Below are 72,089 nucleotides of genomic sequence, written 5' to 3'. Positions count from 1 at the left end.
CAAACAAACCTCACCTTTCACCTCCCAGGTCAACTCAGCCCCTTAAACCGCTTTATCATTTAATGCGACCTGTTTCTCGTTCGGATCCTCATCATTACCCTACTAACCTGACCTACTTCCCTTACCTATAAATACCAATCAAAACCCCCTTTTACCTCTTTACGCGCTAAATACTTCCAAAACCCTTGATTTCTCTCTGTGTTCTTCGTGTTCTTCAAGCACTCATCTTCTGCAACAATGGCTTCTCCTCCTTCACCACCAAAAACTGCTCCAACTGCTTCAACACCCAAGAAATCCATTGCCAAGAAGAAACGATCAAAGGGTTCATCATCATCTGTTGCTCCAGAACCATTTCTAAGAGATACCACTCAACTGTTTTCCCTCAATCCCATGGATTACGATGAATCCATCAGGATAATCATCGAGTTTATCGCAAATCACCCCATCTCCATTCCCCTCACTAAAACCCCTGAACCTCCACTACCACTTCATCATCTTCATCGTGCCTTTACCAGTATCAAACTCGAAGACGGTGCACTAGAGACTACGATTATCGGTGACAGAACTGTTCCAATCTATAAATCGACCTTCCTTAAGGCGATCGGTGTAAAAGAAAACCCAAGGGGTTTCAAGGTCCAAGAACCAATGACTGAAGAGTTTCAGACGTTTCTGAACTACATCGGGTATAATCAAGATTACAGGGCTAAAGACTTCAAGAAATATGTAGTCTCCAGACTCTGGACCGTGCTAATGCACTTCGTCATCAGAGGGCTATCCGGAAAGCATGGAGGAACTGATACACTAAGCAAAGACTGGCTCAACGTCATCTACAACATCTACTCCGGACGAGACAATGCAGTGGATCTTCCGGAAGTTCTATCGCAAGATTTTTGCAAATTTGCCATCAAAAGAAAGGAGAACGAGATTTCGAGCCCTAGATTTTGGGCACTGACGATTCAACAAGTCTTCAACGAGCTTTCCGAATTAATTCCAGTCTCCTCTGATCCTCCGAAGGTATGTGTCAATTTCAAAATTGCTAAGTCTTATCGCATTCCGAACCAATCTTCTTTTGGTCCGATCAGACGACTTCCGAACCACATGTTGGCCCTTATTCCTTCCGATTCCACTTACTTGAAATTTCAAATGGAGCCTTCGGTTGTGTTTGACCCAACACAACCTGCCCAAGTCTCCGTTGAACCAATCTCGGAAGAGGCCAATCCTTCTAAGTCCGGAACCAAAGTGAAAAAGTCAGCCAAGCGGAAGACTTCGCCCATAAAACCAAAGCCTAAAAAGAAAGCCAAAGTTAGTTCTTCCTCTCAACAGGAAGGAACCCATGACATTCCAGCTGATTCTGGCCGACCGCACACCCCACCTACCCACTCATCTGAGGTACCCCTCGATGTTTCAAAATCACATGCACACTATCACGGGGAGTCTGCTCATAATCCACCCTTTCCTTCCCAAAAAGGTGATGCCGATGTTGACCATAGTTCCTTGACCCCCTGGAACAAACCCATGAATCTATTTTGATATTCTCATTATCTCTTCTACACACACACACACTCCGGAACCCCTGTTCCGGATCCCAAGCATTCCGAAGTTGGAGCTGTCCCTCCGACTTCTGGTGCCTCAACTGGTATGATACCCGGAAGGCGTACAGAACGACCAGGTGCTAATGATCCCGAATGGGAAGATTTTGTTAACAGGGCCGCATCAAAACGTCCGGATCTCACCAGAGCTCAAGTGGAGTCCACTCTTATCTCCATGAGGAACAGGGTCCTCCAAAGCAATATGCCTTATGTTCCTCCCACTGACGCAGATGCAGCCAACGAACTTACTTCCGAACTACCACCTGTTACAACTCACCAAGAAATCTTTCAAACCAAACCGGATGAAGAGCTCTCCGAAGAAGTCATGCTGGATGATGAAGCAAAAACTGTTCCGCATACAAATTTCATGACTTCAGTCCGTTTTCAATCAAGGGCATTAGTATCCAAGTCTGCCTATGACTTCGGATCCTCCTCCTCAACCACTCCGGTTGGTGGTTCAAACACCAATCTCAAAACCCAGGAAGATGATGCTGCAACAAAGTGTGGTCCATCCATTGATCCCTCTTCTCATCAAGCAAAATCTCCTCACTCTAATTCCGAATCTGGATCTTCCGCTGGCAACTATGTCGATCCCTTTGCTCTCCTTGATATGCAAACTAATGTGTCAGATACCATGAAGAAGGTTTCCTCAATTGAAACCTCCGTAACTGAGCTCAACAATAAAATGGATCAAAAGGTTTCTGGACTGGATTCTAAACTTGATGCCATCCTCCAGTCTCTTTCACATCATTCCGGACCTTTAGTTGCGGAACGAGAAGCCCAACTGGACCAATTAATTTCTCTCCAGATCAAGCACTCCATGGAGGAAGTTGAAACCAAGTATGATATTTTGGTTGATCACTATCTCAACACCATTACCTCCATGCTCAAAGTCCATGACGACTTGGTGTCTGCCACCAACGATCTGATTAAGCAGACCCACGTTCGTCATGAGAAACAAATCCAAAGGCTGGAGAAGGAGATCAAGAAGAAGGACGAAATGAACCTGATCATTCAACAAGTCCTCATCAAACTTCTTCGCTCAACTTGGAATATCGTTGATGTTCTGAACCGGAAGTTTGATGAGATGATAGCTATTCTCAGCAACATGTTCAATCACCTTGCTGCTCAAGCCCCCACGTCCGAAGCCTACGATACCCTCACTCTTCAACTCAACACGGACCTTCAGAAAGTCTTCTCCAAATTTGATGATCTCAAGGAAACTTTACTACTTGCACTGGTTCCAAGATCCACCGTTGCAAGAGGGGGAGAAGGTCCAAGCAAACCTTGGAAACCTGCCTCGGAGTTCACACACCGAGATGAAGACTTGAATTCCGATGATGAAGTCCAAATCGTGTCCAGACTTCTAGGAAATTCCTCTGCTGATGAAGAAGACAGTGACGAAGAAAAGTATGTCACCAAAGAAGTTCTAGGCCCTGAAGCTCCAAAGAAAATATTTCCAAAGGTGCTGACTGAGGAAGAGAAGAGAATATGGTCCGCAACCTCCTGACCATCCTCTTTACCAGATGCTTTTCAAAAGGCCATTCAAATGGCCAAAGCCAAATCCTCTCTCACAGATGAAGCCTTCTGAGCCACTCCGTCCATGCTTCCACCCATTCCGGAACCAAAAATTGCTCCAATAGACCAGGGCTCTCCACTCCGGATCCCTGATGACATTCCGGAAGACCCTCTTCCGAAATCCACTCCGGAATTCGTTGTGGATGAGAACATGAAGCTCATCATGGACACTCTGAAGAAAAACAAAGGCAAAATGCCAATGACTGCCGAACAACAAGCCTTCCACTCCGGACCTCCTCTCAAGCAAAAACATGGATGGTCTCAGGAGGAAATCCACCAGGCATTAGAGGACAGCATCCGAATTCAAGCCCTTAAGGATAATCCTGATCCGATGCGTGGCATCTCTCCTCTTTGCCGTGAAGGCATTCTCCAGTCTCAAGAAATTGTTCTGTGCATGTTCTACGATGTTCCTACCATTGACTCCGAAAAACTGGATCTTCCTCTCTCTCCCTACAACAAATTCTACACCAAATTTGCTCCTCTTCACCCAACTGACGATCCAGAAGTGATTATCCGGACTGAGCAAGAAAGACTTAAAACTTTCTACTCTAAGCACACACAACCTCTCAAGGAAGTGTGGACGAGGAAGAGAATTACCAAAGTCGAGGGTTTTGGAAGAAAATTTTTGATGAAATTTGATCTCAACTGTCCACTGTTTCGTTTTCACATCCTCCGGAACAAGCCAACTCCCTGGACTGTTACTGATGCTGACTTTTCCTCCATGAATCCTAATGACATCCTCACTTTAGCTGCCTACTTCAGAGAAAATAAAAAGGATGACATTAGTATGGGAGCTTACCATGCTACTCTGTGCTTCCTGAAAGATTATGTTGCGGAATTTTGCCAACGCGATTTTGAACTTGCACACCCATACGGAACTGAACAATTTGTTTCCAAAATCGACTTTGTTCTTCCGGAAGCTGAGATTCTTGCAGATGGTCCTATTGAAGAGCTGGTTCTAGGGTTTGTCTACACTACAAGAAAGAAAAATAAGAAGGACTGTTTCCGAGTCCTTGACAAACATCTAGTTCCGAACAAAGCTTTGAAGAAGTTCATATCCCTGGTATCCAAGTCTGATGCTCCGGAACAAGTCAAGGCAAAGTTTTTAAGTCAATTGGCGTGGTACATTGCAGTCCGAGAATGGTTGTTCAGAGCCTACACCTTCATCAAGGAAGAATCGATCTAAGTTTACTGGATTGCTAAGTTCACTTAGGGGGAGATTGTTAGAAACTGAAAGTGAACCTCTAGCAATCCTAAGTACTCATGCCAAAGCGTGTATATTCCGAAGTGGAGAGTGGTCCGGAATCTATCCGGACCAGTAGAGAAGAAGATGTGAAGTTGAAGACATTCCAGAATGACTCTCATGTCCGGAATGGATGCTGATCCGGAGCAACTCTATTTTGTCCTTTGTACATTTATGTAGTTTGTCTTTGTATTGATGTGACATTTCATAGGACTTAGTCTTTTGTTGTATTTAGACAATCAGAATGTCAGAAGCATTTCTATTGTCCAGTCCTATGCATGTATCTTAGTTAATTCGATGTAACCTTCACTCCTATTTATAGGAGCATTCAATACAAGTCAACCACGGATCTTTCACTTACTTTTGGCATTTTCACTAAGTTTATTCAAAACATTCTTCTTGTTCTTCATTTATTAGCTTTACCTTGATCACTCATTCTCGTTGTTCATTTAATGACTTGATGATTTGCTGAATACATTATCTAAGACTTGACTGGTCTTTCCAGGCTTGACTTGAACACTAATTAGCAAGCAGACATTGATCTTAAGCATTCACTCAAGGTTTGAGTTCTCAAACCTTGTCCCTGCGCATCAGATAGATCTTGTTCTCACACTTTTCATGTTCTTTCAATTGTCTCGATGCATATGCTATCACCTTATCCCTTTGGATCAGAACACAACCTAACCCAACTCCAGATGCATCGCTATAAACTGTGAAGTCTTCAACTCCTTCAGGTAAAGAAAGAATCGGTGCTTCACACAATTTCTTCTTTAACTTTCAAATGCTTCCTGATGCTTCTCACTCCAAGTATAAGTAGCTCCTTTGTGGGTTAAAGCTGTCAATGGAGAAACTATCGAAGAAAAGCCTTGGATAAATCTTCGGTAATATCCGGCTAATCCTAGAAACGTTCGAATCTCCGTGGGACTCTTTGGTTGTTCCCACTTTATTATAGCTTCAATCTTAGTTGGGTCAACCATAATCCCTTCTTGGTTAACCACATGACCCAAATATTGGACTTCTTGAATCCAAAAATCACATTTGGAGAACTTTGCATACAACTTCTCCCTTTTCAGAACTTCTAACACTTCTCGCAGATGCTTGTCATGCTCCTGCTTGCTTTTTGAATAAATCAAAATATCATCTTTGAACACTATCACAGATTTATCAAGGAATGGTTTACAAACCCTGTTCATCCAATCCATGAATGCTGTTGGAGCATTGGTTAGTCCAAACGACATAACCAAAAACTCGTAGTGTCCATATCTTGTTCTGAATGTAATCTTGTCAATATCCTGCTCTCTCACCTTTAGCTGATGATATCCTGACCTAAGATCAATCTTCGAGAAATAGCTCGAACCTTGCAACTGATCGAACAGGTCATCAATCCTTGGCAACGGATACTTGTTCTTTATTGTTGCCTTGTTCAGCTCTTTGTAATCTGTTCACATTCTCATGCTCCCATCTTTCTTCTTTACGAATAACACCGGAGCTCCCCAGAGTGATGAACTGGGTCTAATGAAACCATTGTCCAACAACTCCTGAAGTTGCATCATGAGCTCCTTCATCTCCGTCGGTGCTAATCGATATGGTGCTTTTGCTATTGGTGTTGTTCCTAGTAACAAGTCTATTCTAAACTCCACTTGTCTATCAGGGGGCAATCCAGGAAGATTTTCGGGAAAAACTTCCGGATAGTCACACACCACTAGTATACTTTGCATATCCCTTTTCTCTTTCTTAGCATCGATCACGAATGCCAAGTATGAGGTGCATCCTTTAGACAAACATTTTCTGGCTTTCATTAGGGAAATGATTCCAGAATTCGCTTTGCGCTTGTCTCCTTATACCATAAAGGACTCTTTTCCAGTCAGGTTTACCCTCACTATCTTATTCTTGCATAGTATCTCGGCATCATTGGCGCTAAGCCACTCCATCCCTAGAACGATGTCGAAACCATTCAACTCAATGGGTAACAGCTCCTTGTGGAATTCGTTTCCGTTTAAGTCGATGACAATATTCCTAATACAATCGCTAACAGGTATGAATTTGCCACTAGCAACTTCTACAATTAGGGCATCATCAAGTTTTTCTATAGGCAATGCTAGTCTTTCACTAAATTTATGTGATATAAAGGAGTAATTCGCTCCGGAATCAAACAATAAATTGGCAGGAAATCCATTTACAAGAAAGGTACCTGAAGCGACATCCGCTGCATCCTTTGCGGCTTCCAATGTCATCTGGAAAGCTCTGGCTTTTGGCTTTGGTGGGAGATTGGGCTTCGCTGCCTCTTTCTTCTTCGGGCAGTCCTTCAAAATGTGCCCTTCTTCGTTGCACCCATAACAAACTTTCTTATTGAAGGTGCATTCATTAGCATAATGCCCAGGCTTTCCACATTTGTAACAAGTGACTTCCTCGCTACATTTCCTAACATGTTTCTTTTTACATTTATCACACCATTTCGCTTCGGCTCCTCCTTCGAATTTCCTCGAACCAGACTTCGAGAACTTATTCTTCTTGTTGGAACCTAAAGTTCCTTCAAACTTTCTCTTTTCGCCAACTTCAACCTTGTTGGCGGCTCTTCCTTTAATTATATCTTCAACAGACTTGGCAGCCCAGATAGCCGCCTCTAAAGTAAGTGCCTGACGCACTGGCACCGCATACTCCCATGGAAGTCCCTTTGCGTACTTATCGATTTTCGTCAACTCGTCTGGGACAATACGCAAAGCAAACTCTATTTTTTCTGTGAAGTTATTGGTGTATTCATTGATGGAAATGCTTCCCTTCTTTAATGTCAGAAATTGGTTCTCTAACTCAAGCAGATTTTGGGCCGAGCAGTACTTGCGCTTGAAATGCACCAAGAACTCTGCCCAAGTCAACTGTAGTGGCTCATTACGGCTTAGGGTCTTCCCCAGAGTGTTCTACCAGCGAACAGTGCCACGTCTGAACTGACGCACTGCAAATGTGGTTTGTAAATTGCCTTGGCAACCACATGTCATGAAGGCTAATTCCATTTCCGAGATCCAATCCATTACTCCGACGGGATCTTCCTTTCCAGTGAAAGTTGACGGCTTGTAAGTCATAAAGTCTTTGTACTTGAATCTATTTCTCTCGACTCCATCCTCTTGGTTATTCCTCCTAACCATAAGTGGTTCAGTTTGACCAACAGATCTACCGTAATTTCCTTCCTATGACTGACTGTCATTTAATTCAGGTTGTTCAACAGGCATTGAAGGTTCATTCCTGTTGTTCAGCAATAGTTGTCTCATTTCTTCCCTTTGTTCAGCCATCATTGTCTGAATCATGGCTTGTACTCCAGCCATTGTGATCGGTTGTGGTGCAGCTTCTACTATTGGCACATGTTCCATCACTTGGGGTTGAGGTTGCTGATTTCTATTTGCATTTCCAGCTCCACTTCGGGTTCTTGCCATTTTGATCTATACACAAAATTAGGCGAAATTAGATCTTTATTTACGATAGACGTTTAAATCTTCATTATCACTCCGAAACGTTACATGCTAGCTCTAATATCGTAGTCGTACGCTTAGAATCCTAAACACATAAGGTTTCCTGATCCGGTCGGCAACAAACCATAGATCCGAACAAATAATGGCATATATGGCAAACAAATAACATTTAGCACATAAAAACATTTTAGGCATCTTTCCTAAAATATACTAGTGCTCGTGTATAAAATATGGTAGACACTCATCTCACGATCATCACTTAGCATTCTAAGTTTAAGTCTATAAATCCTACAAATTCCTAGTTCGCTTAAACTAATGCTGTGATACCAACTGTGACATCCCCAAATTTATCGGCCAGCAAAAACCGATTTAGTTTATGTTTTTAAAATAAAATCAGAGTAATCTCTCCAATGAAATATGCGGAATTTGTCCCAAAACAAAATATGATAAAAAAATAGAGTAAATTACACGAATGGTCCCTATGGTTTGGGGTAATTTGCGGGTTTGGTCCCTAACATATTTTTTTAACTCGGAAGGTCCCTATTGTTTGTTTTTGTTACCCGCTTGGTCCCTACTGTTTTTTTTGTTACATGTTTGGTCCCTGTCTTACCTAAAAAGACTATTATTTAAATAGGGAAAAATGGTGGGGTATGTAAGGTAAGGTGATTGGTTGGGTTGGGGTGTGTTTATTTAAATAAATTAAAAAAATCAAGAGAAAAATAGTATTTTTAGGTAAAACAGGGACCATGCGCGTAACAAAAACAAACAGTAGGGACCTTCCGAGTTAAAGAAATAAGTTAGGGACCAAACGCGCAAATTACCCTAAACCATAGGGATCATTCGTGTAATTTACTCTAAAAAATATTTATCAAAGCATTTCTTAAAGAAATGTATTTTCATTTCATTACAAAACTCGGGATGTCCACATCGATATAGACCAAAAGCATAAACAGTACATTATAGGCATTACAATACTTATTTACATCTACTGACCTATAATCCAAAAATACATCGTCATCATCCAACTATGCTCTGCATCCACTACCTGTAATATAGAAAGTTGAGTGTGTCAGGCTTGGGAGCATGGTGAGCATGTAGGGTTTTCAACCCACAAATAATAATAAATTTATTAATTTCATCAACCAACAATAACCCTGATTACCCGTTCCCGTTATCCTCACTTTACGTCCCTAAACACCTATCATAAGGGACCTAGCCTAAGGATCATCATCGAGATGACAACACTACTTTAGGGATTCATCAGCAATTTATGTCAAACAAGGCAACCATGAGGGGGATGGAGTACACCAGCGAACGTATAGTTCACCAACACCTACAGGTTGCGAGCCTGCTAGCGTTCCATTTGACTGTCTAGAAAGGTTTGTGGTCGTCATCTATACTCCGCTAGATGACTATAACAACAACAACAACAACATCGAGGCCTCTCATCTTTTTAACACACATCAACTATTTCATCTACCCATGTTTTACCCAACATATTTGTAGATAAAAATACATATACAGTTTAAAACTTGTATAAAACATCTATTCAACACCCACCTCAAATAAACAAACAATATAATTACACATAGCACGTATTTTATAGAAAATACTCCATATCTATGTGTAAGATGAAAGTGACTATACACTCACTTGATAAGACGGCGGTTGGGCAGCACTTCATCCCTTAAAATAATCTTTTTCAATGAAACCGGGATGTTTTCTCAAAAACCGATCTTCACGCGGGCAAAGTTTCGTCTCGAAAAACTATTTTCTCGGGATCTTCGGCCTCTCCGAGGCTTGTTTACGATGCTAGGATGATATTATAGACTTGGTGGGGGGGGGGGGGGGTTTAGTGTAGCTTGGAAGAGAGTAGAAGGGTGAAAGAAGTAAAATTTTCTAAACAAAATCGGGCAGCCTCGCATCCTATTTATAGGGGACCGAAGCACCTAATTACGCTGGGCGTAATTCTTCGGTACGTGGGGCGTACTGCCTCGCAAATCTCTTCGTTGGGCGTAACTTCGTACGTTGGGCGTACGAAGTGGATCAGCTCGGACGCGTCAAGGCTATGACACGTGTCTCTCATGTGAAGGAGTAGGGGGTGACGGACTCCGGATCACTTACACGAGTACGCTGGGCGTACTCCTTCGGACCAGCCTCGAAGTTTGTGCCCAGAACATCAAAAATTCGTAACTTTCGCATACGAACTCCGGTTTTGACGTTCTTTATATCTACGCGTAGGAGAAATTATGCTCTACAACTTTCGTTTAGACTCCGTTGGCTAATTTTGAATTTATTTTTAAAGTTATATTTTTAACAGGCCGGGATAGGAAAAATCCGTTAAAAATTCATAACTTCTTCATCCGACGTCCGTTTTCGTCTGTCTTTTTACCGTTGAACTACTATCAACAAGATCTTCGATTCTCGTTTAGGTTGTTTCGGCTAAAAATTACTCGATCTAAAATTCGAGTTTCGGGTTGCATACTGCTATGCCAAATCTTAGAAAATTCATAACTTCCTCATACGAAGTCAGATTTGGACATTCTTTTTATGCACACTCTCGGTTTAACGTATACTACTGACTTTCATTTAGATTGTTAAAGCTAAAAAACACTTTATCGTAAACTCACATTTTACGTCACACAACGTCGTGCCGGTTTTGTCGCGAAACTTCGACAAGTAATAACTTCTTTGTTATAACTCGGATTTCGGCATTCTTTATATCTCCGGAATCCTTGTTTCAACCACTACAACTTTCTTCATAGATATCAGGTTTATCTAACATTTATTTTCGACGCTTATTTTTATCCTTAACTTATTAAATCATAATAATTAAGTATAAAACACATAATACTCAAATAATACATCTTATTATTTCAAAAGAAATTACAAAGGTTGGCCTAGACTATTACATCATCATTAATGCCTAGCCTAGAAACACGAACATTACAGATATGCTCCAAGCATGTGTGATAGACTTTGGAAATGCTTGGGTTACTCATTTACCATTTATTGAGTTCTCCTATAACGATATTTATCACGCCTGCATCAAAGCAGCACCGTTCGAGGCTCTATACGGACGAAAGTGTCGATCACCAATATGTTGGGTAGAGGTTGGAGATACCCAATTAGCCAAAAAGCACACAAATGACGCACTACATACTGGTCCATAAATAAAACACGAATGCACTAAAACGATCGTGCAAATCAAGGACTGACTGAAGGTTGCACATGATCGTCAAAAGAGCTATGCTGACGTGAGGCATAAGCCTCTTGAATTCTAGGTTTGATATAGGGTTATGTTAAAGGTCTCACCTAGGAGAGGAATGATTCAGTTCGGAAAATGATGCAAGTTGAACACCCGATACATAGTACCTTTTGAAATTCTTGCCAGAATTGGTCGTGTTGCTTATCGATTGAAGCTGTCCTAAGAGCTAAACAAGGTGCACGATGTTTTCCATGTCTTAAACCTTAAGAAGTTTCTGTGTGATGACACTCATGTAATCCCTCCCAATGAAATTCAAGTGAACACCAAACTCCACTTTGTCAAAGAAGTAATGGAGATTATGGATCGAGAGATCAAACGCTTGAAACAAAGTCGTATTCCTATCATGAAGGTTTGCTGGAACTCACAACGAGGACCATAATTCAATTGGGAACACGAAGATCAAATGAATCATAAGTACCCCCAACTATTTAATGATGTCCCATATACATGTTGAATTTCAAGACAAAATTCTTTTAACTGGGGGAGAATGTAACAAACGGTAAAAATAGGACAACGTTCGCCGGTCAAACAACCACGAAACCTCTTGTAATAGGACTAATTATATAGTATTCTTTTCTTTTGAATGAAATTAAAGGCATTATACTCATATTGTCATTTGGAATAATCTTTTTGTCTTCATTTGGTGTCAAACGCTTAAGAACAAAACAAAATTCACAAAAATAAGTACTATTTTTTTACACTCATACATCTGTGTTATCATCGTACAACGAATGAGAAGGCAAACGGACAGCAACTTGCGCCACTAAGGCATTTTGTATGGTAAAGCCAATTCTTCTGAAGACTACATCCATAGATTTAGGGGATATAACATTGCTATGGATGATTCGATGTACTCTACTAAGAAGCTCCACCGCGTCCGACACAAGGAAACTAAACGTATCAAATGCAAAAAGTATGAACACGTGCGGATTTTCCACACACGATTTCTGTAAGTCCCCAATCTGCTTGTGTATCAATCAGATCCGTTTGACGGTGCGGAATCCCAATCAAACGGATGATGCCAGATCTAATGAAGAAGAAGGAGAAGAAGATGATGATGAATCTAATGTATTGATGATATGAATGAAGATCCTTACAAGAGATTCACACACACACTAATCTTCTCTCTAGTTTCTCTCTCTACAATATGCTCTCCTTCTCTCGCCTTCTACTCTCATGTACTCCTCACCCTATATATATGAGACAGTTGGCCGTACATGGGTTTACGGCCGTAAACCCGTGTACAACCGTACACACAACCGTAAACACATATTACTTAACAGAAAAATACATTTTCCTAGAAAAGTAAAGTATAAACCAAATTTTGACCCAACAATCTCCCCCTTGGTTTATAGCTTTCTTTTCTAATTGACCCAACAAACTCCCCCTAAAAAGTAGCTGGCTTTTCTTGTTAATCTTCATTGGGAGCTTGGCTTCAGCATTAATCTTCAAATTTCTTCACAACTTCAAGATGAACTTGATGGATCTTCAATGAATGACTTCATCTTGAGCGGATGGGCTTTTCTTCAAGATTTTACTTTGAACGAACGTTGGGTGAGGAGGCTTCTTGTACTGATTCTTGAAAATTTCGCTTTCAGCTTGATAATCTTCAGAGAGAATAGTGAACGAAACTTCTGGATCACTTTAGCAGGTACATAGATAGCAACAAATTGATTGAGGAGGCTTCAGTGCAACTTATCACATAATCTTCAAGAACAGCTTGACCTTGCTTCTAGGGTTGAAAGATTAAATGTTGAAAGAATAATCTTCATTTCTTGCTCATTTGAATGAAAATTCTTCGACACTCACGGATGAAGTCTTGGCTCAGAAATTCTTGATACAGTCTCCACGAGTCTCATCTACATCTAAATTCACTTTTCAAGACAAAAAATAGAAACAAAACTAAAATAAAACTTAGCACACAATATTTTTGGATTTTTTATATTTTCTGAAAAAGAAATAAAACAGAAATAACACTATTTTTTTGATTTTTTTAATTTTCTGATTTTTTTTGGTTTTTAAAATTTTCAATTCTCCCCCTAAATTTGTGCATAGAGGAAAACAATCAAAAAATTTAACAAAAACTAAATTTGGGATCAAAGTTGTGTGACAGTCTTAACTTTGTTTATCAGTACTTTCACCTTCATGAATAAATCTGGTCTATTGCTGGTATTGTGGTCCACTTAAACACGGAGAATATTTAAAAACTTTTCTAAATAAACCATTTAGCTGACGACGACCACGGGTATTGTTGTCCACTTAAATTAAGCAGCGAGATCTCCAGACAATCTCTAGATGGTTCAATTTTAGATGTACTAGAACGTGTTTCTCACTTCCCGATATACCCTGGTTATCAAGAACTTCCAAAGAACTCCTTACTTTAGGTGAGTAAACAATTATTAAGTAGGAAGACAGACTTAGAGATAGGTGCATATGTTGTGTCCCAGGTCGGATCTCTTTCAATCACGCAGAGGGGACAACATATGGCTAACTAGGATAGAGGGATTGAGAGGTAGAATATTACAGATGTTGTGTTCCAGGTCGGATCATTTCCATCATGCAGAGGAGACAGCATATGACTAACAGATAGAAAGAATTTCATAGATAAGGAGGTGTGTAGAAATAGAGTTGCATATGTTGCATTCCAGGTCGGATCTCTTCCAATCACGCAGAGGAAGCAACATATGACTGATAGATAGAAAGCAAGAAAATAATTTCCTACAGACCTACTTTATCAGAACCCCCCAGTCGCCCTATCAGAACCAAAATTAAGGACATAAGTCTGTACATCAAGAAAAAGTTGAACCACTGTTCTAGATGCGTATTAATTTAATGTATCCCGTGGGTTCCTGTGTTTATCTCACTGCTCAATCTACCCGAGCGTCGTATGGTCAGTCCAAATGAAACTATCTAAGTTCATATTAGTCAAGTCCTTTCAATTTTCAAACTGAATGTAGTCCTTTTGAATCCGTTGTGCCTACTAGCACATTGAATACAAAGTCTAGACAATTCGGATTCAGTCTTTTACACATGTTTTAGACTGCCCGTTATCATTTTATCTTGATATCACTTCCCAAAAACGCCTACTAAAGAAAGACATATAAGGAAATTAAAGAAAAATGTCTTTAAAATGAAACAGTGTAAGATAAACTCAGGAGTATAGAGAAGAAAACTCAAACCGTAAGTCACCGATTGAATTTGCATCCAGAAGGTTTGAGAATAGCACGCATAATATCAGAACAGATCAGAAAATTCTTCATGTCATTAAGCACAAACCCCATGTGTGATCCCTTCCTTTCTTCCCTTCCCGCAATGGACACATACTCTCAAACAATGTTCTGAGTGTTGTACAGTTGAGAGATGCCTCCTATCATGTGCCTAGAACAACCACTATCAACAAACCGAAGTCTGATGATATTCCTCCATAGCTGCTCTAGTACAGAGCGCGGGATTAGTTGATCTTTGGAACCCAGTCCATTTTGAAACTGGGTTGACCTTTATCATCAACGCAAGGTACCCTCTCCCATGACATATCATGTTTATCACAAACAGAAGATGAAGAAATATTAGACGCATTAGATGATTTGGGAGATTGAACCTTTGGTACCCATCTGTAGTCGGGTTTAACCCATTTCTTTTTCGAGCGAATGGGTGCCTCGGCACTTGATTTTGAACTTGAGGTCTGCTGTCAAGATGACTTTGACCTAGCCGGTTTTGGTTTCGTTGGAGCATTTCTTGAAATTGGCTTCTGGGCCGGCATTCCCTTCTTGCCCTTGGGAGTTGATTTCTTGGCCTTGGGAGTTGAACTCTTTCCCTTCGTGGCATTCCAGTCACCATCGTCTGAACGTGACCTTGAGGGGTTTCTTTTGGAAAATCTCCCTCTTGGCGCGTTCTGCCATCCTTGTGCATAGTAGGGAATGTATGCGCGATTAGGACAATTTCTGGCAATGTTTCCAGGTGTTCCACAGTGAAAGCATGTCTTTTTCTTTACTGGGAAGTTGTTTCTTCCTGCCTCTGGTGGCGTGTCCTTGCCTTGTTCCTGGTTGTTCCCACATGCACACTTGCAGCAGGCTGGCTGTTTCACTTTATTTGGTGGCCTGTATTTCTCAACAGCAGGTTGATCAGAAGCAACTGAGTTCGAAGCAACATATTCAGAGTTCAAGGAGACATTGGTTTGTTCAATAGTTTTCTCCTTGTTCTCATCTTCCGTTACTTTACCTGCACAAGAAGTATAAGCATTAGAATCGTTCAGCTCAACACTTTCTGGCACAACCACGGCAGAATTATCAAAGATATCATCAAATATATTGAAAAAATTTAAGTCATCAGACTCTGACACAGAATCAACACAAGACAAAGCATTAGTTTTAGAGTTAGAAACAAGAGTAGCATCGTTTGAAACAAAAACATCAGACTTTGAAACAATCTTATTATCGGACACACTCTCTTCAGCAGCTTGCTTGCAATGACTTAGTGGGTGATCTGCATAAGAAGTAGAAATATTAGTACTTGCAACCTGAGGACCACATCCCGACACAAATACAGCAGGTTTGCCATATTTGAGATGTGCTTCTCTGTCCATTTCCTCTTTTGTCAAAGGGTTATACTGATAGGTGTTATTAAAAGGAGGAGGCACTTTATCATACCCTAAACCCTTTTGCTGGTTATTTTTAAATCTCAAACTATTTTCCATCATTGACGCAACTACTTCACTCAACACATCAAATTTTCTGAAATTAAAATATGCATTTTCAAACTTATTTTTCAATGTGTCAAGTTCAGCAGTTAACTCAGCAAGTTGTTCTGTCACAAATCTATAGTTTGCACATTTATTGTTATACTCTTCCTGAAGTTTCCTAAAATCTTTTGTTTTGGCTTCTAGTTGTACTTTTAGAGGTTTTTGTCATTTCCTGAGTTGATATCCTTCGTATTTTAGGTCCTCGTTCTCTCTACGTAATAATTCGATATGCTCAAGTAAATTTTTAACATTATCAATGCATGTTTGAGAACAAGAAACTTCATTGACCGGAATGTTTGAGGAGCTCATTTTTTTTTAAATTGCCCTTTGAATTAAAAACTCAAAAGTCAACCTTAAAAGTCAAATTTAAAAATCCAAACTTAAAAGTCAAAGTCAATTTTTGAGGTCAAAAGTCAATTTAGAAAGTCAAAAAATAAAAAACTAAAACTTTTGGTTGAAAAATGGATTTTAAAATTAAAAAGATTTTGAATTTTGGGCTAAAAGAGTTAAAATTGCGAAATTGTGTTCGAAAATGAGTCCTTTGGAATTAAGTTTGGAAGGATTGGAACGTGTGTTAAGCTAGATCAACTGGAAGGCGTGTTGGTTGTTGAGGCGAGGCACCCGGGTTCGAATCTTGGCCACCCCAAAATCCCTTTCTCTTTTTTTAATAACCGCTGAACCAATAAGTGGAGTAAGCGCTGAATCAATAAGTGGGCCGTGAACTCCTGCTGGGCCGCAAACGATTGGGCCGTACACGCCTGTGGGCCGTGAACTTCGGGCCGTACACTCCGACAAACCCTAGCCGTACACGCGATTACGGCCGTACACCTTCAACTGGCCATATACCAGCTTCAGATACGAATAAAAACAACGATTTTTCCCCCTTTTGCTCCAAAACTCGTTTTTATCAAAAACAAGAAGAACAAACCCCCCCTATTTTGCCAAGATCTATCCAAAAACGAAAAAAGCCTTCAAAAATAAAGTCAAATACGCTCCAGATCTGACAAAATTGATTGATACAATCCAAGCTCTGATAGCACTTGTAAGTCCCCAATCTGCTTGTGTATCAATCAGATCCGTTTGATGGTGCGGAATCCCAATCAAACGGATGATGCCAGATCTAATGAAGAAGAAGGAGAAGAAGAAGATGATGAATCTAATGTATTGATGATATGAATGAAGATCCTTACAAGAGGTTCACATACATACACTAATCTTCTCTCTAGTTTCTCTCTCTACAATATGCTCTCCTTCTCTCGCCTTCTACTCTCATGCACTCCTCACCTTATATATATGAGACAGTTTGTCGTACATGGGTTTACGGCCGTACACACAACCGTAAACACATATTACTTAACAGAAAAATACATTTTCCTAGAAAAGTAAAGTATAAACCAAATTTTGACCCAACAATTTCTCATGTTTGGTAACCTTGCAAGTAGCAGCTTTTAATGCAGCCTGTCCTGCCGTGAAACCCTCGAATCTCAAGCCTATGAGAGGGGATACCCAAGTAGGTCCACACATGCGTGTCACCCTCCAACCCATCAAAAAATCAAAATGTCATCCGGTCTAAGGGTTGACCTTCCTTCTGTCATGTCAGTCAAGAAATTCACAAGAGCCTCTCTCTTGGCGGACATCCTGGCACGCTTAAATATGTCGACCAAAACATCTCTAACCATATCGTGCATGTGTTTGAACCTCGATAGTTCTTTGCAATGAACTGCATGCTCTCCAAAAGAGTCCAAACATGTCTTGCGGCACACCAGACATATCTCGTCGGCTGGGAATATTGGAATCACGAGTCGATATTTGAGGATGGTACGATACACAAGAGACGTATGTTGGCCAAGCCCATTTATAAGGATATTTAGAAGAAAATCTTGAGCATGTGGTGCACGTAAACACTGGAAAACTGCTTTCTGTCGAGCCGTCATGTTGAAACGCACTTCCATATCTTGGACAATTTTACTAAAAAGGGCACTCGCCAGCTGGGATTTAGGGAGGCGGTGTCCCTAGTAGTAAAACTGCTAAGGTCAATGTCCGGAAGCCTGTTACAAAGAGAAGCTAAGGCACAAGCATAATCAGAATCCATGCCATAAATGTCGTTATCCTGTGAGATGTGGTCTTGCAATACCCAAGATTGGGCCCTTGAGGCAACAAAAGAATATGAGGTAGCCTCTACTACCAAGTATAAACCCAAACCACGAAACCGAATGGGTAGGGAAGCAAGTCTCCACTCTATGTCGCCAAAGAAAGAGCCACCACAAACCACAATGTCCTCAATCGCTTCGTGAAACCGATTATCAAAGACCAACGTCGCCTCCTCCATGTGAACGGGTTGGCACGTCCTCAACCCAAAGAAAATTTTAGCAATACCCATACAAGACCGAAGTAGAAGGCGCATAGAATTTACAGCGTTTTCAACTCTCTTTATGGCTAAGCTGCTAATGAAACTAGCATCTCTTCTAACAGCTCACTCGAGAAGTTTGACCCCCAATGGCGGCCTTCCCATGCCAACCGAGAATAGCTCGTGACGCAGCTTCCTACCATCACACGAGGGCCAAAAGAGCTCGGTTTTCTTGATATTCAACTAAAGGCCCAATTTTGGGCCAATAACCTTAATAATGTCTAACGTTTTGGCCACCTCCTCAGAATCTTGAATAAGTGTGCCATCATTAAGGTACCATGCATGGAGAAGAAGCCTGAAATTGTCTCTAATATTATGCAAGAGTGGGTGCAACACAAGGGAAAAGGGAAGTAGTCCCAAGGGTTCTCCTTGTTGAACTCTAGTAGTAGACCAAATATGTGTGTCTCCTAGATACAACCTTCCTGCTTGACCATATAGGATTTCTACCCATAAGGACATAGAATGGCACCTCAATCTCACCTCATGAAGTAATGCTAAGTTGTCAATAAGGTTAAAGGCATTGGAGAAGTCCACGGTAATCATGGAAAGAGACTCGTCATTGTGGCACTCACTCAACACCCTGTTGGCGCTATGTAATACAGCTTCAACGCCACCCGACACCCCGACCCAGAAACTGAAAATCATTGAGATACTTGGCCATTTCTTTACCAACACCTTTCATAGCCAGCTTGGAAACCAAACGTCTCCATATAGTGCCTAATGCAATATGTCCTATTCCTTTGTCAGGTTTTAAGATCGGTGTAAGAGGAGTAGATGCAACAAATTCTACCAAACTCGAAGGGCATCTTCCCCCTAGCCATAGATTAACCACATATGTAATAGCACGTAGGAAGTCTTTGGCTATAGTTGAACCTTCTCCACAAAGAGCATCTAAAATGTGTTAAGCTCTCAACCCGTCTCTCCCACACAAGGTTCCTTTAAGGGATGATTTAATGCTCCCAAGGACATTATCAATATCCACTACAAGGGAAGGTATTGAACATAAGGTACTCGGAATGGATGGTGGTGGCTTGTGTGGATGCTTCTCCTCCAATGCCTTCATGGTAGCATCCCCGTATGGAGAAACCCCCGAGGAACATAATACTTACACTTTTGCTGTGAAATGCTCATCTGCAACCTTACTGAGACGTTGCCTGACGTTGGTGTCGCCCTCTGTTCTATCCTCCTCAATGTACACTTCTTTTTTATCTTGTTACTCCAACCCTGCATTATCAACCAAGTTTGTATCAAGCTTGGCTATACCGTCTTCTGTACCCACGTAGCTAATGCGCTTAGGATGTTACAATGTTGCAAGGACTTCCTGTTCCCAGACCTACTTTCTTGCCTATTCTTGGGCCTGAACACATAAAGAGTACACCTAGGAAGACTTAACAATGTAACCCACGCTTCAACAGATTCGGGATGAGCAGCCACCTTGGAATGGGCTGCTTTCAAATCTTGAGAGAAATACATATGATCGTTATGAGGGATGCCTTTGACTGTGGTGATAGGTAGCTTAAACACAAGATCAAGGATATGAGCATCAAAACCAACCCCTCATTGAGGCCGGCCTCTAGTTCATTGGGTGGAGGCTTTTGAATACCAACACTATGGCCGCTCATGTCATCAACCTCGTCATTAAATTTAACAAGACCATCTGAGTGGCGACACGAGCGGCTTAGGGCATATAGACTCATACAATCTCCATATATCCATTGACCAAACTCCTTCAAGGTTGCAGCCGCTGACATAAACAGTCCAAGGTCTAAAGAAATAGCTTCTCGCAACACAGCTCTATGCTCATCCGTAGGGAGGTGAAACCTCTTGATTTGAGAAATCATACGAGATATCCCATTACCGCCAACTTCACTGTTCGGGAAACAATGAAACCCCTGGAAAGGACACGACCAAGTTTCGCTCGCATATGTATGAGAAGATGCCATAAACACACAAACAAATCTTATTAAAGCCTCAAGGGGAGGCTCAGAATGAGAAACAAAAATCCTAAGTAAAATGTGACACTCCAATAAATGATTGGCGTGCACAATGAAAAACCACACCAGGAAGAGACACTACATCTTCTTGAGTTCTAAAACGGCTACAACACTTGAAAAACTCATTTAGACATTTTATCGAACACCTGGCGGGCAGAAAAAGAAGTGTTTGAATTGCACCGGTAAAGCTTGAGAATTTAACCCATGTATACTCTTCAAGCTTGATAATTAAGGAGGAAGAATTTCGAGTTTAAGATTAGACAATTCGGGTAGATTTGGTTCTTAGAATGATAAACCACTATCGGACAAATGTTGTTGGTTGTTAAATAGATCATGGCATACTTTAAGTAATTTAGATTAATTAGCTCCTGATGTCAACCACAAGATCTCATATACACGCCAATCGGTGGTAATAATCTTATCTTCACCCCAAAAATGGTACCAACAATGGGTAAAGTTGTGATCGCCTTGGCGATGGATTAATATCAGACGTATTATTTAGTGCGATTAAAATAAAGATTATGGATTGAGTATATGTAAGTCCCCAAAATCGCTTGATATATCAATTCGATCCACTTGATGGTGCGGAATCCCAATCAAGTGGATGATGCAAGATAGAATGGAGAAGAAGAAGAAGAATAACTTGATGAATCTTCAATGTATATATGATTTGAATGATGAACAATACATACGATTCACACACTTCTCTCTTACTTTCTCTCTCTAGAACATGCTCCTCTCAACAATGGCTTCCCTTTTTGGAATATTGACCACTCACTCTCAAGCTACCAAAAACATGCCCCTTGCACCCTATTTATACCGATGGACTAAAACCCAAGGCCCAAACTGAAAACCCAATTACTTGACCGAAAACACAAGAGTTTTCGGTCCAAGCTACAATTAAACTCAAGACGATTTTCGGTCCTAGACCGAAAACTACAAATGCTTAGAAAAGCAAAGTATAAACCATATTTTTGACCCAACAGTCTCCCTCTTGGTTTATAGCTTTCTTTTCTTTTGACCCAACAAACTCCCCCTGGGTTTGTAGCTTGCTTTTCTTCTCAATCTTCACTTTGTGCTTGGCTTCAGCGTTAATCTTCGATTTCTTCACAACTTTCAAGATGAACATATAAATCTTCTATGTGAATGACTTCATCTTGAACAGTTGGGCATTTCTTCAAAATTTGACTTTGAACGCACGTTTGGTGTGGAGGCTTCTTGTAAGGATTCTATAAAATCTGCACTTTGAGCTTGAGAATCTTCAGAGAGAATAATAGAGAATGAATCTTTTGGATCACTTCAGCAGGTACATAGATAGTAGCAAATTGATTCAGGAGGCTTCAATGCAATCTGTCACATAATCTTCAAGTACAACTTCACCTTGGTTCTGGAGTTGAAAGATTGAATGTTGAAAGAATAATCTTCATTTCTTGTTCCTTCGAATGAATATTCTTCGACAATCACGGATGAAGCCCTGGCTCAGAAAATCTCGATACAGTCTCCATGAGTCTCATCTACATCTGAATTCGCTTTTCAAGACAAAGAAAATTTTGAGATCAAAACAAAACTAAAAGAGAACTTAGCACACAGAAGAAGTCACTAAGAAGTAAAAACCAAAAATAAAATATACTCAAAAGTAAAACAAAAATATTTTTGGATTTTTTATTTTTCTGAAAAAGAAATAAAAATAGAAATAAACATATTTTTGGATTTTCTTAATTTTCTGATTTTTGTTTGATTTATTAAATTTTTAATTCCCCCCCCCCCCCCCCCTAAATTTGTGTATAGAGGAAAACTATGAACAAATTTAACAGAAACAAAAATGATAACTAAATTTAAGAATGATTTGGGATCAAAGTTGTCAAGCAATCAAATATCGTTTATCAGCACACACCTAAATGTCTAGTTCTGGTCAATCACCGGTATTGTGATCCACTTAAACACAAAGGATATTTGACAAATTGGACAGATTATAAGTGACAAGTCATTGTGATATATATTCCTAAATGGACCATTTGGCTGACGATGACCAAGGATATTGTTGTCCACTTAAATTCAGCAGCGAGATCTACAGACAACCTATTAAATGGTTCAATTTTAGATGTACTAGAATGTGTTTTCCACTTCCCGATATACCCCGGTAATCAAGAACTTACAAAGAACTCTTTACTTTAGGTGAGTACACAATCATTAAGAAAGAAGATAGATATAGAAATACATATGTTGTATCCCAGGTCGGATGTCTTCCAATCACGCAGAGGGAACAACATATGACTAACATAGATAGAGGGTTAGAGAGATAGAAGGGTGCATATGTTGTGTCCCAGGTCGGATCTTCTGATCATGCAGAGGGGACAACATATGGCTAACAGACAGAAAGAATTGCATAGGAAGGAGATGTAAAGAAATAGAGTTGCATATGTTGCATTCCAGGTCGGATATGTTCCAATCACGCAGAGGAGGCAACATATGACTGACAGATAGAAAGCAAGAAAATAATTTCCTACAGACCTACTTTATCAGAACCCCCAGTCGCCCTATCAGTACCAGAAATAAGGACATGAGTCCGTACATCAAGGAAATGTTAAGCCACAATTCTAGATACATATGACTTTAGTGTATCCTGCAGGTTCCCATGTTTATCTCATTGCTCAATCTACCCAAGCGTCGGATTGTCAGTCCAAATAGAACTATCTAAGTCCATACTGTCAAGTCCTTTCATTTTTCAATCTAAGTCTAGTCCTTTTAAATCCTTCGTGCCTGCCAGCACATTGAACACAGAGTCTAGACAATTCTGCTTTAGTGCATTACACAAATTCCAGATTGCCCTTTAGCACTATACATCATATCACTTCCCAAATGATCACCTACAAAAGAAAAACCATTAGAACATATTTTTGGATTTTTGTTTTTCTAATTTTTTTTTATTTTGATTTCTCCCCCTTAAATTGTGCATGGGGAAGAAAGAAAATAAAATAAATGCGCAAAACTAAAAAATTGTCTTTGAAACGAATCATTTTAAGAAAAACTCAGGAGTGTCGAGGAGAAAACTCAAACCGTAATTCACCAATTGAAATTTCATCCAGATGATCTGAGAACAACACACATATTTCAATCTCAGAACAGATCCAAAAATTCTTCACATCGTTAAGCACAAACCCCATTTGTGATCCTTTCCTTTCTTCCTTTCCCGCAAAGGACACATACTCTCACACAAAGTTCTGAATGTTGTACAGTTGAGAGATGTCCCTTATCATGTGCTTGGAACAACCACTATCAATAAACCGAAGTCTGATGATATGCCTCCATAGCTGCTCCAGCACTTAGAGCGAGATCTGTTGGTCTTTGGAACCCAGTCCATGTTGAAACTGGGTTGACCTTTATCATCAACGCAAGGTACTCTCTCCTATGACATATCCTGCTTATCACAAATAGAAGATGAAGAAATGTTAGAATCATTTGAGGATTTGGGAGTGTGAACCTTCGGTACCCATTTGTAGTCGGGTTTAACCCATTTCTTGTTCGATTGGTTGGGTGCCTTATCACTTGCTTTTGAACTTGAAGCCGATTATCGAGATGACTTTGACCTAACCGGTCTTGGTTTCACTGGAGCATCTCTTGAATTGGACTTCTTGGCAGACATTCCCTTCTTGCTCTTGGGAGCTTGATTCTTGGCCTTGTTCGCATTCCAGTCACCATTGCGTGATTGTGACCTCGAAGGGTTTCTTTTGGAAAATCTCCCTCTTGGTGCATTCGGCCATCCTTGTGCATAGTAGGGAACATATGCGCGATTTGGACAATTTGTGGCAATGTGTCCAGGTGTTCCACAGTGAAAACATGTCTGTTTATTCACGTGTGATTTGTTTCTTCCTGCTCCTGGTGGCATACCCTTGCCTTGTCTCTGATTGTTCCCACAAGCACACTTGCAGCAGGCACTCTGATTCGCTTGATTTGGTGGCCTGTATATACCAACAGCAGGTTGATTAGAAGTAACTGAGTTAGAAGCAACAGATTCAGAGTTCAAGGAGTCATTGGTTTGACAGTCAACAGAATTTGCAAAACTAGAATTAGTTATGTTCTCCTTGTCCTCATCTTCTACTACTTTACCTGCATAGGAAGTAGAAACATTAGAATCCTTCACCTCAACACTCTCAGTTGGCCCAGATTGTTCAGTCTTAGCTGAAGCTGGTACAGGAGGTTGGCCATACTGAATGGGTATTTCTTCCTCATTGGTCTTAAGGGGTCTGGTATAGGTGTCATTAAAGGGAGGTGGAACACTATGATACCCTAGACCCTTATTTTGATTATCTTTAAATTTTAGTTGTTTTTCAATCATTGATGCAACTACCTCACTTGACACATCAAATTTCTTAAAGGTAAAATCTGGATCTTTATATTTAGCTTTCAATGCATCAAGTTTGGCAGTCAAGTTAGCAAGCTGTTCCTTAACATATTTATAATTTGCACATTCGTTGCTATATTCCTATTGGAGTTTTCTAAATTCCTTGGTTTTGGCCTCTAATTGTTCTTTTAAGGGTTTTTGGGCCTTCCTAAGTGTATATCCTTCATATTTAAGGTCCTCATTTTCTCTTTTTAATATATCGATTTTATCACGAAGAAACTTAATTGTAGCTTCACAAGATTGAGAACATGAAACTTCATTGACTGGGGTGTTTGAGGAACTCATTGTTTACCAAAAATGCCCTTTGACTATAAACCTCAAAAGTCAACCTTAAAAGTCAAATTTAAAAAGTCAAATTTAAAAAGTCAAACTTAAAAGTCAAACTTGAAAAGTCAAACTTAAAAGTCAAACCGAAAAGTCAAGCGTGAAAACTTGAAAGTCAAAAGTCAACTTTGAAAGTCAAAGGTCAAAAGTGAAAGTCAAAAGTCAACATTGAAGTAAAAAGTCGAAAGTCAAAACTCTAGGTCGAAAACGAAAATTTTAAGATTGAAACCGAGAGTATTTGACCAAAAATCAGAGTATTTGACGGAATACATGGCCTTTTATCTCAATACGAAGCTTTAATATTGAAAAACGAGGTTATTTTATCAAAAACGAAGCTTAGGGCCGAAAACGAAACTTCAAAATTCGAAAAATTGATTTTTGGGCCAAAAATGTCAAAATTTCGAAATTTGGACCGAAATCGCGAGGCTGCTTGGTCTGGTCCGGGAATATTCGCTGCTGACCGAAAATGAACCGATGACCGCAAACGAGGGAACCGAAGACCTGCGAGGATCGAACACGTGCGAGGACCGAACACGTGCGAGACCTCGTACCGAAAACCCTCCGAGACAGAAAACCGATTTCGGCTGTAAACTCTTCGGACTGCAAACCGCAGACAGATTCCGACTGCAAACCCTCGCAAACCCTAGCTGCTGACCGAAATCCGCCGCCACGCTCTCGCTGGTTACGACAAAAAAAACACGATTTTTCACCTTTTTAGTCCCAAAACTCGATCAAAAAGTCATTTTTATGAAGAACACGAAGAACAAACCCCCAATATTTCTTCAAAAACTAATAAAAAATGCCAAATCCTTCAAGAAAAGTCCAAAAACACGTTCAATGTCTTTCCAATTTAATTGATACGATCCAAGCTCTGATACCAACTGTAAGTCCCCAAAATCGCTTGTTGTATCAATCCAATCGACTTGATGGTGCGGAATCCCAATCAAGTGGATGATGCAAGATAGAATGGAGAAGAGGAAGAAGAATAACTTGATGAATCTTCAATGTATATATGATTTGAATGATGAACAATACATAAGATTCACACACTTCTCTCTTCCTTTCTCTCTCTAGAACATGCTCCTCTCAACAATGGCTTCCCTTTTTGGAATATGGACCACTCACTCTCAAGCTACCTAAAACATGCCCCTTGAACCCTATTTATACCTATGGACTAAAACCCAAGGCCCAAACCGAAAACGCAATTACTTGACCGAAAACACATGAGTTTTCGGTCCAAGCTACAATTAAACCAAGACGGTTTTCGGTCCAAGACCGAAAACTACAAATGCTTAGAAAAGCAAAGTATAAACCATATTTTTGACCCAACAATCTCCCCCTTGGTTTATAGCTTTCTTTTCTTTTGACCCAACAAACTCCCCCTTGGTTTGTAGCTTGCTTTTCTTCTCAATCTTCACTTTGTGCTTGGCTTCAGCGTTAATCTTCGATTTCTTTACAACTTTCATGATGAACATATGAATCTTCTATGTGAATGACTTCATCTTGAACAGTTGGGCATTTCTTCAAAATTTGACTTTGAACGCACGTTAGGTGTGGAGGCTTCTTGTAAGGATTCTCGAAAATCTGCACTTTGAGCTTGAGAATCTTCAGAGATAATAACAGAGAATGAATCTTCTGGATCACTTCAGCAGGTACATAGATAGCAACAAATTGATTGAGGAGGCTTCAATGCAATCTGTCACATAATCTTCAAGTACAATTTCACCTTGCTTCTGTATCATATCCATATGATATCATGTAGAATGAAGGAATAGTTGATCACTTATCTTAGGGTCAACGTTTGATTTGAGTCAGAGTTCGTTAGTGGCTTTGGAAAGCACACTTTGTTGTTTAGTTCAAGGTTATACTTGCAATTGTAGTTATAGACTTATCCAAGTGGAAGACTGTTGGATTAAGGTGTCTAAGCTATTAACGAAATTGGCATAGTCTTATGATTAGAAGAAATGTCCTTTTTAGGTTTCCCTCATAACTAGGACTTGGTTATAATGACATTTGTAGAGAGAGGATAAACTTATTAGTTTATTATATAATTAATAAATTGTAATAAATGATTTGTTAATATATTATATGATTAATATATTAGTTAGAAATAGATAATTGGTTTGTTAATTTATTATGTGATTAATAAATTAATATGAGATTAATTGTTAAAGAATTGATTTGTTAATTTATATGATTAATAAATTAATGTGAAATCAATAAGAATTAGTTAATTATTAATCAGAATTAATATGGAATTAATTCGGGATTAATTAAATGTCAAAGGGTTGAATTGTAATTGTTCTTAATTGAGCAAAGAATGAAGATTCTAGTACCGATAGATGGTGGAAATTTTTTGAGAAGGATTCTACGATTTTTGGAATATTTCTAAAGTTAATAAGGATTACCATATTTGAAAAGTTAAAATATTATTACTTTAAATTCAATTCTAGGGTTTCTCTTATGACATCCACATTATAAATAGGAACCTAAGACTTGTAATTTTTCATTCACCACATTCCTAAGAAGATACTCTGACCGAAAATTACTTCCTTCTCTTTCCTCTCTTGTGTTATAGTTTTAGGGTTTAAGTGTGAGCCATTAGAGCCATCATCCTTTGGTGCTAAGCTTTCCAAGACCAACAACTACAAGGGATTTAAGTGATTTGTTTACTAAAACAAATCAAAGGTTCATGTTAGTTTTGTTATGACATAGATCCTTATGGGTTGTATGTGCCCTCTTAATTGTTAAGTCTTTTTCCGCATTGTACATGTATTGATAGCCTATAAAACCCATCAGGTACAGGAAGTAAGGGTAAATCAAGCATTCTAAGGTTATATAATCCTACCCATGTACCACTATAAAGCATACATTTAACATTAGAAGTATCGGTCTAAACTTCACGTAATGTAAAACAAGCAATCATCTACATTACAAGGCATCACAAAATCAAGCAATTCTAACATACAATTCCTGAAGGAATCCTTAGCCTATCAACTAGCATGCATTTCTAACATTTCACATATCAACAACTATATAACAAGTATATATATTTTGGGAGATCACTTTCCTTATGATACATGTACACATCACATCATCTTTTCCCCTTGTTAATTTTATTCTTTTTCAAAACGTTTTATGAAAAGTTTCAGATCCTTAGTTTGAGTTTGGAATTGCACAAGTGTTCATCCAAATCCCTCAAACCAAGTCTCTGATACCAACTTGAAACGTCCCAATTTTCATAATAAATTTCTCAATTTTTAATTATGTCTAAAACACATTTTTCATAAAACAAAACCATCAAGACCGTTTGTTTCAAAAGACATTATCCCAAAATCAGAGGATAATAATAGACACATAATTACAAAATGAAAAAGTTGTTGATGTGTGTGTACAGTCACACCTTCACCTTGTCATGATCATCTGAAGTACCTGAAACATTTAATGCAAAACTGTAAGCCAAAGCTTCGTGAGTTCCCCAAAATACCATACACAAGAAAATACATGCAAGCATACAAACATGGGCCTTCAGTCCACGAATGGTTTGCCCCTCTCGCTTGTAGCATAAAGCTAGTCAGCCCTGGCCTTCAACATAGAGTTGGTCGTCCGAGTATCTTGCCCTACCGCACAAAGCAAGACCACCCTCAACTCACCACAAGATATGTTGATATATATATATATAAAAGACAAACAAACAATCCAACATCACATGCTACTATCTAAACTAGTCTACCTGTCTAACAATTCACTACAACACATTCACATCATACCATAGGACTCATATTGCACTCTACGCTACTATTGTAAAATCACTAAATGTTGGATAGTTGTATGTAATCAGAGATAAGATAGACAGTCGAACATATGATTATACCCTAAAGCCACAACCAAACAAGGAACAAGCAAGAAAGCCTAGACCAAAAGTTCTCAGGTAATCTCACATGAATACATACAACCCTTACAATAGTCACTTCGACAATCACCAATCTTCTCGATATTCTAACCATCATACCATTACTCCTTTATATCTTATCATTCAAGGATATAAATCATCCCATATAGTATAGTGATCAAACTCACATGTGCTAAACAATAGAAGCTCAAAGACAACCTCAGGAAGAGAAGAACTAACGCAAGCTATCTAATTCCAAACCGAGACCAATCCTTAGTTAAATGCCTAATTTTACACAAGTTTGAAAAAAAATTCAAACTGATAAAAAAGTCAACGGTCAAATTGAACAATCACCATCATATGTCACTACACCGCAACCAAGCCTCTTGACCGTGTCATGGTCAAAAAAGGACAAAATAGTCGACATGCTTGGCTGAAAACATACACATATCAGAATTCAAAACAACCATGTCACGACCTACAAGGTGCATCATGTCGTGTCCAAAATCATATCCTTAAAACAACTTAATCCATTAAGTCCAGGCCTCTAACTCTCATATATGGATCCCACAAATGTCTTAATGCATAAACTTGCGAACTTTATCCATTCCAAGGCTCCAAACAAATAAGATTTAAAACCCTAGATCCAAGAATGTACCTTACTTCAAATTTGGAGTAGAGAGAGCTCGTACATGCAATATAAACTCCACCATAAAGTCAGATCTGAAGTCAAATATGATTTTAAGCTCTTAAAGTTGTCCAAACTCCCAAGATAAAACCATGCATGGGGTCAAAGCATCACATAAAGGCCCAAAACACTAAATACGTATAGATCTTAAGATAAAAATCAATAAAGCGATGAACGTTTGGACTTATAAAGGTCCAGAAGTGTAAGGATGGTTGAATCCTCACTTATAACAATACCAATGCCAAATATTTCTTATCTTATTGACTCTAGAGTACATGAACCACCAAAAGAGCACCAAAATTTGGGTTTCGGAGAGAGTTGGAGCATACAACATTCAAATCGTCTTGGGTTTCTCTCAAGGGAGGTTCTGGAGGCTACAACTGATGAACCCTAATGTTTAGAGCTCCTTAAATGGGCACAATTACCGAGAAAAGGCCATCAGCCCAAGGGTTGACACCGCGCTATGATATCCTCTCCACCATGTTGTGCCATTGCGTGAAGCATTCTAATCTCAGATTTCGACAATTGTGATAAATAACTTCTCATATCGCCTCATCCTTCTACTTTCCTTTGAAATAATTTCAGATAAACGAATGAAAAACATCATTGGAAATGGGATATTACAATACTTTAATTTATTTGACTTGAGAAAAAAACATAATTTACTCTTTTTATGACATAGGTCCTTTTATGTCCCCAAGCGTAGCAAATAGCAATGTACTTTTCTATTTCTTGCATTAAGCTTCCTTTACTGCAAATAAGTTGAAGTAAATTTCTATTTCATTTATGTAGGCCTTTTTGGGTTAAAATGCAAGAAATAACAGCATACTTTGAAAAACATAAAATGCAAGAAATAGCAGCATACTCTTTTTTTTGTTAAAATGCAAGAAATAACAACATACTTTAATTGATTTGACTTGAAAAATAACATAATTTACTCTTTCTACTACACAAGTATTTTATGTCCCTAGGTGTAGGAAATTTCAACAAACTTTTCTATTTCTTGCATTTAAGCTTCCTTTACAACAAATAAGTAGAAGTAAGTTGTTATTGTGTGATTAATAAAAGTTTTTTTTTGTTTCAGCTAATGCTCCAAGCCCTTACTTGCTATCCACTCCTAATGGATAGTCGTCCATGACACCAAGTTCAACATTTTTATCTGGTACACCTGATGACAAGCAATAACACTAAGGATTTTTTTGGACATGATATGTGAAACATGCAGGTGTCCCTTAATAGTAATGTACTATCTTATTATATAGTTACGGAAAGCCCCTTAATACCATGTACTATCAGAACTCCTTAATAGCAATGTATTACATTTATTTAGCAAAGGAATGATTATATATATTCAGAAATGGATTGACTTTTTTATATGATATGTTATTTAGTATTATGAGACATTATATGTCATTTAATTTGAAAATTAGTAAAAAAAAAAAATTTTAAAACATTTAAAATTACATGATAAAAGGATCTTGTCAGTATCGGTATAAATAATCTTTCCCTCATGTTCAGATATAGCTAGAGCCCCTGAATCTAGAGCCACTTGGCCTTCCAATCCAGTTCCAACAATACACTTCTCAGACTGAGAAAGAGGGACTGCTTGGCGTTGCATGTTAGAACTCATTAAAGCCTAATTCGCATCATTATGCTCGATAAAAGGAATGAGGGAAGCTCCAATAGAAAAATATTGCAAGGAAAAGATACTCTGAAGATGAAATACAACGGTATGAACATGATACCAAGGCAAACACCCCTAGAAATACCCCTTTATGAAAGAAAAAAGACACTACATAACTTTATTGCGTTGGAAATATACTATGACTATGTTATGGATCCCCTCTTTAGTGGATTATTTCAACGCAAGGGTTCATATTTGTTCTATTATGTTGGTAATAATGGAACAATTTTGTTCGTAGGAACAAAGAGAAGCAGATTTGTTCTATACTCGATAAGTACCAATATGCAATGGGAAGGTTAATGCCATTTTAGATGAGCGAATGTGCCCATACTTGTTCATCATTAAATGACACTATTCTTAATAATTTTCCCTTATTTTTTGTGACTTTCTTTATAATTTTTTCTAATTTATGAATAAAATATGATTATGATAAAGTACAATATTATAAAGATAATTATAAAGATCATAAAGGCTTTGTTACGTTTCCACATCAAAGTAAAATATAGTACTGGGTTCTTTTATTTAATGCTTATTGGTGTTCCAAAAGTACCTTTTCGAAGTCCTGGAGAGGAGGATGCATCTTGCGTTCACATATAGTGCGACTTGTCAGATATATTGGGTCACATGAGTTTTCATTGTTATCTTTTTTTAAAACATTTAAAATTATAACACACATAAATGTTTGTCGTCTTCCTTTATGGCATGGGCTTTAATGACATGCAATGTGTGTCCTAAATGCATGTCGTAAGCTTATGAGGCGCAAATGAATGTTGTCTTCCTTTATGACAGATGCTTTAATGACACACATTTTCATGTCATATTTACCATTTTATGACACACAATATGTTTCATAAAAGACCTTTCTTCTAGTAGTGTGTATAATATTCCCTTTGTCTTGCATGAAAACTTATATATAGTCATGTCTTATTCGTTTGTAGATTATACTTAAAGATGTAGTGCATTGAGAGTTGCGAGTTAGAGTTTACTTTATGTAGATCATTTTTTGTACTTTTTTCATAACAATTGAATGCAAACTTTAACACTGAACTCATATATTATCGATTATGTTGTTCTTAATTTTTACATGTCAAATCTAGGTTTCATGTCTTAAAAATCTCTCTCGATATAAGACATTGTCTTTTCAATATAAAACTTTATTTAGGTGTGATCTTTAAATATATTTACCAAAAAAAATTCAAGAATTATTTTCTTGACAGAAAAAAAACTCATGATTTTAACAAAGCGAACAGATATTAACACACTAATTTTGAATAAGATGTGAAGACAACAACACTATTCCTTTTAGGGTTAAGTTATTGCGAGAACTTAAATATTTGCGAGAACTTAAGAACTCATAAACCGCTATTCAGTTTTCTAAACCAAGACCATCATTAGTCTTCAAAAGCAACGACTAAGCCATATCTAGGCTAAAAAAGTGCTCTGACAAATTTATATATATATATATATATATATATATATATATATATATATATATATATATATATATATATATATATATATATATATATTTGTGTGTGTGTGTTTCAATATTTTTCAAAACCAACATAAAAATAGGACTCTATTAGCAACGTTTAAGAAAATTGCAACTTGAAAACGTCAAAAACACAAGATCCAAAAATATGCAAGCATGCATATTTAGATGTGCATATATGTATATTTCCAAAAAAAAAAAAAAAGTTTGTCAAATCTTTTTTTTGGACTATGGATCTGTCCTAGTCGGTGGTCTAGGAGTCCAAAGGTATTTTCGATTTTCAAAAATGATGTGCGGATTAGAAGTTCTCATGTTTTCGCAAATCTTTAAGTTATCAAACTTTCCTCATTCCTATTAGGACTAATATCATAAAAGTCCTAATTTTTTTAACACGAAATTGGAAAAAGCCCTAATATTTTTTTTTATTATTGTTAAGGTCATAACTTTTTCGAAGAATTATCACTCTAGCACATTTAACAAGTTTCAAAGTTAACTTTATTATTTTTTTTTGCAAAATTAGTCCTAAAATTGGTTTTAAAGATCAAATTTGGTCTCTGTAGTTTGCAAAAATTACACACATCGTTTTTTAACTATATTTTTATAGTTTATTTAATTTAATATATTCATACATTTTACACGTTTTGTATTTTTTTAATTTTTTTTATATTTATTTTTGTATTATATTTCAATTTATTTTTGTATTTCAATTTTTTTTTTATTTTTTTGTATTTTTAACTTTTTCTTGACATTTTCAAAAATTATAAAATATTAACATATTAGTGTATATTACAACTTTGGTAATTTATAGTTTTTGTAATTCTTTTTATTAGGAAAATAAAAAAGTTATGTTTATATTTGTAATTTCGGTCGAACTTATTTTCTTTTTATTTTTTGTTCTTTAGTGTTGTTATATTTATGTTACGAAAACATGAAAAAAATACAACTTATTTATTGAGAACTAATGTTTCCATGATTGATATAACTTGCAAACTAAATCATCTTTCTATATGTGATATCAATAGTTTAAATTCAAGATAATATTTTCCAATTTCATACTAGACTAAAAGAAAGAACAAAATAAATAATAATAGCCGGTCTTTATAAAAAATATTTGTTATCATATTTTAAATTGAATTCAAGTACATTTAGTTGAATAAAAAAATACAAGCATTAGAAAAACCATAAATAACTAAATTTGAAAAAAATAATAATAAACAAAACGTAAAAAAGGTAAAAAAATCAAATTGTTTAAAAATAAAATTAAAAAACAAAAATAAATAAAGCATATATATATATATATATATATATATATATATATATATATATATATATATATATAAACGAAAATAAATAAAGTTTATAAAAACAAAAAATAAAGTTAAAAAACCATGTACTGTAATTTTTTATAAACTACAAGGACTAAATTTGAACTGTAAATCCAATTTTAGGATTGATTTTGCAAAAAAATAACAAAGTTAACTATGAATTGAAATTGCAAATTAAATCATATTTTTATATTTTTATATGAGATATCAATAGTTTAAATTGAAGATAATATTTTCCGATTTCATAATAGACTAAAAGAACGAAAACTAATAATAGTCGGTCTCTATAAAAAAATACTTGTTATAATTTATTAAATTGAGTTAAAGTTCATTTACTTGAATAAAAAAAATAAAAACATTAGAAAAACCATAAATAACTAAATTTGAAAAGAAAATGTAAAAAAGATAAATAAAAAATCAAATTGTTGAAAAATAAAGTTAAAAACGAAAATAAATAAAGTATATATAAAAAACGAAAATAAAAAAGTATATATATATATATATATATATATATATATATATATATATATATATATACAAAAATAAATAAAGTATATAAAAACAAAAAATAAAGTTAAAAAACCATGTGGTGTAATTTTTTACAAACTATAGGGACTAAATTTCAACTTTAAACCTAATTTTAGGACTGATTTTGCAAAAAAAAATAACAAAATTAACAATGAAACTCGTTAAGTGGGCTAAAGTGATAATTATGCGAGAAAATTGTGACAATAAAAATAATAATAATAAATATTATGTTTTTTTCCAATTACGCGTTAAGAACTTATGACTTTTATGATATTAGTCATTCCTGTTGAAGCTATAACTGAAATAGTAATAAGTAAAAATAAAGAAAATGTCAGCTTATCTAACCAAATTCTTATCGTCTGTAATAAACTTCTCCTACATATTTACAAACACGTAAAAATATTTTCTTAAAGGGTTTTACATGTTGAATATGTATGTGAAATTATTAGTTGTTTGAATGTATCACATGCACCGAAATAAATAGAAGATGATGATGATGATGTTTGTTCAATTGCATAAAAGAATCGAACCAATGGAGGATCACCATGTGGTTTTCTTGCATAAAAATGTCGAAGTTTTGACGATTGAAATATGAAAATATGATGCATGTGTATATTGAAAGTGGACAATTAACAATGAGTTGTTCTCGAAGGACATTGTGTCTTCTCGAATAATGTCAAAGATCATTCCATCCAAAAGTGTAAGATTTCAAGTTCTAAGTTCACACAATGGGACCAATGTCCTTGTATAAACTTGTAGACACGTGAATCGATATGATTAGAATGAATTCAATCAATGATATGATATAATTGATGAGTTAATGAAGTAAATCATTCTGTGGTCCGGTTACCATTGCGATGTAAGTGCATTTTTATTGATAGTTGTCGTGTGTGTCTATATATATATATATATATATATATATATATATATATATATATATATATATATTGGTTCAAATGAGAACCAAAAAAGGTTAACAACCTTAAGAGCCATTTTTTTAAATGTATTCCACTACAAGAAAAATGACTTACAGTCATACCAAAAAAGTGTGACCATATGCATATAGTGACATTTTATTTTTTCATTGAAAGTGTGACGGAAGGTGACGCCATCGTACGGGTCTTATGGTCACTTTAAAATGTAGTGTCCGTATGAGATGAAAACATGTGGCCGTATTATAAAAGTGTGGAAAATGTGTACGAAATTTTTTTCCTTAAATATCCAATATTGTAGCGTTAAACCGTCAATAGACACATTTATTTAGTAACTGTGGTGACTGTATATCACCAACTTGCGACATTCATGATGTTTTAGTGTAGTTGTTTTCTTTTATATTGTCACACACTTTAATTTTTGTTAAGACTATTGTGTATCTTTTGTAAACATGTAATTACGGTGAGCATGATCATGTTTGCTAAATGGCCACATATAATTAATTCCATAAGTGGCGAATTGCTGATAATTAGTCACAAAAAACAATCAATTTTTGTGACTATAGCCTATCGTACAGAGACACACAATTAAGTCAAATACAATCATAAGTATTATAAAGACACACATTTTGTTAAAATTAAGGACTATTCGGTATCGTAATAAGACTATTGGGTATATTTTAGATACATATAATTACGGTGAACATGACCATGTTAGGTAAATGGACACATATAATTAATTTTATAAGTGACGATTTGCTAGTATTTAGTCACAACAACAATCAATTATGGTATCTATTGTTAACCAATTAGTCACACATTAAAAAATGATGTAAAGTAACCATTGTATAATTTTAGAGACATTGAAAACCAATAAAATATGGCCAAATTTATATTAAAGCCACTTTAATTTAATATTTATTGTTACTTTTTCTACAATTTTAGACACATCAAAATAATTTAAATTAAAGTAACCAAACCCAACAATATGAAACAAAAGCAAAATTCATAATTTGTTATTAGTAATAATTGAAATCCAAATCCATACATTAAATTCCTAATTAAAATACCAAAAAAAAAATTGTTCTAATTTCAAGAATTCAAATAATGGTAAAAAAATCAAACACATCATAAACCAAAACCTAAACATAACTAGACATTCTTCTTATTTGTATTGCTCCTTGTCTTCTTGAGAAGGGCATCAGATGAGATGTAAGTTGGTTTCCTTTTCTTTGAGTTTTGATGTTGATGTTTTTGATGTGATATAATTTCTGGTACCTATAACAACAACATTGAAACAAAAAAAATTGAGTTCATCAAAACCTTAGTATACTACTTTATGAAGAAAATAAAGTGTAATGCACAAAGTAGTGAACATAATTAAACAAACCTTTGACTCGGATTGCACAAGGTATTTTGGCCATGGAACAAAACTTTTATATGCATCCTCAACTAATGTGAATTCTCCAGTTTTATGGGGTAGAAATGCTTGTTTTATTACCACTTCATCAATGGAAACTTTATAGCAATCATCTTGTAGAGGAACTCCATGAATGGATTGTCTTTCTGATGATAAGTGAATGGTACCACGAGCAACGATGTTCCTTTTATACGGACGTGATAGAGTACACTTGATTGGCTACAATGATAAGTAATATTATAATCAGAAAAAAAGACAGAAATGTATATTCAACATGTAAAAAACACTTACCTGGTGAAGGGGTTTATTTGGTGAAACTGTTGGTATGTCAGGATTGATAGTGGCAGTCTTAGAGTCAACAGCTTTTCTGGTGGGTTTTGTATTTGCCTAATATAAAGGTTTAAGACATATATGTAAAATTATATTTTAATATAAAAGATAAATTAAAAGTGTTGAAAACTGTAAAGTAAGTATATACTACTGTTGCAGATTGCATGGAAATCAATTGTGTATCGGGAGTTGCAGTTGCAGAGTTGGTTTGAACTTGTTTCTTGGTGGGTTTTGCAATAACCTAAATAAGTTAAAGTCCCAAGTGAAAAACCAGAAATTAGTACCAAAAAAAGTATATCAATGATTATCTTATAAAATGATAACATACTGGTGTTACAGGTTCTGATGGTTGCTTGGTTTTGAGACTAACAGGAGTTGTTTCACTACTTTCAACAATCTTGTCACTTGAAATACCCTAGCAAATATAAAGAAACATGGAAAATGTCTAAAAAAATGCAATTTACAAGTAACATTGAAAATACATGTTGTTAATAAGATTACTTACAACAGTATGAGACAGAATTTGAAAGTCAGCTCCTTTTGCATTATGATGAGCCAAAACTAGCTTTAGTGTTTGATCTTGTTCATTAACCTTTGTAGACAAAGCCTTGAGTTCAACATCTTTTTTCTCAAGCTCAAGTTTTCCATTATGCAATGCAACTTTAAGATCTTTAATTTCTTCCTTAGATGATCCTTTGCTGCGAGGAACATTGAAATATCTGTTGTAAGTGACTCCTATGCCGACACCCTTTAAAAATCCTCCCTTTTCCTTGCCAAAAACTAAGGTCATGGCATCCATGCCTGGTTCAACATTAACTTGTCCTTCTTTTATCTGCTTTTCTTGTTCCATCTAGCACACAAAATATTAATAATTATTGTCCTAATAAAACTGATTAAAATCTTTACAGTAATAGTAATAAAAAAGTTTATTGAAGTTACTAGTTTATCCGCCATGAGTTTAACATCTTCATCCTTAAATACTCCTTTATTTTCACGTCCTTTGCACCACATAATTGACCTTGGGGCATTTCTTCCTTTGAAATCGCTTTCTCTTCAATCTTGATAAAAAAAATTAAATTGTAAACAATATAAAGTAAAATTCTGTTAAGTAGAATACTATGAAGGTAATATAATGGATGATATAGCTAAAAATAAAGCTTACCAACTTCCGCCTAAGAGTAGTATACCCCGCTCGTCCCATCCGATGAGCTTACTTTGACATCTTTCGCGCTTTGACAATCTTTTGTGACACAACCTGTCAAAAAAAAAAGATTTGTCAAGCACTTTTTGGTAATTTTATGATAAATAAATGAAGTTTTGGGAAAAAGTTGCAACATTAAACTCTTCAGATTGGGTATATGTCACGAATTTGTTCCAATCATCTTTTTCAGTAATTATTGCACGATATCGAACAGGGATTTCTCCAAGCTTTTTGGAATTGCCTAGATGTGGCTTGATGTAAGCTGCATACAATTTCCTTCTGAAGTTTCGTATAAGGATACCAAGTCTATTCATCACAAATTGTTTTCTAGTTTCATCAACTTCAAAATAGCTCTAAAATGAAACAATAATGAATTTTTTAGTATTTAATACATGATTTCTAATAAAATATGAGATGCAGTTAAAAAAAGTGAAAAAAATATTTACTGTAATCTCTTCCCAAAGTTTGTCCTTCACTTCCGGCTTTACTTTCTTCCAGAAAAGAGCACTTAATCCCACCTTCTCGCGGACAAGATCTCCTAAATAACTAACAAACACTGCATTATTCTTCCCTGTAAACTTACCGAATTCATCAAACTTGACACGTTTTTTTCTACCACCAGAATTGACATACTCGGTCTTCAGCTTTGGCAATCGAGTCAGGCCCCTCTTCCTAGGTGACCTTGTAGGAACTTTTCTTTGCATTTCTTCTTCCGAATATGAATGGCTATTGTAGTCAATGTCATTATTTTCACCATCTTCTGTGTCCGATTCATAAAATTGGGTTCCATCATCTTGCTCATATTCCATATCAGAGTCAGGCATATCCTCATGTTGTTCCTTGTTCACCTCCATGATTCTTCTGTTGACATGAAATATATGAATTAAGTTTGATTATTTATATGTTTAATAAAAAAGTATGACTAACTTATATTACATACAAAATTTCACATACACATTTCATCGAACATTTGGTGTGCAACAAGCACAATAATATGAAGAATCAAAAAATTTATGTTTTATGTATAATCCCCTAATCAATACAATCACTGACATTGACACCATATACAGAGAATATACTTACAGTAGAAATGCGTGATGAATGTTGTCGAATGATGAACTGAAATATATTCCAACTGGGATCGATATAACCTAGAGAAAAACCATACAATGGTTGAAAAAATCAAAGTCTTTTAAATAATACATTGTTAGTACGTCCTAATTTGAGGGTGGTTACCAAATTTACCGGATTTTCCTTCATCTGATGGATTGATCTTCATACTTTTGGCGGTGAGATAGATGAATACATCCCGCGTTGATTTGGAGCCCAATACAAAATGGAAAAAATGTTTGCCTCCCATTATATTTGCTTAATTTTGATTGACGAATTCAAATTTTTTCCAAATTTTGATCTGATAGTGAACTCACACGATGAGAAGCATAAATCGTTGTTTGGAAACATGTTCTGGCTTTTGAAACATTATTACGAGTTATTAGATACTAATAGAAATGTTACAAATTTGGTCCTTGTAAATTAACAATTTTACGTTAGGATACAACTATATGACTATTGGAATAAAAAATATTTAACATTTACTTATGTATATACAATGGGATAATAGTATAATAAAACGAAAATAAGAATAAGGTCTAGTTAGCTAACTAATTTTTCCGTGTGAACACTTTGTTAAGATATTTTATTTTATTTTATATTAAGTAAGAAAAAAAATCCATACACCTACTATAAACCCATTTCGGTCCTAAACCCGTACCCATATTAGAAACCCATTTTGGTCCCAAAACATTACCAACACCCGTACATGACCTAATGATGGTCAACCTGTACCAACACCCGACCACCTGCAACCCATACCCATATTATAAACCCATTTTGGTCCCAAACCATTACCAACACCCCTACATGACCTACGGATGGTCAACCATTACCAACACCCGACCACCTACAACCCATACCCATATTAGAAACCCATTTTGGTCCCAAACCATTACCAACACCCCTACATGACCTAAGGATGGTCAACCATTACCAACACCCGACCACCTGGAACCCATACCCATATTATAAACCCATTTTGGTCCCAAACCATTACCAACACCCCTACATGACCTAAGGATGGTCAACCATTACGAACACCCGACCACCTACAACCCATACCCATATTATAAACCCATTTTGGTCCTAAACCATTACCAACACCCCTACAAGACCTAAGGATGGTCAACCATTACCAACACCCGACCACCTGCAACCCATACCCATATTATAAACCCATTTTGGTCCCAAACCATTAGCAACACCCCTACATGACCTAAGGATGGTCAACCATTACCAACACCCGACCACCTGGAACCCATACCCATATTAGAAACCCATTTTGGTCCCAAACCATTACCAACACCCCTACATGACCTAAGGATGGTAAACCATTACCAACACCCGACCACCTGGAACCCATACCCATATTATAAACCCATTTTGGTCCCAAACCATTACCAACACCCCTACATGACCTAAGGATGGTCAACCATTACCAACACCCGACCACCTGGAACCCATACTCATATTAGAAACCCACTTTGGTCCCAAATGATTACCAACACCCCTACATGACCTAAGGATGCTCAACCATTACCAACACCCGACCACCTACAACCCATACCCATATTAGAAACCCATTTTGGTCCCAAACCATTACCAACACCCCTACATGACCTAAGGATGGTCAACCATTACCAACACCCGACCACCTGGAACCCATACCCATATTATAAACCCATTTTGGTCCCAAACCATTACCAACACCCCTACATGACCTAAGGATGGTCAACCATTACTAACACCCGACCACCTGGAACCCATACCCATATTATAAACCGATTTTGGTCCCAAACCATTACCAACACCCCTACATGACCTAAGGATGGTCAACCATTACCAACACCCGACCACCTACAACCCATATCCATATTATAAACCCATTTTGGTCCCAAACCATTACCAATACCCCTACATGACCTAAGGATGGTTAACCATTACCAACGCCCGACCACCTTCAACCCATACCCATATTATAAACCCATTTTGGTCCCGAACCATTATCAACACCCCTACATGACCTTAGAATGGTCAACCATTACCAACACCCGACGACCTGGAACCCATACCCATATTAGAAACCCATTTTGGTCCTAAACCATTACCAACACCCCTACATGACCTAAGGATGGTCAACCATTACCAACACCCGACCACCTGCAACCTATACCCATATTAGAAACCCATTTTGGTCCCAAACCATTACCAACACCCCTATATGACCTAAGGATGGTCAACCATTACCAACACCCGACCACCTTCAACCCATACCCATATTATAAACCCATTTTGGTCTCAAACCATTACCAACACCCCTACATGTCCTAAGGATGGTCAACCATTACCAACACCCGACCACCTACAACCCATACTCATTGTTTTGGCATTCTCTACTTGTATCCAACTATCCAAGCCCTATTAAAACGGGTCAATCATGTTTTAACCGGTTCGACATAAGAGGTTGAGCCACGGTTTAGGGGAAACCCGGCCGGTTCGATCCGGTCCGTATTTTTACAAAAACCCGCTCTCAATTGACCCGCCTTCTACCCCGTGTCACGGTCCAACCGGTTGAACCGGCCGGGTCGACCCGGGTTTTAAAACATTGATAAAAACAAAGCAAGTATGGATGTTACACTTAATTAATATTATATATATATTAATGTAAATAATATATTAATGTATAACACAATATCGATAATCATTATCACAGCCGTCGTTCAAATTGCACCTCCCCTGTAGCCTGCTATTAATCGGAAGTGATGGCCTGCGTCGATGTCCCTTCAGCTCCGAATGATGATTCATTTAAAGCATCCCCTTATATCAAAAACGTCATTATTACATCTTCATTACCAACTTACGATAGCTTCGATTATTTGCTCCTCCTCTGTGAAAACAACTCCGACGATCAATGGAAACAAAGATGAATGTTGATCCATGGGCAAATCTGAGGTTCCAACTCTAGAGTGTAAGCAGTGAACCACCAAAAAACACACATTAGTAGAGTACGGGAAAGGAAACGATAAGAGATTCACCATTAGAGTTGTACATGGCGGGTTTTTTACAGACTATCCAGGTAAGTCGTATCAAAAGACAAAAGTTAACTTTATTTCATGTGTCAACATCGATTTGCTCAACATGGAGATGCTTGGTCGGTTTTCGAAAAGCTTGGGGTATACAACTATGGGTAACTGGTATCATATGCCAACCGAAGAAAACTGTGGGTTGTCAATGATTCCAATTCTGAATGATGTTGTTTGGGAACTTTCAAGATGATCGTTAGGGCACACCAATTCCGAGAGATTGAACATCTGTATGTTGAACATAGGCCTGTATTTGTTCCAATCAATTTCCCCCACTTTTTGATGAACTCACCATCCAAAAGAGTTGAGAAACTTATTCATCTGTTTGTAACAGAACACCCAATGGCAACAGTTGATGATGGAATAGCATACATCAGGCATATGCTAAACATGACCATTCCAAGAGAAAAAATGGAAGATGCAATGGACATGGCGAAGGAGAATGTGATAGCATGGAAAAACATAGTGTAGACGACCTATGTTGTACTCTATTTTGTGTTTAATACAGAGTACATATGAAACTCTTTTTTGTAAGGAATATGATGTTGTTTTGATTATAACTGTCTTAGGGGCAAAATGGGAAGTAATTATAATTATAATTTTATATTGTTATTTATATTGTGTTTCATATTTATAACCGAGTCAGTATTGTCCCTGTTTTGCTGCATTGTTTTGTAAAAAAAGCAATGTACTTTTCAACTTTTTTCCACTTTAGAGGTAAGTTATTGGTTAGATTAGTTAGTTTGTCCCATGTTTGTTATCAACATATGGAGATTATGGTAAAGCAGGGGTATATCCGTCAATTATTTGTTATTATCATAAAACAAAGAAAATGTTATAATTTCCCATTGAAACTGTGTTTGAGATATAAGGGTATAATGGTCATTCAATATATATAATGAAAAGAAAAAGGAAACAGCATCTAAGGGTATGCATCATCATAGTATTGATAGAAAAAAAAATAAGTTAATCTTGGATACATATATGATGTGCATAACTACAATTAAAAAATAAGAGTGTGAAGAATCAGGGGTATTTTTGTCATTTGTTTTTATTTCTAATTGTGAAGGCTAATTAAAAACAATGTGCAACCACAATTACGTATATTGTATCAAATGAGGAAAGTATGATTGATGGTAAATGTGTTTGTTTTAGATCAGTTCTAGAGGAAGCAGGGGTATTTTCGTCAAATGTTTCTCTTTTACTTTATTGTTATGTTTTTTTCATAAACTAATAACTTACAAACAGCCAGTCACCCCAGTTGGTAAGTGTAAATGTAGTTAAAGGTATATTTTGGAATGCCATGGGTTCGAACCCCATTAGGAACAATTTTTTTCTCTTTTTTTTGTTTTTTCTCGATATATCCCTGATCATCCACACCTATTGCGTAGATATGAATTTTTAGACAATATGCATTCCCATCGAATCATTCTCTGCTTACTACAAACGCATTGCAACTACGTTTATACTTCAACCAGGAATTGATACTTCAACATGAAATTCATATAGGTACACATACTACATTAATTTATCCAGGGACATAAAAAACAATTACCTTCATAATATTAATCTTTGCTATTTCGTTTGCTCATATATCATTATATAGTCTTGAATTAACAAGTATTTGGTTTTCAGTTATTGGATTTAATTGTAATGTGATATTTTTCGTTTATGCACACCAATTGTTTGTTAAAATGATTCAATGAACATGAAACATATATTGCTTGTTGATGCTGTTATAAACTGAATATGGATAAGTCTTGGATGGGAGCCTACAGAACATCAGAAACGTATGTAAAGGGTGTTGCAGGATTTTTGAAATATGCAGTACACAATTACAAGATTTCTAAAAATATGGATCCTGTAGATACCAAAAAAAAGATAAGAATTCCATGTCCATGTGTCAAATGTGTAAACCACATATCTCATTCGGTGGATGTGGTAGATGATCACCTATTCAAGAATGGAGTTGATCAAACATACACGAATTGGAGTAAGCATGGAGAAACAGTGGAACCACCCAAAAATTATATATATGAACATAATTTTGACATGGACACGTCATACGTTGTTGATTCCACGAACATGAACACATAAATGCCAGCAGATGCTGCAGAAACAGTAGAGATGGTGGAAGCTGTAGAAGAAAATTTTATTAGGAACCCTGAGAAGTTTAGAGAAGTGATTGAAGATGCCGAGAAGCCCCTATATAAAGGGTGTCCTAATTTCACAAAATTATCTGCAGTCATACAACAACTTAAAGAGTAAGTATGGAGTATCAGATAAGTGCTTTACAGAATTATTGGTTTTGATCAAAAATATGTTACCAGAAGGTAACGAAATGTACAGTAGTACATACGAGGCCAAAAAAGCATTCAAGGCAATGGATTCAGGGTATACTAAGATACGTGCATGTGTCAACAACTGTATACTTTACAGAAACGAATACACAGACATGGCAGCATGTCCTACTTGTGGTAAATCAGGATGGAAGGTCGATGAACAAAAAAAATAAAATTTACAATAATATTCCTGCAAACGTTTTGTGGTACTTTCCAATTATTCCGCGCTTGAAACGACTTTTTCAGTCTAAGACTACTGCAAAAGATTTAACATGGCACGCAACAGACAGAAAGGTGGATATTGATGTTTTAAGTCACCCATCTGATTCACCAGCATCGGCTGCCATTGATGAAAAATATCCTGACTTTGCTAGCGAGCCAAGAAATTTGCGGCTAGGCATTTCAGTTGACGAGGTCGATGTGAATAGAGGAAATAGGAGTCATAGTGTGTGGCTTATTTTAACTGTCATTTACAACCTTCCACCATGGTTGTGTATGAAGAGAAAGTTCATCATGCTTTCGTTATTGATTTCGAAAACACCAGGAAACGATATTGATGTGTTCCTAGCACCTTTTATTGATGATCTGCAATTTCTATTTGATATTGGAGTTGAAACATACGATGCATATGCATAAGAGCAGTTTAAACTACGTGCAGTAGTGTTATGGACTATTAATGATTATCCTGCTCTAGGTACATTAAGTGGTTGTCCATACAACGAATTTCAAGGTTGTGTTGTGTGTGGCGAAGAAACACACTGCATTAGACTCCCTGAATCGAATAAGCAGAGTTATGCTGGTCATAGACGATTTCTACCATATGATTACCCGTTCAGAAGACAAAAAAGGCATTCAATGGACAACAAGAGTTTTCACCCTCTCCGGAACCTATGAATGGGGAGGAAGTATATAACAGGGTCAAATTTATAATTAATAAATGTTGAAAGGTGTCTAAGGGCAAGGAGGCAGAAATCCAACAATCTACAACTGGAAGAGGTGGGAAGATTAATAAAAAAAAGAGAAAATCACGCCATGTGGGTACTTCAGATGTGGGCCAGCAAAATAATACATACTGGAAGAAATTCAATATATGGTATAGACAGCTAAGGTATTGGCGCGACAATTTGATTCCACATTGTATAGATTTTATTCATGTCGAAAAGAACATGGGCGAGAGTTTAACCGGAACTGTGTTGAACGTTCCCAGGAAGATGAAAGATGGTTATAAAGCTCGATTGGATTTGGTTCATTATGGTTTAAAACCAGAGCTGCATCCAAAGATAGAAGGGAACAACATAACACTTCCCGCAGCAGGTTGTACATTGACAAAAGAGGAAAAAGACAAATTATGTGTGACTTTATACAACTTAAGGGTTCCTCAAGGGTATTGTTCTAATTTTTCTAGTTTGGTGAGTCTGAAGGATAGGAAGTTGATCGGACTAAAATCACATGACTATCACATGCTCATGCAACAGTTTTTGCCCATAGCAATTCGATCTATTATGGATCCACCCACCAGAGTTGCTATTACAAGGTTTTGTTTCTTTTTCAAATCAATATGTAGCAAAGAAATCAAACTGGATGAGCTCGATAAGTTGCAAGAGGAGTTATGTGTAACCTTATGCCTTCTTGAGAAACACTTTCCACCGTCATTTTTTGATGTGATGATTCATTTAACCGTTCATCTAACTAGGGAAGTAAAACTATGCGGTCCAATATTCTTTAGATGGATGTACCCGTTCGAAAGGTTTATGAAGGTTATTAAGGGGCACATGCGAAACAAAAATAGACCAGAAGGATGCATTGCAGAAGAGAATGTTGCAGAAGAGACGATTGAGTTTTTTAGTGAATTCCTCAAAAAGATGGATAATGTTGGTATTCCACGTGACAATCATAACACATGTGGAATTCAGATAGGTGTAGATAGTAGTCCTATTACGAACGGTACTCCTCTATCAGCTACTAAATCGGTAGAAGTTTCCGCAGAACTATTCAGCAAAGCACATTTCTTTGTATTGCAAAATACATCTGAAGTACTCCCGTATATCAAGTAAGTTTTTTTACATGTATGTTTTTTTTGTTATAATATTAACATTAACGTATTGACAGACGACACATGGATTTTTTTGCAACATCAACACCCTAATAAATGAAAGGCACAGCTAGAACAAGACCACATTAATACATTTGGTCATTGGTTACAAAAGGAGCTATATTCATTTCATATATGTTGTGTTCTTTGTTATGTATTTCTTTATATCTTAAATTCATTATCTAATTACAATTCAGGTAGAGAGAGAGTTAGGGGGGCGCAGAGAAAGTATAACATAGACAATGAGATGGATTTCACATGGACCCAATAAGAACATTCTTAAATACGATGTATATGCTATCAATGGATATACTTTTCGTACAAAAGCTAGTGAAGGTAAAGTTTACCAAAACAGTGGGGTTAGTGTCGTTGCAACTGACACACACATCAGTAAAAAAGTTGTAACATATGCCAAAAACACTTATTATGGTGTTTTACAAGAGATATGGGTACTAGATTATCATTTTAAACGAATTCCAATTTTCATGTGTGACTGGGTTGATAATAGAAATGGGGTAAAAAGGGATAAATTGGGGTACACACTAGTTGAACTAAAAAGATTAGGCCATAAAGGTGATCCCTTCATATTGGCCTCATAAGCACAACAAGTATTTTATGTCACAGACCCGCTCGATCAAAAAATGTCTATTGTGTTCAATACACCTCCCAAAAATTACAGAGATACATATGAAGATGTAGATGAAGAATTTAGTATTGTAGTTCCTCAGAATGATAATATATTGCCACGTGTAGACACACTTGAGTTGCAGAAGGAAAATGATTATTTTCGTACTGATTGTCATGGTATTGTTATACATACGGTATGTGTTTCTTAATGTCATGAATTACATTTGTAGCGATAATATTTTTCCTTCTTTTAACATTTAATGATCTTTATTTTTGTTTGTAGAAGGGAAAGGTCAAACCTTCATCCTAGCGTTACGTGGAGAATAAGAAAATGACAAAAAAATGACGATGTACTTTCCTTAATATTTTATTACCATATTATACCATCAAACTATTCTGGTGTAATATTGATATAACTCAAAGTTATTTTTTTTTTCAGTTTTTTACTGTAATGGTGGATGACATGTTATAACATAAACTGCATGTTATAGTAATGTACTTTTGTTATGCAATGTTAGACAAAGTTGTATTCTTTTCATTTATTTATAATACTATTCTGTTAAAATAAGTTGTATTCTTTTCATTTTTAATGGTGTCTGATCTGGTGCAATTAAAAGAATAGATGACAAAAAGGGCAATTTGGTCCTTTCTTATAGCTCTTATTCAATACAACTATATTGTTATTTGTTTTTGTTTTTATTATTTTTAGTTTTTTTTTTGTTTTTTTCAGAAATTGTTTCTAACTTTACAAAACTGCCATTCATTTTTTTCATTAATTTATACAACCCTTTAATTGCAAAATAAGCAATGTACTTTTGTAAAATGCCATGATTGAACTTCTTGATCATTTTTTATTCTGCCAAATGATATCAAAGATAAATATGGTCAAATTTAAGAGTCTTCCAAATACAATAGTACAACCAGAATAAACATTACATATGTGTCTATATTTACATATAGACACATATAATAGTTGTAATCGTAACTAAATGCTACCTACACACACAATATTTGTTTCTTCTTAAAGCCAATTCATAATATTTTGACACACATAATAAATGATACATGACCATAAGTAACCAATACTAACTTGTTTGAATTTCTTGCGTTAACTAAGTACAACTAGTACATAACCGCCCTATGGAGACACAAATATTTAGTGTGACCATATGTATCACCTTTTAGCTACTTTGTCTGTTATGTGGCTAAAAAGGCACCAGGTTACAAACACACATAGAACTAACTCATGTCACGATACGTTAATCTACTGTCTCTCATAAAAAAAGTATGACAATCTTAATCGATACTTGTGGCTGATTGTGACCTATGGCCTCATTGGTCGAGTGTGACTAATATTTGTCACATTTGGTATAATTAAGTGTGGTTAAAGTTTTGATTATCTATATAATAACCACACAAACTAATTTAAATGTATCCAAAAACAGTCTCTAAATTTTTTTAGTGACCTTTGGCCACACTTTTAATAAAAAGTGTCACAGGTCGTTTTTCAGAAAGTGTGACCGTAGGTCATTTTTGTACTAGTGTTCATTAAGCATATAATGGTCAAATCGAACATTAATAGAATATAAAGCAAACTTTTCAATTCCCTGATTTACAACTAGTTGTAACTTGTTGTTGGACAACCGTCGAGCCACTACTGGACCGCCGTTGGGTCACCGTCCGACCACCGTTGGACTAACACCAAATTTAATGGCATTTTCTGGTCGTATTCTTAGCTTAATAAAACAAACATTGTAGTTATCGTTCTTTAATAATACTTTTTAATACATACCATTTTATTTTTGCAGCTAAATATAAAAAATTTCAATAAAAAATAGATTTATGACTTGAGAAATTCAATTTTTTTTCTAAGTTGTAGATTTCTTTAAAAAAATATATTGTGTATATGACATATTCACAGTTTAAAATATCATTTCACAATTTAATAAACATATTAATTCCATAATACACATTTAGTGCTTTCATGCATACATTCAATCATATTTTAACACTAAAATTTATATAAAATATACAACTTAATGCAGTTCATTTTTAGTTTAGTACATAAAATTCACAGTATAACATAATACATTTCATTATATACTAATCCACATATTTAAAGAAGTCAAACTCAAACTCAAACTCTACCACCAACATCACCAACTACTATCACATGCCACCACCAACTACCTATGCCCGCAACCGTCATTCCTTCCAAATCAGATCTATATATAAAATCATTGATTAACAACTTAAATACTACATTCACAATTTAAATAAACTAATTAATTTACTTATTCAGAGTTTAATGCAGAATAATTATAAAAACTAATACATTCTTACATACAACACAAAAAATACATATATTCACAAGAAAATTAATACATAAATCATTCATATTTTAACATAAAATTCATTATAAATTCACATCTTAATATAGTCAATTAATAGTCTAGTACACAAAATTCACAACTTAATAAATAAATTCACAGTTTAATGCACAAAGATTATACATTCACAACCATATTCTCAACTTAAAATTTACATTTATACTTTCATATCATTAGCTTAATGTTTCTTTCTAAGTTTATTTACACAAATATTTACAATTTATATTTTACATACTTTATTCAAAATTAGATAAAATTATATGTGTATAATGTTTCTTTCATCTCATAGTTCAAAAGCAAACAAAGAACTCATAGAAAATTTACAACTTAGTACAGTCAACTCACAGCTTAATACAGTCAATTTACAGTTTAATATTGTTAATTCAGAGTTTAATACAGTTAATTCAAAATTTAATATACAAAATTTACAGCTCAATGTTATACATTCAAAGTTTAATACAAAAAAAATATACATTTACAATCATATTCTCAAATTAAACTTACATTTCAAGACTTTAATTCACAACTTAATAAAGCAGTTTAGGAGTCTTATTCACAATTCTTGAAGCATTTCATAAATACCTTGTGTGGACCACAAAAACTCTCAGTTTAATAAAACATTGTAGGTCTCTCATTCATAGTTTATTAAAACAATTCAAGATTCTCATTCATAGTATGTACAACTTAAAAACATATTAATTTACTCATTCACAGTTAAAACTTAGTTTAACAGAACTAAACAATAGTTGAAACACTAAAATATCATAATTTACAGCTTAAACAAACTAAAATTCACATTATTTGAGAAAACACTAACATAGTAAGACACATTCTAAATTCACTTCACAACATAACAATCATAAAATATAAAGTGTGAATAAGAATTTGATGAAAATATTATAAATAATAAGAAAACAAACATAGATTCACAACTTAATAGCAGAAAAAACGATAATTAACAAAATTAAACAAAAAATGAAAGACTAAAATATCAAATTCATAGCTTAACAGAAGAAAAAAAATCAAAACAAAAAATACACATACCTGATGCATAGATCTGATGTGTTTCATCAGTGATCAAAGAGAGAGATTGAGACGAGTTTGCGGTGTTTCGCTAGAGTGAAAAGGCAACAACGGTGGTGACGGTTGACAGAGGTTCTATATCCGGTCACTCAATCTCATTGAAACTCGTAGATCTGAAGTCGTAAATAGTAGATCTTGAGGCGAAAATCGTAAATCTAACACCAAAGATCGTAGATCTATCACAGGAGATCGTAGATCTAGACAAGAACACTTCAGATCTGATGAAAACAAAGGTTCTTAAAGGTTGACGATGGGAAGCAACAGTTCGTGGAAGAGATGGTTCACCAGATCTGAACAGATCTGGTGGTGTTTAACGTAGATCGAGAGTAAAAGATAGTGATAAAATGGAGATTTCCCCGGAGTAACATCATATGAGTAGTAAGAGTGTGGTGGTGGAGGAGGTTTCCATCACTAGTATGTACGTTGCCGGTGACGAAGATTTACTCTTATCCAGGTAATCAACGAACAATATGTATGATATGTGACACATATAGGGAGATCAACAATTGTGAGGAAGATAATGGTGGTTGTTGATGGCGCGAAGGTAGGTGGTAATGGTGGAAAGCCGCAGACAGAAGGTAGTGGCGGTAGAAATCCATCGGAGGTAGGAGGTAGAGGAACGGGTTTATATATATATATATATATATATATATATATATATATATATATATATATATCTTTACTATTATATAAAGCATTTTAGACATTTCTTGAAATTTAAGAGGTACTACACTTACTACATCATATACAATAAACTTCTTCTTAGATTAAACATTAATGCTGCAGTAATTTAATCCATAAATTAAACTATAGCTGCTATTTTTTTTCCTCTGTCTCTCAATACTCACATTTTCTCTCAATCAAATAGCGAAAACCCTAATTCGAAGATTCGGCATCGCATCCGATCTGCCCAACTCATCGTCATCACCACCATCGGTATTGAACCACCGCCCACTCTCCAACCTCGCACCACATGCAATATCTAACCATCGTCTCCACCAACTCTGTGCTCTCGCAGCTCTTTTCCGGCAACGAGAACCCATCAAAACCTGTCACTCTCACTCCCTATATCTCTACCCTAACTCACTCTCTAACCCCGCCACCAGTCATCAATGCTGACCCCTCATCCGCTACCAACCGGTTCAATCCGCCAACACCTCCGACAAAGATTTCTCCCATGTCTTATGACACTGTTTTCATGTAAGATAGTGATAAGACGATGTGGAGCTGGTGAAAGTATTTGTGTGAATCGACAAAAAAAGTACACAAATATCCACCACTACTGCCTTCCTGTGTTTCAAGAACACACCCAATCTGTTTTCTATATCTCATAGATTATGTGTATAGACTATGTTTAAATGAATCAGATGTTTTCTTAACCCTAAATATTTATAGTTTTTGTAGTCTGGTAGCATAAAAACAAGAAGTTTGTTGGGGAGGGAAATCATATTCGATAGTCACGTGAGAACAAAAAGAGATCTCAAAAGAGATCTCAGGGACACATTCAATAGGCGGAGGTATAATGAAGCAAAGGTAATCTACATTTTATGCATATATTAAAATTATTTGTAGTTTATTTGTTTATCAAAATATTAATTTTCATTTTCATTTTACAACGGTTATATGTCCCTAATATGTACAATGGATGGTCTTTTCTCAATAAGACCAGACATATTAAGCTTTGGTGTTTTGGTGTTGGAGACTGTCACAGAAGAAAACAGAGGACCCTTTAACCATGACCACCACTATAGCCGTCTTCAACATGTAATGTATTGTTTAACCATGACCACCACTCTTTCATTTGATCAACTTTATAGATTTTGCGCTTTTATACCAGCGGTTAAATTATCTATAGTCCATGTTCTTTTACTGTTTTACCCTCTATATGAAAAATCTCAATTTATACATTTATTTTCTTGAAAATGATGGGGTTAGTTTCAATAGGATTAAGGCACGAAGCACAAAATTAATGAATAATAAAGATCACTCACAAAATAAGGAGACGAACAACAGAATATAATTTCTCTAAGTAAATTGATGAATAATAAGCATCACTCATTTTATCTTACCACCTGATGTTGCTTCTAAAAAGTTTATAGCAGCTGATGCTTTATATTTAATAAAACTTAGAAAACATTTATACCACATGATGTTATGTTTTAGCACATGGTGGTAAGCCATTTACACTAAAAATAGAATACGATGAAAAAGAAAACCTAGATAAGTAGGATGTTATAATAAGAGAAATGAAAGTACGATGCTATATCAGGGAAATCAGTTGACTATGCAACTGACATGGCATCATTTCATGTTGTTTCCGCCTGTTTTTTAGGTAAATTCACTAATTACTTATTTTCATGGGTTTTTTTAAAATTTTAATTATATTTTCTCCAATAGATGGCTAAACTGGACCAAGCTTGGTGCGAAAAAAACAAAACAAAAAAAAGCAGTCGTGATACAAAGTTATAGAGTATAACAAGTTGATATCACACAACAATGTGGCTAAGGTAAGTTCAAAATGCTTTCTCTATACAACCATGATTTTTCATATTTTTACATCAGAATATATTTGTGTTTTGGGTCTGAGACTTTGTCTAATTGTGGGCTTTATAGGTCTGTAGAATATAAAGAACAGAACCAAGGAAAATGTCATACTTTAAGAGGTCCAAATAAGCTAGCTTTTATTGTACAAGTTGTTAAATTTATCGAACCTCAGTGAGAACTTGCTGAAAAAACAGGAAAACAGAAAAAATAATAAAAAATGTTATTGGTGTCAGAAAGAACAACGGATAACATATGTGATTTGACTGAAACGCCCATTACAATTTTTTTACGGATCCTTCTTGTGGAGACTCATATCTACATGTATAATTAGCTTCCGATACAATATTCATGAACATGCTAACCGGTTTGATGTTACGTATGATATAACCAAAGTGAGGACATTAAGATTCTAGAAGACCGCTTCCTTTCGTAACAATAAATGTTTTTTTGCAGTCAATTTATGAGTTGACATATTTCTTTTGCTCTTTTGACTTTTGACTTGATGAGCAGGATTTGACATGGTCATCAAGTGTACATACAAGTATGTGCATCCTCTCATTCAATGTCTTTGATCCTAATAATTTAAATTGATGGTATAGATCCCAATGGTTGCAAGTTTCCTTACTCCAGGTATGCTCCATTTTTGAAAATTTGTTTTTTTTGTTTTTAGCATTTGATTATAAAAATGAAATCACCAAGGGTATTTTTGGAAATTGAATCACTGCCTTTTCATTTCCAAACGTGGGAGTTTATCTACCTGAATCAGTGTTTTCACATGGACAACTTTATGTGGCCCTATCCAGAGGAATATAACGTGTTATTACAAAGGTATTCGTAAAGCCAAAAAAACATTCGATCATGATGCCATCTATACATCAAACGTAGTGTATAAAGAAGCATATGTGATTAATAAGATACAATTAATAATTCATTATTTTACAATTGTTACAATATGTATCGTGTATAATTATTTGATGTGTAATCATATTATGTTTATTGCAAAACGTATCATTATATTCATGCATTAACTTTTATCTATAGGTGATCTAAAAGAACAAAAATATATGATTGTAGATTGTTATTAATACAGAAGGAACACATAAATTAATTTATCAACATTTAATTGTAAGAATGGAAGAATGATCAATATTTAGGAATTTGGTTAATACTTAACTGTTTTTATGGTTTGATCAATATTTAGTAATAATTAATTAATTTCTCTGAATATACACGGGTACACTACTAGTATATATATATATATATATATATATATATATATATATATATATATATATTAAAATGGTTTGTTATATAAAATAAAAAAACTTTTGATAGCTTTCCATAAAGATATTATTTTAGGATATTCACTTGAATAACTATTTTTTTGGTTAGTAATTTGGTTAAGAATGGAAGAATGATCAATATTTAGTAATTTGGTTAGTAATTTGGTTAATAACAGCAACGAAACTATTCAGAGAAATTAATTAATTATCACCCGGAAACTATTCGTCACTGTCGTTTTACACGGGTACACTAGTATATATATATATATATATATATATATATATATATATATATATATATATATATATATATATATATATATATATATATATATATATATATATATATATATTAAAATGGTTTGTTATATAAAATAAAAAAAACTTTTGATAGCTTTCCATAAAGATATTATTTTAGGATATTCACTTGAATAACTATTTTTTTAAAGATATTATGAGATAATTAATATATTACTTGTATTCTCTAATAAAAAATTGAAGACTTTAGTTCCGAAATAACAATTTTAAAAATTGATTTTTAGTTTGAAAAAATAATTTTTAAAATTGCTTTTTATTAGAAAAAACCTGTTCGAGATTTATATCTATTCTAAAAATCATAATTTTTTGTAGTTATTTATTTATTTATAAAAAAATTGGTTATTTAATACATTTCAAATGTTTGTTAAACATTTCATCATTTCGATCATGTATGGGCATTGCAAAACTGTTCTTTGGTTTAAGGACATGTCAGCCGGTGCACATAGAAGATGCAGTTTTGTTCTTTGGCAAAGGATTGCGCAGGTCTATTGAGGATATGGTGGTATGTGGAGGCCCCTTCCTTGGAGACATTCAGTGGCGTATAGCTTCCTTACCTATTTGTTTCGGTGGTTTGGGTTTGTACTCGGCATACGAGGTTTCCTCCTACGCATTTGTAGCCTCGAGGGCTCAATCTTGGGCATTACAAGACCACATCTTACGTGACTGTCACACCTGTGGTATGGACTCTGATTACCTATGTGCTATGACTCGTCTTTGCGACAAAATTCCGGGATTTGACTGTAGCGGTTTTACTAATAAGGACACCGCCCCCCTCCCTAGATCCCCAAAAGATACGGAAGTCGGCTTCGACATGACTGTTAGTCAGAAAGCAGTTTTTGAGTGTCTTCGGGCACCTCTTGCTCAGGATTTTCTGCTAACTATCCCTATTGATGGCCTTGGCCAGCATATGTCTCCAGTGGAGTACCAAACTATCCTTCGTTACCGCCTCATGATTCCTCTATTCCCAATTGACGAGATGTAACACCACAACTCCCAGGTATATTTTAAAAGCTGTTCATTCATTTTATTGAAGGAACTCGACGAGTTGGAGGCCCCAACTCGTCGTGTCGAACCTTGTCATCCCACGTGGGTTTTGACTCCTACTCGACGAGTCAGAGGACCCCGACTCGACGAGTAGGGATTGTGCATGGAAACCCTAATTTTTAGGGTTTGCCCCCTATTTAAAGAGTCGTAACTCCTCTCCACAACCTCCCTTACCACCTCATCGTCCAGAAACAAACCCTAGCAAGCTAACTCTCCATTTTTGAGTGTGTGAGGCTAAAAGAGTGTATTTTGTTGATTTTCTTGAAGAGATTTGAAGACCTAGAAGCTTGGAACGAGAAGGAGCCTGTAGATCCCGCACGCACTTCATTTTGGCATTCATTTGAAGGGAAAAAGTCTTTAACTTGGCTTTCCACTTCTTAGATCTTCTCTCATGCATGAATATGGTCATTTTTGGGGAAAAATGGGGTCATTCTTGGATTTGAACTTGTCCAGAAGATATGGTCTCAGATCTGGACTCCTCTAGGTCCTAAATTCAAAATTTTATTAGTTTGATCTAGTATTAACCCCCCACCATGCCCTAAACCTCATTCTAGACTTGGTTTTGGTGTTTTAAGCCTTTAGGACCTTGCATGCACGTAAAGTTTGCAACTTTACGTGGAATTTGTGCCTTAGGAAGCTAGATTTACAAGTTGGAGCTTTGGAGTAGTTTAAAACGTCTGGATAGGAAATGGACTGCATGAACTCGACGAGTCGCATAGCCCACTCGGGGAGTCGGATGAAGAACTGCCCGTATTTGATTCTGCATAAACCCGTCGAGTCAGTAAGGAGACTCGACGAGTCAGTTAGGGTTTCCCCGACATTTGGACACAAATGGACTCGATGATTTGGTTGGAAACTCGGCGAGTCAATTAGGGTTTTGACGATTTCTGAGTTCTTAAGGAACTCGACGAGTTGCTAGCTGCACTCGACGAGTTGGGTCAACATGGATTGTTGACTTTGACCATTGACTTTGACTTTGACCAGGGGTTGACCAGTTTTACTTCTGGGGGTATTTTGGTAATTTAGGAATTTATGGAAGTGGATCATTGGTAGATGTAGGTGTTGGACTTGCAGCTGCATTTGGTGGAGTTTGACTTTATCACTTCGAGCTACTTGTGAGGTGAGTTCTTCTCACTATATCGACAGGGTCTAAGGCACTAAGGCCGGCCCTTTATGATTGTATCCTGGTTATAGGATGGTTTCTATGTTAGTGATATGTTAGATCGGTATCATGGTTATAGGATGGTTGCTATGTTAGTGATCTGTTAGATCGGTATCCTAGTTATAGAACGGTTGCTATGTTAGTGATCGGTTAGATCGGTATCCTGGTTATAGGATGGTTGCCATGTTAGTGATCTGTTAGATCTGTATGACTATCTGTACTTTCTAACTAGCATATGATATTTATGTGAACATGACTGTTGGTTTGGGGGATTGGGTTGAGGCAGGTCTTGCTTTATGCTGTAGGCCAAGATACCCAGGGCGGACCAAATAGACTGCATACCTGGTTAGGGCATACTAGTCAGGCCGAATGCCCAACGAGCGGTCCGGATAGGCTGAAGGCCCTGAGAGGGGGTCCAGACATGCCGATGGCTCGGAGAGCTGACCAGATAGACTGATGGTCGGTGAGGCAGTACAGTCAGACTAATGGCTCATTACGCATGTGTTGTTTGTTTATATGATATGGTTATATCTGTATGGCGTTGGTATTTTGGGGGAACTCAATAAGCTTCGGGCTTACAGTTGTTGATTTTGTTTCAGGTACTTCTGATGATCGCGTCAAGGCGAAGGCGTGATCGTACATCTCCTTATGTTTTATGATTTGATTATGGGATACTCTGACCCTAAACCATTTTGAAAACAAGTTTTGTAAAAATTATTAGTTTTGAAATGTTTTACAAAGTTTAAATTTGGCATGATTTTTATGGATATTACAAGTTGGTATCTAAGCCTTGGTTTGAGTGAATTGGATGAAACACTCGCGTGTCTCCAGTCTCAAACTGAGGACAGGATTTTAAAACGAAATTTTCTTAAAATGTTTTCAAAATAATAATGGAGGATGCAAGTGTACGATCAGCCGGAGCTCACGAATAGACCCCAAACTACCTTACGGATTATTTGATATATATATATATATATATATATATATATATATATATATATTAAAATGGTTTGTTATATAAAATAAAAAAAACTTTTGATAGCTTTCCATAAAGATATTATTTTAGGATATTCACTTGAATAACTATTTTTTTAAAGATATTATGAGATAATTAATATATTACTTGTATTCTCTAATAAAAAATTGAAGACTTTAGTTCCGAAATAACAATTTTAAAAATTGATTTTTAGTTTGAAAAAATAATTTTTAAAATTGCTTTTTATTAGAAAAAACCTGTTCGAGATTTATATCTATTCTAAAAATCATAATTTTTTGTAGTTATTTATTTATTTATAAAAAAATTGGTTATTTAATACATTTCAAATGTTTGTTAAACATTTCATCATTTCGATCATGTATGGGCATTGCAAAACTGTTCTTTGGTTTAAGGACATGTCAGCCGGTGCACATAGAAGATGCAGTTTTGTTCTTTGGCAAAGGATTGCGCAGGTCTATTGAGGATATGGTGGTATGTGGAGGCCCCTTCCTTGGAGACATTCAGTGGCGTATAGCTTCCTTACCTATTTGTTTCGGTGGTTTGGGTTTGTACTCGGCATACGAGGTTTCCTCCTACGCATTTGTAGCCTCGAGGGCTCAATCTTGGGCATTACAAGACCACATCTTACGTGACTGTCACACCTGTGGTATGGACTCTGATTACCTATGTGCTATGACTCGTCTTTGCGACAAAATTCCGGGATTTGACTGTAGCGGTTTTACTAATAAGGACACCGCCCCCTCCCTAGATCCCCAAAAGATACGGAAGTCGGCTTCGACATGACTGTTAGTCAGAAAGCAGTTTTTGAGTGTCTTCGGGCACCTCTTGCTCAGGATTTTCTGCTAACTATCCCTATTGATGGCCTTGGCCAGCATATGTCTCCAGTGGAGTACCAAACTATCCTTCGTTACCGCCTCATGATTCCTCTATTCCCAATAAACGAGATGTAACACCACAACTCCCAGGTATATTTTAAAAGTTGTTCATTCATTTTATTGAAGGAACTCGACGAGTTGGAGGCCCCAACTCGTCGTGTCGAACCTTGTCATCCCGCGTGGGTTTTGACTCCTACTCGACGAGTCAGAGGACCCCGACTCGACGAGTAGGGATTGTGCATGGAAACCCTAATTTTTAGGGTTTGCCCCCTATTTAAAGAGTCGTAACTCCTCTCCACAACCTCCCTTACCACCCCATCGTCCAGAAACAAACCCTAGCAAGCTAACTCTCCATTTTTGAGTGTGTGAGGCTAAAAGAGTGTATTTTGTTGATTTTCTTGAAGAGATTTGAAGACCTAGAAGCTTGGAACGAGAAGGAGCCTGTAGATCCCGCACGTACTTCATTTTGGCATTCATTTGAAGGGAAAAAGTCTTTAACTTGGCTTTCCACTTCTTAGATCTTCTCTCATGCATGAATATGGTCATTTTTGGGGAAAAATGGGGTCATTCTTGGATTTGAACTTGTCCAGAAGATATGGTCTCAGATCTGGACTCCTCTAGGTCCTAAATTCAAAATTTTATTAGTTTGATCTAGTATTAACCCCCCACCATGCCCTAAACCTCATTCTAGACTTGGTTTTGGTGTTTTAAGCCTTTAGGACCTTGCATGCACGTAAAGTTTGCAACTTTACGTGGAATTTGTGCCTTAGGAAGCTAGATTTACAAGTTGGAGCTTTGGAGTAGTTTAAAACGTCTGGATAGGAAATGGACTGCATGAACTCGACGAGTCGCATAGCCCACTCGGGGAGTCGGATGAAGAACTGCCCGTATTTGATTCTGCATAAACCCGGCGAGTCAGTAAGGAGACTCGACGAGTCAGTTAGGGTTTCCCCGACATTTGGACACAAATGGACTCGACGATTTGGTTGGAAACTCGGCGAGTCAATTAGGGTTTTGATGATTTCTGAGTTCTTAAGGAACTCGACGAGTTGCTAGCTGCACTCGACGAATTGGGTCAACATGGATTGTTGACTTTGACCATTGACTTTGACTTTGACCAGGGGTTGACCAGTTTTACTTCTGGGGGTATTTTGGTAATTTGGGAATTTATGGAAGTGGATCATTGGTAGATGTAGGTGTTGGACTTGCAGCTGCATTTGGTGGAGTTTGACTTTATCACTTCGAGCTACTTGTGAGGTGAGTTCTTCTCACTATATCGACAGGGTTTAAGGCACTAAGGCCGGCCCTTTATGATTGTATCCTGGTTATAGGATGGTTTCTATGTTAGTGATCTGTTAGATCGGTATCATGGTTATAGGATGGTTGCTATGTTAGTGATCTGTTAGATCGGTATCCTAGTTATAGAATGGTTGCTATGTTAGTGATCGGTTAGATCGGTATCCTGGTTATAGGATGGTTGCCATGTTAGTGATCTGTTAGATCTGTATGACTATCTGTACTTTCTAACTAGCATATGATATTTATGTGAACATGACTGTTGGTTTGGGGGATTGGGTTGAGGCAGGTCTTGCTTTATGCTGTAGGCCAAGATACCCAGGGCGGACCAAATAGACTGCATACCTGGTTAGGGCATACTAGTCAGGCCGAATGCCCAACGAGCGGTCCGGATAGGCTGAAGGCCCTGAGAGGGGGTCCAGACATGCCGATGGCTCGGAGAGCTGACCAGATAGACTGATGGTCGGTGAGGCGGTACAGTCAGACTAATGGCTCATTACGCATGTGTTGTTTGTTTATATGATATGGTTATATCTGTATGACGTTGGTATTTTGGGGGAACTCAATAAGCTTCGAGCTTACAGTTGTTGATTTTGTTTCAGGTACTTCTGATGATCGCGGGAAGGCGAAGGCGTGATCGTACATCTCCTTATGTTTTATGATTTGATTATGGGATACTCTGACCCTAAACCATTTTGAAAACAAGTTTTGTAAAAATTATTAGTTTTGAAATGTTTTACAAAGTTTAAATTTGGCATGATTTTTATGGATATTACAAGTTGGTATCTGAGCCTTGGTTTGAGTGAATTGGATGAAACACTCGCATGTCTCCAGTCTCAAACTGAGGACAGGATTTTAAAACAAAATTTTCTTAAAATGTTTTCAAAATAATAATGGAGGATGCAAGTGTACGATCAGCCGGAGCTCACGAATAGACCCCAAACTACCTTACGGATTATTTGATTTATGTGATATGTTAGAACAGCATGCTAGTACTAGGCTAGGGATCTTCAGGAATTGCATGATAGAATTGCCTGATTATATGATGCCTGATAGCCTAGGGTTGTTCCTTATATAAAATTGACATCATTCCTGTAGTTGCTTAGTGTATGCATCACGGCTGTACATAATTAAGATCTTATAGCCTGATAATTTTGGTTTGGCCTTATTTCATGTTCTTGTCTGATAAAGGGCTTAGGGTAGGATCAGGTATTCGAAAGTCTATAGGGTCTAGTGTTATGTATGGTTAGCATACACTAGTGCTGCAGAGTTGGTGGAAGTTTCATGGATGGGTTGTTGGGATTAGTCCGCCAGTTATGAGATGTTTAGCCTCCCTCTAGGAGTGAGGATTGAGTGCATGCCATGCTTACGTATAGTTTTATGACGTTGTGATGATACTTGAGACACATATAGGTAGGTGTGGAAGGTAGTATGGGCCCGTACTACTGAAAGCACAGGACCCATACGCGTAGCAAGGAAGTCACAACCCCTAGGGTCTTGTTGGGGGTTGGTTCCCGGATTGTTATATGGAATATCTGATATCTTCCTGGTATATTTTTAAGCATGGTGGTTACTCGACGATTTGTGACTGGATCCGGGTCAGGATCAGGAGGCGGCAGACAGGAGGCACCAACAATGCCCGAGACTATCGGCCATATGGGGCCAGACGAGATGGACGCCAGGATCCGAGAGCAACTGCATGATGAGGTTGCTGCTATGTTCCGGGCTAAGTTACCGGAGATGTTTGGGTCTATCAAGACCGCCATGGTGGAGTATTTCAATGACCGCTATGCAGCTCTCAGTGAGGCGGCCACCTTAGTAGCTACAACAGCTGTAATGGCGGCAGGGGTAGGATCCAGTCGGGCTTTTCAGTATCGGGACTTCTACAACACGAAACCCCCTACTTTTGATGGGACTCAGGACCCCACCAAAGTCATGAGGTGGCTATCTGACGTGGAGGGGTGTTTCTTCACGTCTTCATGTCCTCTTGACCAGAAGGTCAGATGTGCCCTGAACCTGCTGAGGTCTGGGGCAAAGGACTGGTGGAGGTTGATGACTGGGTCATATTTAGATGATCAGAGAGCTGCAGTTACTTGGGAGCAGTTCAGGGATATGTTCCACGCTCGCTACATTCCACGAGTCGAGTAGGAACGGTTAGCTCAGGAGTTTTTGGACTTGAGACAGAACGGTGAGATGGTGACGGAGATCACCCGCATGTTCACGGAGAGGGCGATGTTTTTCCCGGAGTTTTCTTCTGAGCAGGCTCAGATGACATGTTATCTGAGCATGCTCAAGAATGATATTCGGCAGTTTGTGGCGACCCAGTGTTGTGATACGCTTCTGGATTTATAGGAGGCCACTAGGCGGCGTGAGTTGGAGATTGAGCTGCATTTGAGGGAGCAGCGACAGGACCCGACACAGTCACAGCCGGCGCCAAAGCGGTCTAAGACCGCTGATTCCAGGTCAGGGGGACAGCATGGCCGCACTTGTGGCAAGTGCGGGAAGGGTCACTCGGGGGTTTGCAGATCGGGTAGTGCATGCCGCAAATGCGGCAAGGAGGGGCATTTTGCGAGGGATTGTCGCCAGCTAGCCCAGGTTTAGGATATGAGGATCTGCTACCATTTTCATCAGGTTGGTCACGTGAAGACCAACTGTCCACAGCTCGCTGCCAGGCCGGCGCAGGCTCAAGCGCCGGCTACATTGAGGATTAGTGACGTGGTTCAGGGTAGAGCAGCGCCCCCGAGGGCTTAGGGATGTGCCTTCCAGCTTATAGTAGAGGAGGCCAGGGCAGCACCAGACGTGGTTACTGGTATGTTTCTATCCCTTATCTTACTGATTATATTTGTTTTATACTTATATGTTGTACCTGTGATTATGTACGTTTTTAGTGAACTCCTTACCTGCTTTGGTATTATTCGACTCGAGGGCGAGTCGGTCGTTTGTTTCTCAGTCTTTTAGTAGGGAGTTCGGGTTTCCAGTAGGAGAACTAGAGTGTCCGTTGCGAGTCTCTATCGCCAATGAACACTTGATTTCCGCTTCTTCGGTCTATCGGGGTTGCGTATTGGAGATCTTCGGGGTATCTTTCCCGATAGACCTGATTCTGATTCCCATGGGGGATGTATGTGTGATTGTGGGTATGGACTGGCTTAGTCGCTTCGATGCCATGATCGACTGCGAGGGTCAGCAGGTGGTGGTTCGAACCCCAAGTGGGGGAGAACTGATTGTCGATGGCGAGGGCACCAGATTGGGATCAAGGTTTTGTTCAACTCACAGGCCTCGGTAGTACATTCAGCACGGGTGTGCGGGTTATCTAGCGTATGTTATAGATACACGGGTCAGGGATCAGGTTTCAGTATCAGAGGTTCCAGTGGTCAGGGAGTTTGCTGATGTGTTTCCGGAGGAGTTACCCGGAGTGCCTCCTGAGAGGTAGGTCGAGTTTAGGATCGACCTAGTTCCAGGTGTGGCCCCTATCGCCAAGGCGCCGTACCGGTTGGCACCACCAGAGATGCAGGAGCTATCATCACAGTTACAGGAATTGCTGGGCAAGCAGGTCATTCGTCCGAGCAGTTCTCTGTGAGGGGCGTCGATTCTCTTTGTGAAGAAGAAGGATGGTTCACACCGGATATGAATTGACTACCGGGAGTTGAACAAGTTGACGGTGAAGAACTGTTATCCCCTCCCGAGGATAGATGATCTTTTCGATCAGTTGCAGGGAGCATCTTGGTTCTCCAAGATAGACCTGAGGTCTGGGTACCATCAGGTTAGGGTTAGGGAGGAGGACGTGGAGAAGATCGTGTTCCAGACTCGTTATAGACATTACGAGTTCGTGGTGATGCCGTTTCGGCTCACCAATGCGCCGATAGTATTTATGGACATGATGAATCGGGTTTGCAGACCGATGCTCGATTGCTCGGTCATCGTGTTTATAGATGATATCTTGGTGTATTCCAAGACTTGAGGCGAGAACGGCTTAATGCTATGTTCTCGAAGTGCGAGTTTTGGTTACGAGAGGTTTAGTTCCTTGGACATCTCTTTAACCAGGAGTGGATTTTGGTCGATCCTGCCAAAATCGAGGCGGTTATGCAGTGGGAGGTTCCGAAATCTCCCTCAGATATCAGGAGTTTCTTGGGATTGGCAGGGTACTACCGGAGATTCATACATTATTTCTCCAAGATTGCAGTACGCCTCACTCATCTGACGAGGAAGGGGGTGGATTTCCGGTGGGGCCCCGAGCAGCAGAGGGCGTTTGAGACCCTCAGACAATGACTATGCGAGGCTCCAGTCTTGACTCTCCTGGAGGGAGTCGAGGATTTTGTGGTGTTCTGTGATGCATCCATCACAGGACTGGGAGCGGTCCTCATGCAGAGAGGACGGGTGATAGCCTACGCATCGCGGCAGTTGAAGCCGCATGAGACGGGATACCCTACTCATGATCTAGAGTTGGGAGCGGTGGTATTCACTCTCAAGATTTGGAGACATTACCTCTATGGGGTCCGCTGTACCATTTACACGGACCACAAGAGTCCGAGGCACATCATGGATCAGCCGAACCTGAATATGAGGCAGCGTAGGTGTCTTGACGTGGTCAAGGATTATGACTGCGAGATCCTTTACCATGCTGGTAAAGCGAACGTGGTTGCGGACGCTCTGAGCCGCAAGTCAGCTAGATCTTCTACTCCAGTGACGTGTATGAGGATATCGGTGGATTCTCCACTTGTGGGCTTGATCAGGGAAGCCCATGCAGAGGGTATGCGTCAGGAGAACTGGAAGCTTGAGAGGATTAAGGGTGAGAACACCCAGTTTGTGCAGGATAGCCGGGGATTATTGACCCGTTGCGGTCGGGTCTGAGTTTCGATGTCTGGTGGGGTCAGATAGACTATATTGGAGGAGGCTCATAAGTCTCGCTTCTCTATTCACCCGGGGGCCACCAAGATGTACCTGGATTTGCGTTTGAGTTACTGGTGATCGTGCATGAAGCGGTAGATCGGTTGGTACATAGAGAGGTGCTTGACCTACAGGATGGTCAAGGCCAAGCACCAGATGCCGCATGGCAAGCTGCAGCCCCTAGAGATTCCCATGTGGAAATCGGAGCAGATCACGATGGAATTCATCACTAAATTGCCGAGAACGGCAAAGGGGTTCGACGATATAAGGGTCATCGTGGATCGATTGACCAAGAGTGCTCATTTTCTGCCCATTCGGGAGAGCTCATCGGCCGAGAAGCTGGCCGATGTGTATATCCACGAGGTCTTTGCTCACCATGGGGTGCCGGTCTCCGTTGTCTCAGACCGCGATGTTTGTTTCACCTCCCGCTTCTGGTAGAAGTTCCACGAGGAGCTGGGCACGCAGCTGCACTTCATTACAGCCTATCATCCGCAGACAGACGACCAGAGTGAGCGGACCATACAAACTCTCGAGGATATGTTGAGAGCCTGCGTTATTGACTTCGGTGGGAGTTGAGACTCCTACCTACCCCTTGCAGAGTTCTCCTATAACAACAACTTTCACTCCAACATTGGTGCTCCACCTTATGAGCTGTTGTATGGATGGAGATGTCGCACCCCAGTCTGTTGGGGCGAGGTTGGTCACAGGGTAATGGGTCGGACCGAGGTAGTTCTGCAGACTACCGAGATGCTTCAGCAGATCAGACAGTGGTTGCAGACCGTACAGAGTCGGCAGAAGAGTCACGCCGACCGGCGCCGATGTGAGTTGGAATTTCAGGTCGGTGACATGGTACTTCTGAAGGTCTCATCCTGGAAGGGTGTGATTCGCTTCAGGAAGAGGGGAAAGTTGGGTCCCCGATACATTGGGCAATTCAGGATCACTGCCAAAGTTGGCAAGGTGGTGTACATACTGGATCTTACTGAGGAGCTTAGCCAGATCCACAACACTTTCCATGTTTTCCAGATGCGGAAGTGCATTCTGGATGAGGAGGCAGTTGTGTCATTAGATGATATTAAGGTCGATGAGCACCTGAATTACGTGGAGAAGCCAATGGCTGTTCTTGAGAGGAATGTAAAGGTTCTACGGAACAAGGAAGTACCTCTGGTAAAGGTACAGTGGGAGCACAGGAGGGGATCCGAGTGGACATGGGAGTCAGAGGCAGAGATGCGGGAGCACTATCTACAATTGTTCGCCGCAGTAGACTTCGAGGCCGAAGTCTAGTTCAAGTTGGGGAGAATTGTAACACCCCGACTCCCAGGTATATTTTAAAAGCTTTTCATTCATTTTATTGAAGGAACTCAACGAGTTGGAGGCCCCAACTCGTCGTGTCGACCTTGTCATCCCGCATGGGTTTTGACTCCTACTCGACGAGTCAGAGGACCCCGACTCGACGAGTAAGGGTTGTGCATGTAAACCCTAATTTTTAGGGTTTTCCACTTATTTAAAGAACCTTAACTCCTCTCCCTAGCTTCCCTTACCAACCCATCGTCCAGAAACAAACCCTAGCAAGGTAACTCTCCATTTTTGAGTGTGTGTGAGGCTAAAAGAGTGTGTTTTGGTGCTTTTTCTTGAAGAGATTTGAAGACCTAGAAGCTTGGAACGAGAAAGAGCCTGTAGATCCAGCACCCACTTCATTTTGGCATTCATTTGAAGGTAAAAAGTCTTTACCTTGGCTTTCCAGTTCTTATATCTTCTCTCATGCATGAATATGGTCATTTTTGGGGAAAAATGGGGTCATTCTTGGATTTGAACTTGTCCAGAAGATATGGTCTCAGATCTGGACTCCTCTAGGTCCCAAATTCAGAAAGCTATTAGATTTATCTAGTATTAACCCCCCCCCCCCCCACCTTGCCCTAAACCTCATTCTAGACTTTGTTTTTGATGTATTAAGCCTTTAGGACCTTACATGCACGTAAAGTTGGCAACTTTACATGGAATCTGTATCTTAGGAAGCTAGATCTACAAGTTGGAGCTTTGGAGTAGTTTAAAATGTCTGGATAGGAAATAGACAGCATGAACTCGACGAGTCACATAGCCGACTCGGCGAGTCGGATGAAGAATTGCCCGTATTTGATTCTGCATGAACCCGATGAGTCAGTAAGAGGAATCGACGAGTCAGTCAGGGTTTTCCCCGACATTTGGACACGCATGGACTCGAAGAGTTGGTTGGAAACTCAGCGAGTCAATAAGGGTTTTAATAATTTCTGAGTTCTAAAGGAACTCGACGAATTGCTAGCTGCACTCGACGAATCGGGTCAACATGGACTATTGACTTTGACCATTGACTTTGACTTTGACCAAGGGTTGACCAGTTTGACTTCTGGGGGTATTTTGGTAATTTGGGAATTTATGGAAGTGGATCATTGGTGGATATATATGTTGGACTTAGAGCTGCATTTGGTGGAGTTTGACTTTATCACTTCGAGCTACTTGTGAGGTGAGTTCTTCTCACTATATCGACAGGGTCTAAGGAACCAATGTCGGCCCTTTATGATTGTATCTTGGTTATAGGATGGTTGTTATGTTAGTGATCTGTTAGATCGGTATCCTGGTTATAGGATGGTTGCTATGTTAGTGATCTGTTAGATCGGTATCCTGGTTATAGAATGGTTGCTATGTTAGTGATCGGTTAGATCGGTATCCTGGTTATAGGATGGTTGCCATGTTAGTGATCTGTTAGATCTGTATGACTATCCGTACTTGCTAGCTAGTTTATGATATTTATGTGCACATGATTGTTGGTTTGGGGGATTGGGTTGAGGCAGGTCCTTCTTTGTGTTGTAGGCCAAGATACCCAGGGCGGACCGGATAGACTGCAGACCCGGTTAAGGCATACTAGTCAAGTCGAAGGCCCGACGAGCGGTCCAGATAGGCTGAAGTCCCTGAGAGGCGGTCCAGACGTGCCGATGGCTAGGAGAGCGGTCCAGATAGACTGATGGCCGGTGAGGCGGTCCAGTCAGACTAATGGCTCATTATACATGTGTTTGTTTATATAATATGGTTATATGTGTTAGATTAGTGTCTAAGTCCATAACTATAATTGGTATGTACTTGACCCGATAGTAGCATGGTCCCTTTGGTTGCATATCATCAGGACAATTTGTTAGGATGGACTTTTGAGAAGAGGTTATTTATGGTTTATTAATATATTATAAGTTCTAATATATTAATATGAAATCATATGATTTAATTAGTATTGATCAAAAATTAGTTTGGAATTAATTTAGTGATCAAAAGAGACTAATTAAATAAATGTGGACTAATTGTGTAAATTAGTTATATTTATATGTTGGGCTTATGATCCATGTTGGACTAAGTTTATGTATGGATACATAAAGACTTGGGCCACATGAACCTGTTGGATTAGTGTCTAAGTCCATAACTATATTTGGTATGTACTTGACCCGACTCGGCATGGTCCATTTGGGTTGCATGGCATCATGAATTTGGATAGACTAAAATGAGAGAAATAACACTTAAGGTTTGGTAATATATTATAAGTTCTAATATATTAATAAGATTATTTAATTAGTATTGATCAAGAATTAATTTGGAATTAATTAAGTGATCAAAAGGGGACTAATTAGGGTTTACATGGTGTAACCCTAATTGTGACACAGTATATAAGCATCTTATTCTTCCCAAAATTGGCAACCATGTGAGACTATGAAGAAATGGTGAGGGCTAGCCGATTTCAAGAAGTGTTCATTTCTCTCTAAGTTATTCCAAGTGCATTTGATGTTGTGTGAACTATTTGAGGTGTCACACTTGGGGCACTCGGCTCTTAAGCATCATGGAATCAAGCTACATAAAAAGGTATGTCTTCTAACTTGTTTTTATTACCCAAGTATCAAAGATTGTATGCTAGATAGGGTAATACCTTGGAATAATCATATTTGCATGTATAATAGAGAAAACATAGATCCAAGGTATTTAGGGTTTCATGTACACTTAGGAGTGTTAGAATGCTCAAAACCCAACAGTGGTATCAGAGACTAGGCTTGTTTTCGATTATACTTGATGCAAATTGCTGAAAAAGCTGAAAAAAAATTGATTTTCTTGCTGTCTGGGCACTGGACTCGCCGAGTCCACTGATGAACTCGCAGAGTCCACGAGGAAACTCATCCTACTCGTCGAGTAGGTTCATACACTCGACGAGTAGGACCCCCTGACAGCATTTTTTCGACTTTTAAGGCTGGAATTGGACTAGAATCATTACCCAAAGCTGTTTTTGAACCTATAAACCTGTTTTTGATGTGGTAATGTTCATTTGAATCCAATTTCAAAGATAATTGTCAATAGATTCATGTTTTGTATTAGTTTAAGGATTAGGCTAATTACATGAAAAAAATTTGATTTGTATTATCTTGTTCTTATGAGTTGCTTAGATTAATAGAAAAAGTCATGTGAAAAATGTGTTTTCAATCCAAATTAATCTAAGAGTTGATTCTAAAATGTGTTTTTGTAACTTGTCCTCAAGTTATATGAAAAGTCACATTTAAGATTCATAAAACTCATAAAGATTTCCATAAGTTATGAATAAGGAAGAGTCGCATTCTTTAATGGTTTAAAGTCTTCCATAACTTGTCCTCAAGTTATGGAACTTGAAGAGTTTTTTTTTGAATTAAAACTACTTTAAATACATAAGTTATGGAATTAAATAGTTTCAAAACTTGCCCTCAAGTTTAGGAATTTGAAAAGTTTTCCCTTATGAATACTTTAATTCCAAGTTAAGCCCTTAGAATTTTAAAAGTTAAAAATTCAACCCTTATACTTTATAATATTATAAGTTAATAATATTTATATATATGTATAAGAGCAAGTCGTCTTACCATTAGTAGGCCTCATTCACGAAGCCGGTCTATAAGGGGGGTATAAGGTTACTGCCTATAAAATGGCAGTTTAATGGGTGTCCACTCTCACCCACCGCTTCCTTGACTGGTGGAGGGTCGTTAGCCGAACGGGTAGGACAAGGACTATAACTCTCCCTTCATTAAAAGTATTAATGATAAATACTAAGTAACTAAACTCTTATTAATACCCAATCTTAGTTACTTAGGAAAATGTGAATAAGGTGCTAACCCATGAAATTACACTTTGCACTTTGCTTAAGTAAGTTAGTGGAGCGCGTGTGGTTAACCGGCATACTAGCTTGATTTAACAAGGTAGGCAAAGGGTTTCTTAAAGTTTATCATAGGTCGGTGGAGCATGTGTGGTTAATCGACACATCGGTTGGGTGATAAACATTTAAGAGTACCAAGTAATTTGCATGGTTACTACACACCTTGTTTTGTGATCCTCGGCATCCCAGTCACAAAACCTGAAGGGCACAATCGAGATTGAAACATGCCATTGAAAAGTTCAATGAATCTCAAAAGAATCTAGGAGTTTCAAAACCAATTAAAACCTAATAAATTATTTCGTTTTCATGGTGGAAATTGGTGAATCGTCATTCACCTACCTTCAAATATTCTATAGCTTGGATTACGGCATCCCTCTTCCAAGTTATAAAATATTGTGTTGGGTCCTAGCCTTAATATTTCATATTGGGTGTTATATTAAGGAATTTGAATCAACTATCTTGAATATCTCCCAAAAGATGTCTGGCTCAGACATCTATGATCTTCCCAAATCTCTTGGAACTTTACTTCCCCCATCTCCTCCAATTATTCTCCCTAACCCACAAGTTCAAGGTCACTCAAGCCCTACTGGCAAGCAAGGTCTATGTGTGCTCACATCTTAGAGATGAAGTCACATATTGACAAGCCGAGAGAGTTGGGTGTCAAAGTCTTAAGAAAGTCGGATGTTTAATCACTTTTTAAGTCACATAGTTAGTTTCTTTGGGACTACTATGAAACAGACTATGACATGACCCTTAATGATCTTATCTATCTGCTGCTGAATCAGCAATGATTTGGAGCACTGATAGAGAAAATTTGATTAGAAGATCAACTTCCCAAACTTCCATGGATTTTGAAAATGGTAACATTAGATATCCAGAAAAGCTTTCTCTTCCCAATAGAAAGGGATCGGCCATAGTCAACTCGGTTGACCAAATGGTAAAGAGAATGGCTAAGTCTGAGATAGTCCTACCAAAGGGTCCATATGTGTCTATTGCCAAAGGAAGGGGCATTGATTGCAAAGCTGCCTATTTACCTGAAAGATCATAAGGTTGATCAAGTCAAGAAGTTTGTTTGACTCAACTTCAGGTAAAGTCCACTATCTAACTCTGTTAAGTTTCTATTATGAGATTCTTATTACATGATGTGATTGGGTCACATGTTGTTGTATTAAGAATCAAAGAAAAATGAAGAAACTTAAAGGAAGTATGTGCTGATTCTAATCGCGAAGATGGATCTCGATCGCATGGTTCAGTGATCAGAATTTTGAGCTGTTGCTT

General features: G+C 37.5%; 1 protein-coding gene across 1 annotated transcript; it reads left to right on the top strand.

Moving 5' to 3' along the window:
• The first annotated feature begins 44,789 nt into the window (after nucleotides 1-44,789).
• LOC145105705 (uncharacterized) lies at nucleotides 44,790-48,225 on the top strand. The gene is made up of 7 exons (XM_079042788.1): nucleotides 44,790-44,956; nucleotides 45,042-45,186; nucleotides 45,281-45,448; nucleotides 45,982-47,084; nucleotides 47,806-47,947; nucleotides 48,037-48,045; nucleotides 48,193-48,225. Exons 1-7 carry the CDS (start codon nucleotides 44,790-44,792, stop codon nucleotides 48,223-48,225), a joined length of 1,767 nt encoding a protein of 588 aa, XP_078898914.1.
• The last annotated feature ends 23,864 nt before the right edge of the window (nucleotides 48,226-72,089 follow it).

Source organism: Lactuca virosa, chromosome 4 (assembly GCF_052849685.1).
Source record: "Lactuca virosa cultivar CGN04683 chromosome 4, Lactuca_virosa_CGN04683_v6, whole genome shotgun sequence".
NCBI classification, from domain to species: Eukaryota; Viridiplantae; Streptophyta; class Magnoliopsida; order Asterales; family Asteraceae; genus Lactuca; species Lactuca virosa.
This window is presented reverse-complemented; position numbering and strand designations above follow the sequence as displayed.

Bases quoted from the DNA above. Each gene is read 5' to 3' on its own strand.
- LOC145105705 (XM_079042788.1), top strand. From the start codon at position 44,790: ATGCCAGCAGATGCTGCAGAAACAGTAGAGATGGTGGAAGCTGTAGAA. The intron at 45,187-45,280 runs GTCGATGAACAA...CGACTTTTTCAG, and splicing joins GTGGTAAATCAGGATGGAAG to TCTAAGACTACTGCAAAAGA. The intron at 47,085-47,805 runs GTAAGTTTTTTT...CAAAAATTACAG, and splicing joins GAAGTACTCCCGTATATCAA to AGATACATATGAAGATGTAG.